Source organism: Miscanthus floridulus, chromosome 7 (genome assembly GCF_019320115.1).
Source record: "Miscanthus floridulus cultivar M001 chromosome 7, ASM1932011v1, whole genome shotgun sequence".
NCBI lineage: Eukaryota > Viridiplantae > Streptophyta > Magnoliopsida > Poales > Poaceae > Miscanthus > Miscanthus floridulus.
The window spans coordinates 41,311,154-41,383,242 of NC_089586.1; the positions used below are offsets into that span (position 1 = coordinate 41,311,154).

At 42.1% G+C, this 72,089-nt stretch overlaps 1 protein-coding gene and 1 pseudogene across 1 annotated transcript; both read right to left on the reverse strand.

The window, feature by feature from the left end:
* Positions 1–15,332: 15,332 nt before the first annotated feature.
* Positions 15,333–16,343, reverse strand: LOC136463098 (uncharacterized). The gene is made up of 3 exons (XM_066462131.1): positions 16,142–16,343; positions 15,854–16,054; positions 15,333–15,582 (listed from the first exon to the last, which is right to left on the reverse strand). The coding sequence occupies exons 1-3, from the start codon at positions 16,340–16,342 to the stop codon at positions 15,496–15,498; spliced, it is 489 nt and encodes a 162-aa protein (XP_066318228.1). The 5' UTR covers position 16,343; the 3' UTR covers positions 15,333–15,495.
* A 5,904-nt stretch (positions 16,344–22,247) lies between these two features.
* On the reverse strand, positions 22,248–52,590 carry LOC136465408 (uncharacterized; annotated as a pseudogene).
* Positions 52,591–72,089: the final 19,499 nt, after the last annotated feature.

Genomic DNA, 72,089 nt, shown 5'->3' on the forward strand with positions numbered 1-72,089 from the left:
ACTTCCTTCAACAAAACTCACTTGCTAACTTGGTGAAACCTTGAGATGTTCTGAATCTCCATTGAACCAACAGTAGATGTCCAATATCTCCTTCCTTTGTCATCCATTACAACCTATCCTAGGTATGTTGATGATTGACTCCCAATTGATCATAGCTCGAAGTGATAACTAATACAGGAAAATACTTGAGCTCCTTGATTCAAATAGAAACACATCTTTAGCAAAGATAACTGTGCTTGATAGTGACTTCTCATCCAAAAACATAACATGTACTTTAAAGTGAAGCTCCAGAAGTATGATGCCTTCATCTTGCAACTTTTTTTAACCTGGTTACCCCCTTAAGAAAAAATAAGCTAGGGGACACAAGAAGGGTAGCTTGCACCTTCTTCTGAGTGAGTTAACTATCATTTCTAATATCTAGGAGAACTCATGTGCAAAGGTGTGAACAAACAACTCAATTTCACTCGCGGGAGAGGAAGTTAGCAGCGTAGTAAAACAGCTGTAACTCTCATTCTGTTAATCCAATGGAATTTTAATTTACACCACTAGAAAGCTTATAAAATTCTCCACAACTTCCTTATAGAACACTTTTCCAAAATCTATAGTTCAGGTAGTCAAAAGCAGTGCACAACAGAAACTATTCTAGGCTTCAGACAGCATCGATGTATCATCTTGTGATTTTCATTACTCCATAACCAACATAGCTATCAAGGTGATTATTGTAGTTAGAGAAAGATATTGAAGTCTAATGTCGTCCAAAATTTTCTCATGATTTCTGACCATCCAAACTCAGAGATATAAGCCAAAGAGAGCAGACTGCTCTAAAGGTAGAATAGGGAAAACAGAAGAAAATCATAACCCAACTATTTATTCCATTAATCCTTATACCTTAGGCCTATAAACTAAATTAAATGGTGGGAACACCCAACAAGATCATTGCAATCATTACATAGATTCAAAACAAGCATAAGTATAATGTCAATTCAACAAAGCAATAAAGGTGCACAACTCAATCATTGACTCCACTTGAAATACTATCGTCCTCATTGTACTAGGGGTAACAATCCTAAGACTCATCTTCAGATTACGCAAGAAGATGGTGAGGAATAGTTCTAAAGCATGTCAAATCAAGGAGTGAAGATGAGAACAAAGACTTTAAAATAAGCACCAAGGTAGAGATGAATAGCAAGTGTAGAGATATAGTAGAGAAGAAAATATCAAGGTTCATAGAGCAAGGATTTTTGTAGTAACTTCTAAACCTTAAAATGACCAGTTTATAATAGGCTTGCGTCCTACAGTCAGCATTGCTCTGATACCACTTTGTAGCACCCAGGTTTTAAGAACAAAATCAGATACACACCATATGTGAGCCTAGAAAGTCAAATCTCTCATATAGCTACAAATAAGGGTAATATCAAATCTCACATATAGCTACAAATAAGGGTAATCCTAAGACTCATCTGTCTAAGGATGATATGCTGTACTAAAATTCAACTTTGTTCCCAACGAACTACGTACTTGTTGCCAAAAAATAAGACGTAAATTGAGTACCACTATCAGACATAATTTTCTTGGGAACTCCATGCAGACATACTATTCTTTCCATATATAATGCAGCCAATTGGGGTCCAGTATAGGTAGTCTTGACCTGTAAGAAGTGAGCAACTTTAGTTAACCGATCCACAATCACCCAAATTGAATCATAACCTCTCTGAGTGCGTGGTAACCCCACAATAAAATCCATACCAACTTTCTCCCACTTCCACTCAGGTATCTTCATTGGTTGTAGCAATCTTGCAGATCTTTAATGTTTTGCTTTGACTCTTTGACAAGTATCACATATAACAACATACTCAGGAACATCTCTCTTTAGTCTGTACCACCAATACTTCTCTTTTAGATCCAAATACATCTTGGTACTCCCAGGGGTGAAGAGAGTAAGCGGACTCATGTGTCTCACGAAGAATTGCATCTTGTATAGCCTTAATCTTAGGTACACATAGTCTTTTCCCAAACCACAGAGTTCCATTATCATCCATACCATGCCTTGCCAATCACTATGTTCTTCCGCTATCTCTTTCAACTTCGCATCCTATAATTGGCCCTTACGTATTTCTTGCTCCAGTGTGGGTTCTATCACCAACTCCACTGCATTAGTGACAAAGCCCTAAGTTCAGTTGCTCAAATTTAGCACACAACTCACTTGACATAGCTGCCACCTGCACCTCCTTAGCGTAACTCTTCTTGCTAATAGCATCAGGCAACAACATTCGCCTTTCTAGGATGATAGTGTACCTTCATATCATAATCTTTAATCAACTCTAACCATCGACATTGCCTCAAGTTCAGATCTATCTAGGTGAATATGTACTTCAAACTCTTGTGATCAGTGTAGATATCACTCTTATGCCTAATAAGATAGTGTCTCCATATTTTCAAAGCATGAACCAATGCTGCTAACTCCAAATCATGAGTAGGATAGTTTAGCTCATGCTTTCTCAACTGTCGGAATGCATAGGCAACTACTTTTCCTTCTTGCACCAGAACACATTCGAGACCTTGACGAGATGCATCACAATAGATAGAAAAGTTCTTGCTCAAATCTGGCAAAACCAATACTTGGGGCGGTAGTCAACCTCTTCTTCAATTCTTCAAAGTTATCCTAACACTTTTCAGACCACACAAACTTAGCATTCCTCTCCAACAGAGCTAGTCATAGGCTTAGCAAGTTTAGAAAACCCTTCTATAAACCTTCTGTAGTATCCAGCCAATCCCAAGAAACTATAAATCTCTTCCACATCGGTTGGTGGTTTCCAATTAAATGCATCTCTCACTTTGCTTGGATCTACTACTATTCCACCATTAGAGACAACATGGCCTAGGAAAGAAACTTCCTTCAACCAAAACTCACACTTGCTTCGCTTAGCATACAACTTGTGTTCCCTGAGCTTCTACAAGACCAACCTTAAATGTTCAGCATGCTCTTCTTCTATTTTGGAGAATACCAATATATCATCGATAAATACCACCATAAACTTATCCAAAAACTCCATGAATACCATATTCATCAAGTACATAAAGTAGGCTAGGTGCATTGGTCAAACTAAAGGGACATAACGGTGTACTCATACAACCCATACCTCATAGTAAAGGCTATCTTAGGTATGTCAGTCGCACGAATCTTCAACTGATGATACCCAGAATGAAGATCAATCCTTAGAGAAAACACAAGCACCTCTCAACTGATCAAACAAGTCATCAATTCTAGGCAATGGATACTTATTTTTGATAGTAACTTCATTTAGGGATCGATAATCCACACACATCCTCTGGGTACCATCCTTCTTGTCAACAAATATAATCGGTGCTCCCCAAGGTGATGAGCTAGGACAAATGAAACCTTTCTCCTGTAAGTCCTTTATTTGTTTCTTAAGTTCCTCTAGTTCATTAACCCCCATTCTATATGGATGCTTAGCTATATGTGTTGTTCCAGGTAATAATTCAATAATGAACTCAATGTCACGGTCAGGTGGCATACCTAGCAAGTCATTGGGAAACACATCTGGAAACTTATCCACCACTGGGTCCTCTTTGTTGACGCGATCATCAAGCTAGTTCATTGTGGCTATCGGTTGTGCTTGCACTACAACCTCAACACTGATTATGTCTCCCTTTGGTGTTGTCAAAGCTACTGCCTTTTCTTTACACTGAATCACTACTTGTTGTTGCTTCATCCAATCCATACCCAAAATAAGTCCAATTCCTGTATGTCTCAAACACAATGGGGGTCACTTGAAACTCTACCCCCCTTATCGATAGACAATGGTAAGAAGCTGGCATACTCCCTCCTAGTGAATTTACTAGTATGTGGTATTTCATGGCACATAAAGGTATGCTATGGTTTTTAACAAATGCTTGTGATATGAATGAATGCTAAGCTCTAGAATAAAAAAGAACAGTGGCAAGAGTGGAATTGACATCAAACGTATCGTGCATGACTTTAGGTTCCTGCAAGCATCGTCTCTGCGGACACATGATTCACCTTCCCATAATGTGGTGGCTTCTGGTTGCTATTCTGCCACTAGGGGGTTTGCTGGTTCGACTTCTTAGGGCAGTTATAAGACATGTGACCCTCTTTACCATAGTGGAAACACTTGTTGGGAGCACTAGGTGCACTGGTCTTCATGGGAGTGTTGTTAGGTGTTCCCTGTCGTGGTGTTCGCTGGCCTACTCTGCTGCTAGGGACGTTGATTGTCATTCTGCTGCTGGTAAGGTGGACATTGCTAGGTTCAGGTTGCGATTCCATTGATTAGGTGGTCCCTGGTACCTCTGCTAGGAAGTCTTGCTGAGGATTGGTGTGCGGACTGAGTGTTGCTTCTAGAGGTCTATCCCTAAAGCCTTCTCTTCTTAGCCTCCATCTCTTTACGCTTATTATCAATAACAATAGCACGATTCACTAGCATCTAGAAATTGGGGTATGTATTGGACATAAGCTGGAGTTGCAGACCATCATACAGACCCTTGAGAAAGTGGCATTACTTATCAACATCATCAGCCACCTCATTCGAAGCGTAACGTGACAACTGAGTGAATTTGTCATGATACTGAGCTACAGTCATGGATCCCTATTTTAGAGCTCTGAATTCCTCCTGCTTGAGCTCTATCAATCCTTCAGGTATGTGGTAGGATCTAAAATTCTCTCTAAATTCCTGCCAGGTGATAGGAGGAGCATTAGTGGGACATCCATACTCGAATGCATCCCACCAGTCTTGAGCTTCTCCTTGGAGTTGTCCTGACGCATACAACACCTTTCTACTGGTCGTCGTACTGCGCTATGTTGAGTTGCTTTTCCACTACACAAAGCCAATCATCTACTTCTAGTGGATCAGTGGACATGTGAAAACATCAGGGGGTGGCCCTTCAAGAATTCACCATGCTTGTCACGCGGCGCTCCACCAATTGGATGATTCTGCTAATTCTGCACCAGAGCTTGCATAAGCTGTGTCTGCACTGCCAGAAGCTGCTCAATAGTAGGTGGAGGCGGTGGTGGTGGATGTGGGGGAACACCTCCATGACCTCGGCCTCTTCCTCTTCTATACATCTGACATCCAACATAAATATTCAAAATTTAGAGATTTCCAAGTCATATGCACTTATAGAGATATAGAATACATTCCAAAAATTTTCTGGACGAGTTCCAACATCAGCAGATCGGTAAAACAGTCATATCTCAAGTTCCCAACATCCAAAATAAGCGTTCTTTACATGGTTGGAAATATTAAGAAATTATCTACAACTTTTATTTAGACCACATGCCCAGATTCTGTTGTTAGGTTACTCAAAAACATAACACAACCGAAACTATTCTATAGGTTCTAGACTTTGCAGAAACTTCAACTTAAAACAGATATATCTCTCAAACAAGATTAGATATAGGTGTGAATCCAGAGGCAATAGAAAGATACTTAAGTCTAGTTATTCCCATAAAAATTTCATACTTTTTGGTCGAGTAGATTTAGATTGGCATTAAGATAAGGGCTGACTGCTCTAAAAAAGCAGATCCGAGAGAACAATATGTACCAAACCCAACTATTTATTTATTGGCTCAAACTTTAATATTCTTAACTATAGCACTTGCGGACATACCCACAAGGTTCCAGCATTCATTATAAAAATCCAACTTACACATAATCATAATAATAAATCAACTAGGCACACCAAAGTTCACACCACACTACTAGAGTCGACTTGACTCAACTTGACCCGTGCTACTAACGTCTTATTACATATGAAGGACTCCAACACCTATAGGTGAAATTCATGGGGAAGCTCCTCGTAGATCTTGGCAGGTTGAGGCACACCCTTTGCTCATCTATCACTTGTTGGTATCTCTTAAGGGTTGCCTCTTGTGCCTTCAACTGATCCTCCAGTCGTCGATTCTTGTCTACTAATTCATAGGCATAGTGCACCATCACTTGAGTAGTGGGATCCATGTCCTTCAGGGTCCATTATTGCCCATCCCAAGTCAGGGTGTTGGCGAGGGAGGAAGTGATATTGATCTTCCTTCATGTCATCAAAGCGACTGACCACGGAGACCCATGTAGGCTACAGCGGCTGCATCTTCTATGCTGTCTTCCATGGTGGCACTAGTGAGCGTGATGCACATAGTTCGAGTCCAGCTAGAATGCTTCCTTCTCTCCATCCTAGATGGAGATGCACACCTTGGTCTTCCAATAAGTGTCCTCCATAGGGTGCGTATGCTCAGTTGCAGACGTACTCCACAGCTGCGTCCCAATCAACGTAGTAGGTCTGAAGAATCACCATAAGTCGGTGGTGCGAAACAGAGGATTCACACCCCGTCTTGTACTAGCTCTTTGTAGTCCATCCCATGGTAGGAGTAGGCTGATCTTCTTGAATAGGTGTCCTCCTCCTCATCATCATCAGACAATATGACGACCTCCAGTTCTTCGGGTTCTTCTTCTTCAGGCTCTTCTTGGAAAGGCTCAGGCGTAGGTGCAGGTGCTGGCGAATCAACTTCTTGCTCCTGGGGTTCCTCCTCCTCATGTGGCTCATGACTCATACAAGCCACGAGGTGGGTAGTAGCCTTCGGTGTGGAATGCTGAGCGGTCTTATTGGCACTAGGCATCTACAGAATTAGATTTAGTCAGATTAGAAGCAATAATTTTCATAACAGAGTGAGGAAAAAGAAGCATAAAATTTAGCAAATAACAAGGGTGAGATAGGGAAGCATGAAATGAGTGAAGCAAAAGTGGCTAAAACTGACCATTACTAACTAGCTTGCGTCCTATAGTCAACACGACTCTGATACCAATCTATCACACCTGATTTTAAGGATAAAATGGAATGCAAAATCTTATGTGCACCCAAAGATCTATCACACACATAAGCCAACAAATTATGAATAGTATCATCTCAAGTGTTTATTACATCATGAATAATAAAACATAGTCTTCACATAAATGTAGCAGAAGTATAAAGAAAAATCTCTCACGGAAGCTCTATATCACAGAGACGTCAACTGGTTGACTACAAGTTTAGTAATCCTCAGGAAAGTCGTCATTACTGTAGCCATCTGTTACACATCTAGGATTTTTATCCAAATAATGAAAATAAACAAGCGTAAGTATGTATCGTACTCAATGATTTTTTTAATTTTAACACTTTTTGAAAACTAATTTTAAATCTAACACGGTCGGTTTTTTTTTTTAAAACTAAAACTTTTGGATGCGCCTATTGCCCTGGCGCGGCCAAATGCCTATGCCACGCCATGCATGGTGGCACGGTAGAGGGCTGACATGGCGGTGACCGGAATCACTGACCGCTGATGGGGCAGGGCCTGCCGCGCCACCGATCTTGGTGCGGCACTGCCACGCCCTGATCTATGGTGCGGCAGAGCTGAATAAATATCGCGAGCGAGCCCCCCGCCCGCACACACCCCTACCCGCCCACCCACCGCTAGCCGCACGCCCTCCCGCCGCCATGTAGCGCCTGCACGCAGCCGCGCCCGCTCGTGCCCACGCCGGCCGCGCCCGGCCACTCCCGCCGCGCAGCACCCGTGCCGGCCGCGCCACGAACGCCAGCGCGTCAAGGTCACCCGCTCCTAAGGTACCTCCCTCTCGATTTCATGTTATTTTGATTACTATTGTTTTAGGATAATTAGTGATTTTGGATAATTAGTAATATAGGATAGTTAGGGTTTTATGATTGTTATTGATTTATGATAGTTAGTGATTTAGGATAGTTAGGTTAGTGAATTTGTTTGTGATTTACGTAGGTAGTTTTTAGGTTTGAGGTTAGGATTTTTGGTTTAGGGATTGATTAGGTATTTATTATTTAGTTTATAGTTAGTTATTTAGTTAGGGATTTTGGGTATAGATACTAGTTTACAAATGTTGGTACTTACTAGTGCGTGATACGTCGATTTTGATGACTTCATGAAGTTTCGTCAAATGCTTATATTCCTAGTGAAGTTGTTTATGTTACTAGTGCATGATATATCTAGTTAATTTTACTTTGAATATATACATGTGCTTTCATATTGCATAACAAGTAGTTCAAATTTTGCAATGCTACATAATGTTAATTTGAATTTTGTTAATTTGAATACTCTAACGCTTTGTTTATCAATTTGTAACAGGATGGACCCCTCCCACACGTAGCACCTCGTTGTACCCCTATTCTTGAGGTGGAGTACGACGACTAGCACCGAGCACACATCTTGAGTGACAACGACGCAGAGGTGGCCTTGCCTACTTTGAGGCCCCGCACGCACACCTAGGGCGCACCTAGTGGGACGAGCGTTATGCTTCGTACATATGGCATACCTGGCTTCCTCGAGCTTGTCGTTGTTGTCAACTACTGGTCTTCCGTCCCTTGACCCAGCACTACTTACTGCAGCTATAGACAGGTGCGAGTGCATTCTTTGTACTGTAAACTTTCTTGTAGACAAATTTGAGGCAACTAACAGTCGTTCTATTCTTATAACAGGTGGAGGCCTGAGACCCACACGTTCCACCTACCTTGTGGCGAGATGACTTTGACCATGCAGGACGTGAAGGCTATTTTTGGCCTTTGGTTGGGGGGACTTCCAGTGATAGGGATAGTTGACAATGATTACTGGAGGGAGCTGGTAGCTCAGTTTACTGGCTTTCTTCCACCGGACGACAAGGCTTCCAAGAAAAATAAGTGAGAAATTGAAGCCTATTTAATACTTGCATTGCTTTCCTGCAGCCATCGGGTCTCATGTTCTTTGGTAAATTTTAGGAAAACTTCCGGTGTTTCGTCGTCCTGGATCACGGAGCGCTTTGATTACTTGGACCCATAGGCTGAGGAGGCTCAAATCGACAGGTTCGCTCGAGTGTGGCTCTGGTACTTTCTTAGTGCTTTCCTCTTCCTAGACGCCTCGGGCAACATCATCAGCTAGATCTTCCTTGACATACTATGCCAGCAGTGGGAGAACATAGCGGCGTACAGCTCGGGCAGTGCAGTCCTAGCATGGACATATCAACAGCTATGCGTTGCCTGCCGTCGCACCTCAGGGTATGCGAACCTTGGAGGTTGCTCGTACCTACTCCAGGTTTGGTGTTGGGAACGATGGCCCATTGGGAGGCCACTTAGTACTGGTTAACCAGTAAGTACTTTGGTTCATTATATTCTTCGATATGGTTACATATGATGAGTTTATTAATGGCTAATTCATTATCGTGTTCAATGCAGCAATGGAACAAGTAGGATACACTCCCTATAGCTCTGTTTATCTGGACAGAATCAGAGTTAGTTAGAGGGAATGCGAGGCACAAGTACAGGGAGTACACGGACGGTCTCGATGTCCTGACACAGCACCAGGTTACGCTCTCTTTACTATCATATCTGTGTCTTGTTCGATCTACACTATATCACAACCTAACTCCATTACAAAATTTCATGTGCATTGGTGTCCTTGGGATGCTCCGGAGCTCCAGTACTATCTCAGTCCTATCACTAGGGACGAGTCAGACGAGTATCGCTGCGATGTCCCTCTTATTTTCTTCCATGTGGTCGAGATTCACTTGCCCATCAGGGTCTGCAGACAATTTGGAAGAATGACAGGCTGCCCACCACCGCTTTACTCCACCAACCAAGGATTGCACGAGTGTGTTATCGATTAATAACAAAGCTACAATTTAGAGGTGTGTGTGGTACAACTAACATCGTTTTGTTGTAGGTATGACCGCAGGAAGAGGTACAAGACCAGGGATTGGCGCGTGACACACAGCGCGCACATCCATTTGTGGTAGAATAGGGTATGACAGCCGGTCCTTGTGGGTCCTCCACACGACCAGCACACCTTCGACCACATTTCTATAGCGCTGAGTTACTGCAACTACGGAAAACACTATGCAGTCAGACATTTAGTACTATACCGTGAATTCTGAGTTTGTCAAACCAGCTTAAATAGCCTTGCCAAGGATGCGTAGTAACCTTCGGTTAACCATTTTCCGCGAAGTGAGGACGAAAGCGCAAGCGGGTTACTACGAAGGTGGGGCCCACCCCTCAGCAGAGTGGGCCTGGCCATGTGCTAGACCTGGGGTGTTACAAAAAATGAACTGAAGACAAAGTAGATATGTATAAGATTCTGTCTGCCCTTTGGTACTGTCTATTCCTAAATGTAAGGCGCAAAGTGTATAGTATGATCTGTGCAGGACATACCTATGTAAGTAAGAGTGATAGATGAACATAAATTGCTGATAACAGATAGCAGCCAAAGGACAGGCACAACTTGTGAAGACAATTTTCTGTCTTGGCAACGACAGGAATAACAAATGCGGGTCCATGCGGGTCTTCCACACGACCAGCAATCCTTTTGGTTTTAAGTATGTGTACTAAAATTGTCCAACCGTGTTTCTATACCCAGGCAACACAATTGTCAAGAATGTCCAACGAAGCAGCGTTTCGGCTTCATGAGTCTAGAGGGCAGGGGCCAGGCGTTCTCGCTGCTTTTGTGGAGGTAAACATAAACTTGTTCGTTCCAAAAATGTTTCTTTAGTGTATATGCATTTGGGAAATACACTAAATTTAATGTCTAATTATGTAGAAGGTGAAGAAGAGTTGCAGGAAGCTAGCTCAGAAGCTGAGCTATATGGACACTCCTTATGAGGAACCGCCACTCTCGGTGCGGTCGAGTGGCATGTCTTCAGCCTCTTTGAGGACACCAGCCGACTCTTCTCAACCAATGACAGGTGCCACTTCCGTGGTGCGTACACCACCACATCATAGCACTGGGAAGGACCCTACAACCGAGGACGATGAGGATGATGATGATGACGACGACGACCCCCTAGGCTTCCGCAGACAACACGACCAGTGGGACGATTGGCCACGGGACGAGATCGGCATGTCTCAGCTAGGTGGTGCCTCGCTTGGTACCCAAGGAGCCTCACAGGTACTAACAAAGGTAGTTTCTTTAAATACGTATGCTCCATGAACTAACGATCATAAAGAATTATAAGTAATCATGTGTATCATATACTTGTAGGGTACAAGCCGTACGCACCATCGACGCGACCATACCGACGTTGGCTACATTCCCAATGTGTTGCCAACAAATCCGAAGAGACAGAGGCATCTGAGGGATCCTTACACTCCTGGGTCTTAGTTTGTTAGGTCAAACGAATATTGGCGTCCAAAACTTGCGGGGTTATTTGGTTATGTTATGTCAAACTTATGTCAAACAATGAAAATGTTATGTGGCAGCTTGTGAACTTGCGCACGGACTTCATTTATTTGCTTTATATTCATTTCTATGCGTCGCGGTAGCACTGCCATCATGATTAGCTTTCCTGGCGTCCTAAGATACTACACAACAGATGAGCACCGAATAACAATTGAGGAACATATTATATATCCCCACAACCTAAAGATCATCCACCAGGAATCTAGGATCGCAGCTTTATAGTTGCATTTCTATCTATTCTATGGAGCTGAAAAGATAGACAGGGGGAGGAGGCCAGAAGTCAAAAGCATCTGATGAACTTCCATGATGAGTGCGTACGTATATATCCTATGAGTTGTTTAGGAGCAACACCATGAGTCCACGAGTGCTTGTGATCGATTGATTCACCTATAATTAATGTGAGAGGTGTGTAAGGGGGAACTGAAGACTAGTCATTATGGTGGTTAATATGGGTGGCCGTTGAAAGGGAAAACACATGAAACATACATCTAAAACACGGTACAAGTCTTGGTAGTGGCCGCAATAGGTGGATGGGCACGTGGCCGCGGCGAGTGGCGCAGTTCCAAGCACGAGGCACGCTGGAGGCCATAAACCGTCTAGGTACTGCCGCGCCATGCACCATGGCGCGGCACTTCCGCTACAAGATAGGTGGTGCGGCAGGCCCTACCACGTCAACGGTCGCGATTCTGGTCATCGCCATGTCAGCCAGCTATCGCGCCACCATGCATGGCGCGGCATAGGCATTTGGCCACGCCAGGAAAATAGGCGCGGCCAAAAGTGTTAGTTTAAAAAAACAACCGTGTTAGATTTAAAATTAGTTTCCAAAAAGTGTTAAAATTAAAAAAAATCTACTCAACAAGTGTAACATGGGGTTCATGAGGCTCAAAAAGGCTTGCCACAGGTTTAACAGCATTCCGCTTTTAATTGTCTCAATTTTAGCATAGGAGTAGCAACAAGTTGTTTTAATCCCATAGTAAACACATGATCAATGTAAACAAGAATAATGAATAGCATAAACAGATAATTCTTAATGAGCATTTTCATCATCAGTATCATCTGTGTTCATCATCTATTTCGTAAGGGTTCCAAGGCCGCTCGTGACCATGAGCACGGCTGATATACTAGTTTTACACTCTACAGAGGTTGTACACTTTCACTGTGAGTCATGATACCCATATGTCCAGGTTTATAACTCCCAAGCACTTCCAAGGTAAGCAGACAGGGTTCACCATGAAGCCTTTGAAAGGTTCATCTAACAAGTTAGGGCCGCTAGGTTTCTATGCCATACGAATGTAGGGCTCTCCTTCCGACAGGCACAATAATGCGCAGCCTATACACTGATGGATAGAGGCCACGCTATATCCAACCTGAAACACACCCCTCTTGTGCCATAAAGGTAACCTCTAAGAAGCTAGAAAAGGTCCTTATACTGAGTTAAAGCTAGAGCCATGTAGTCCTCATAGCTGTACTGTAAGTCTTGGATGATCATTTACATATAAGTCCTTAGGGAGAGGAATCTAGAGCATTTAGAAAGTAGCTAAACACTCTAGCCCCCTATTTCCATGTTGCTAAAAAATCATGTTTTAACGTTTATTACATATATCATTAGTCAAGTTATAAGATCATGGTTTAGTTGAGCACTAGCAAAGCTACCCAATGCATAACCCATAGGAGACAATGTATAAGTTCAATTCTAAGAAATCCTATCAAGGTGCACATGCAATCATGAATTAAATGTATTAAGGTGAATAGGAAACAAGGATGATCCCATGCTATACTTGCCTTGATCAAAATGTTCCTGTTGATCCTACTCGTCAAAGTAGTACCCTTGATCACCCACGAATTGCTCACCGTCTATACTTGAGCAACACAGCAACATACAAACATCCAGGAGCAATCATGCATAGCAAACAAGGCTATAGATTAGAATAGTACACCAACAGCATAAAATCAAGATAAAAATATGTAAAACGAATCTATGTCTTGCTATGAACACACAGACATGAAGATCACAAAAATCGGAGCTAAAACGAAGAAGTTATGAATTAAACAAGATTTCCTTTAATAAAATAATAAATTAATTCTAGCCTTGAATTACAAAAGTTGAAACCATATCTAACAATAGGATGAACATGTAGATTATGGAATTACGAACCTAACACAGGTTGAATGGATCAAATTAGAGCTAAAACGTGAAAGTTCTGGCCTATAGAAACTAGTGGCAAAGTTGTAAATAGATGAAAACATATTTTCAATCTAATCCGAAGGAAACTAAGCTTTCAAAAGAAGAAAATGTATTATGAGAATACATTTTGGACTATGGAATTGAAAAATGAAAAGCCAAAGGTCTCTTATGCAAAATAGCCATGAAGGGGTAAGATCTATTTGGGATCGTCCGATCCAGATCGAATAGATGGAATTAGATCGGGAGGAGAAGAGAGAGAGAGAGAGTGCTATCGCCGGAACTGGGCCGGTGCGGCAGACCTCCATGGATGGCAGCGAGAAAGCTTGTCGGCGGAGCTAGATTGGAGCCTACAGACCATCGCAGAGCAAAATGAGGGCTCGGGAAGAGAGAGAAGATCAAGGCGAACTCACCAAGACCGAAAGCAAGGACGGGGATGGACCGACGACTCACGGCGGCTGCACGAACTCAACAGGGCTATGGCTTTGCTATGGCTCAAGCGAGGGCGGCAGCGGCGCTTGGGCTATGGCTTTGCTATGGCTCAAGCGAGGGCGGCAGCTTGCTCTAGGATTAGGAGGAGGCGGTGTGCGCAAGGGCCGCTATTTATGGGCGACTTCGGCGTGCTGGTCACGCCAGGACACGGCGTAGAGGAGGCAGACTTAGCGGCGTGGTGCAGACTCCAACGCTGACATGGGAGGAAGGAAGGGAATGCGTCTGACAAGCGGGCCCAGCGCGTTAGTGAAACATGTGAGGGAGGAGAGCACGGGCACGGCTGCGTGGGCCGTCGACTGGCTGCTAGGCCAAGCGAGGAAGCAAGGGGAGCGATTGGGCTTGCTGGGCCACCAAGAAAAAGTTGGGGCACTACGGCTCTGCTGGCCTTGCTGAGTTGGCCCAAGGCACTCCACGTGGGGAGGAAAAGAGAGGTGGGCCACTGGGAAAGAAAGGAAGCGGTCCAATGGTGCAAGTGAGGCCAAGCGGGCCAGAACTGAGAGAGGGAGTAAGAGAGAGGTAAATTCATTTTCTTTTTCTTAAACATATTTTTAAAACGAAATTTGAATTCAAATTTAAATCCTCTTTGCAACTTTGATCAAAACCAAACATCACAAAATAATGTGTAGCGGCATGTATGCAAAAGCATGTAGGTAGACCCTATACACTACTGGACTCGCATGCTTTGCCGAGGGCCTCTGGCCCTCGGCAAAGGACCAGAAACCCTCGGCAAAGGCTTTGCCGAGGGCTGCCCTCGGCAAAGACCCCTCGGGGAATTTTTAGACGGCGAAGGGGTCTTTGCCGAGGGCCCTTTATCGGGCACTCGGCAAAGCCTTTGCCGAGGGCCAGGATGGCCCTCGGCAAAGAAAAGAAGCCGTCACGCGCCGGCGCCGTTGGCGGTTTCTTTGCCGAGGGCCGACCCTCGGCAAAGAAATGGTTTTTTTTTGAATTTTTTCTACCGAGGGACCAGCCCTCGGCAAAGAATTTTTTTTTAAATCTTTGCCGAGGGCCTCCTCCCTGGCCCTCGGCAAAGAAATTTTCAGGATTTTTCCAAAAAAACCTTTGCCGAGGGCTATTGCAAGGGCCCTCGGCAAAGGTTTTTTTTTAAAAAAAAATTGTTTACCTGAGGGCCGGCCCTCGGCAAAGAAATAGTTTTTTTTGAATTTTTTTTAAAAAACCTTTGCCGAGGGCCTGCTCCCTGGCCCTCGGCAAAGAAATTTTCAGGATTTTTAAAAAAAATCTTTGCCGAGGGCTATTGCTAGGGCCCTCGGCAAAGGACCCTTCTTTGCCGAGGGCCTTGGTCATTGCCCTCGGCAAAGAGACAGAAATTTAATTTTTTTTTGTTTTTTGCATTCCATCGACACAAGCATTTCATATATATACATATATATATCACACAGAACCCATTTTCTCACAATATATCACAACCATAATTGTGAACCACAAATCACAATATATTACAACGACAAGTCACATGTTCATCATCATTCACATGTTTATTACGACAAGTTAATGAAATCCAAGCACAAGTCACAACCATAAATCACAAATCACGCTAAAGTCCAACCACATCACCTAGCACGAGTCCTCATCAAGCTAGCCTATGAGACGATGGTGAAGGAAAAGCAGGATCACCCGGTGACGCACTAGCGGGTTGATTGGAACCCGCGGACGGAAGCTGCACAAAGGAGCAGAGATTGCATGTGTGAGTAATCCGGGAAAACAGTTTTGGAACTTAGAGATTGCATCTAGTAATCTAGGAATACAAAAAGATTAGACTCAATTGAAAATTTCGGCAGCACCTCCCCTGCACGGGGAGGTTTCCAAAACCTGCAAGAAACGACGGCACGAACGCCGACATCCACAACGGCACGAACGCCGACATCCACAACGGCACGAAGGCCGACATACATGCAAAGCACAAGCGAAAAGTGAACTTTCATACTTACAGGAGTAGCTGCAGGAGTAGGAGGTGGAGGAGCTGAAAACTGCACAGGTACACCCGATGCTTGCCCAAGACTTTGCATGATCACCATCATCTCCGCCATCTGCTTCTGCGCGGCCTCGAACGCGACCTTCTGGGCCTGCAGCTGTGCGGTCAGCTCCGCGTTCTGCTCTTGACTTTGCCTTCTTGTTTCTTGCAGCTCGGCCTGCAATATTTCACTCCAATGTATCAGTAATGCAAATCTAATTTAGGTGTGTAAATATCTACGTACGACGAGTAAAGCAGGAATTACCTGGAGTGCTTGGACCTGCTGCAGTGCTGGAGAAGGCCGTGGACGTATGGGCTGGCTGGAGCTCGTGCTCCGTGCTCGGATAGCGTCGAGGGAGGGAACAGTGGTGGAGTCGATGGCGCCGTCTGCAATCCACAGCCGCCCGTGCTTCTTGCCTCCTCCGAGCCTCATGATCGCCTCTGCATCAATGGGCTCAGTGCGCATATTGTAATCTTCCCCATAGATCTCCCTTACCAGTTGACGTGTACTCTTGGACTTTAGTGTACACGTTCGGGTCGGAGTACGCCTGGGGCGGGGCAGCCGGGTCGAAGGAGACAGAGGACGACGCCCTGCCCATGTGGGACATAGCCCACGCAGAGAACTCCGAGACCTCCTCGCCCGGGTGCGCAGCCTCCTGCGAGAAAGATGGGAAGATGGTGAGAAATCAAGCAGAATTGAGCGTCAAAATAAATGAAAGAAATCACTTACGTATGCTTGTTTGTATCCGGGGAGGCTACGGCTGCCTTGATGGTGAGTTGGACCTTGCCTCATCAGACGCTGTTCCCGCTGCCTCTCGTGCGTGTCAACAAAGTCCTGTGATAACCACTTGTCCACGATCATGGCCCAGCACTCGGGATACGATCGGCACCACCAGGGAATCACCTACAAGTCATCGAGTATTTGACATATCAGAAGATGAAATTGAACCTACTTAATATCAAAACGAATCATTATGAATGTTATTCGCCTACCTCAAGGTACTGGTCCCGGGTCAGCGTAATCCGTCTTGCTTGAGGCTTGGGGAGGGACTGCCTAAGTACCGACCTGTAGTAGTCTATGTGGGCCTGGACGCGCCCATGGTGGTGCATCTCGGTGACGTACTTCCTACAAGCTGCGGCAGCCGCCCGATCCGCCTGGGCCTCAAGTCCTTCTTCGGCCTTGAAATATTTCTGCATACAAAACCGATGTATCCATTCATTATTTCAATAAAAGATTTAACCAATGAATGCGATGTATTAAGCAATGTTGTGCGAGAGAGACTTACCCAAAACTCCGCCAATACTCGCTCCTGCTTGTTGCGGTAAGTGTCATCCGTGACCAGCGCGTACCTGTCCCTAGTTGGAGGCCGGCTCCCGCACCACCGGCTCTTCGGACAGTTGCACAATGCCGGGGTACCATTTCCTGCACAAAACACCAAGGATGCTCGCGGGGGTGCGTGCTGGAGTACCCGACAAAACCAACCAGGCCCTGCACAAGTGATTAAGAAAATTTATCAGTTTCTCTTAAGATTTCCAACATATCTTATGAAGTAGTTGTGATAACATCCATAGTTACTTACCTCTTTGCCATAGGCCGAATCACTGGGCGGTTGTGAGGAAGCGGAACCGGAGGGAGGCTCAGCGGGACCTCGCTCGTAGAGAGTCCTGGGTAGCGGTACCCTCTCCCTCGCCCTCGAGCGCCTCACCTCCCTTGCCCTTGAGCGCCTCGCCTCCCTCGCCCTCGAGCGCCTCGCCTCCCTCGCCCTCGAGCGCCTCATCTCCCTCGCCCGTCTGCTGACCCCTCTCGTCCTCCGACGAGGACGAGGCCATGGCCGTCACGTGCTCCTCCTCCAGCACCTCATCATGTGTCGAGGGAGGAGACCGCTGCCTCCTGCGGTGGCTGCCCCTGGTCCTCCTCTCGTCACCTCCTGCAGACGCTACCCCGGACAACGACCCCTCACCTCGAAGGAGAGGGCGGTCTCTCCCATAAACTAAGGGCGTGTCACGGCGTGGACGTCTGCTCGCCATCTTTGTCCAATCACCTGCAATCACAAAGAATGAACAAGACTAATTAGTACATATATTAGAAATAGATTCAAAATATATAAACAAAACACAAATTAAAAAACCATAGTATTACATGTATTAGGAATAATCTTCATGATTGGGATCATAGGTCTCATCATCACTGTCAAAATTGTCCAAATGGGCAACACTATCCGAAGGTTCTATGTTGTCATCGTCGTCATTGCCTAGAAGTAATCGCTCAAGCATTGCTATGTCCTTGGCATTTACCACCACATCTCCATCGACCTCGTCATCAACCGTTTCGTTGTCTACTTCCATTTCGATTGCTTCGGGTAAGACTATCTCAAACGTGCCTGGTAGCCCATCTTCTTGATAGAACTGTCCATCATATGTGTTTGCGTTGAAGTTGTAATCATCATCGTTTGGGGCAGGTAGTTTACCATGTGGAGATACCTGGTGCACAATAGCCCAACCCTTAAGATCCTCTTTGTCTTGGTTGGCGTATCGAGTATAATACACCTGCACGGCCTGTTGAGCCACAATGTAGACATCTTTTCCAGGATAGATGGAATCTTCTCGAATCTCCACTAGCCCAAGATGAGGGGTTCGTCTCGTTGATCGAGGATTAAACCAGTGGCATTTGAACATGACAGGTTTAAGAGGTTCGTCTCCATGAAATGAGAGTTCATAGATTTCCTCAACTCTACCATGATAGTCGAGGCCATCAGTGCCGGGCGTACAAACTCCGCTATTTGTGGTTTTTCGTTTGGGCCGAATCTGCTCGTAACTTGTTGTGTGGAAGCGATATCCGTTCACTGTCATAGCCGGTAAATGACTTCACCCTAACATCACAGCCGTTTGCAACCTGTTTCAACTCGTCGCTCATGGACGAATCGGTCTGGGCCTGCAAGGTGAATCATGATAGATCGTTATATTAATCAAACGTACGATCACCTTGGACGATCGAACGTACGAGCTAAATTGGACATTACCTTTTGTTTGAACCAAGAAATGAAATCAGGCCTCCCCGCTCCCGCACCCCTGCAAACAAGGGTGTCTTGTTCATGCGAGGTAGGATCCCTTGATTGATGCCAGAATTCACGAACAAATTCCCTGTCCGAACGAGAATCAATGGGGTTGGATGCAGAATAGTGACGGCATATTGAAATAAGTTCGTTGAGAACTTACTTGATGAACGGCTGCACCTCGGTAAGGTTATTCAACACATATAGCATGATACTGCGCCACTCTTCATTTCCCAATAGCTTTGGGGTTGATCCACTTGCGCTGCCGAGTTGGCCTTGGAAAAGGCTCAGGGTCGATTCATTTTCGCCAGTATTGTAACGAGGGGGTGGATTATGATTGCTAGGAAGGTTCGGCTTGTAGTATAGCGTTGTGAAGTTTGCCACCTCCTCCCGAAGGCATGCCTCTGCAATGGAAGCCTCAATTCTGGCTTTATTTGTACATTTTTTGCGAAGAGTCTTTAGACATCTCTCGATTGGATAGCACCAACGGGCCTGCACGGGCCCCCCCAAACGTGCCTCGGACGGGAGGTGCACAATCAGATGTTGCATCGGCAAGAAGAAGCCGGGTGGAAAGATCTTCTCCAGCTTACAGAGCAACACAGGTGCCGCTTTTTCCAAGTCCTGAGCGACGGTCCGAGATATCTCCTTGGCACAAAGCTGGCGGAAGAAAAAGCTCAACTCTGCCAGCACTTGCCAGACATGCTCAGGGACATAGCCTCGGACCATCGCCGGAAGAAGCCGCTCAATCCATATGTGGTAGTCATGACTCTTCATCCCGTTGACTCGCAGAGTGCCTAAGTTCACTCCCCTGCTAAGATTCGCTGCATATCCATCTGGAAACATTAACATCTGCATCCATTTTAGTACCTCCCTCCTTTGATCGATTTGCAAGACGAAATTGACCTTAGGCCTTTTCCAGTTCTTGTTTCGGCCACTAGGAGGCTGCATCGCTTGATTCGGTCTATCGCACAACGTCGCTAGGTCCACTCTAGCCTTAACGTTGTCCTTAGACTTGTCAGTGTCCATGAGAGTTCCCCAAAGTGCCTCGGCGATATTCTTTTCAGTGTGCATTACATCAATGTTATGTGGCAGAAGAAGGTCATCGAAATAGGGGAGCCTCGTCAAGCCGGATTTATGAGTCCACATATGTTCCTCACCATATCCCACAAAACCACCTTCTTCATTGGGCACGAGAGCATCTATCTGAACACGAACCTCGGCACCAGTCCTCAAGTGCGGTTTAGGGTCTGTCACTTTGACACCTTTCGTAAAGCTCTTGATGTCTTCTCTAAATTCATGGTTTAGAGGGAGGAACTGACGATGCTGGTCGAACGACGAATACTTGCCACCCTTCTTCAACCAAATGAACCTCACAGGCTTCCTTGCATACTGGGCATGGGAACTTCCCAGTGAACACACCAGGCGGCGAATAACCCATACGCCTAGGAAGTCATGCAGGGAGTAGTGGTACCAAACGTGCATTTTGAAGCTTGTCTTTGTAGCTCGATCGTATGTCCATACCCCCTTCTCCCAAGCGTGGATCAATTCATCAATCACAGGCTCCATGAACACACCCATATTACTCCCCTGGGTGTCCTAGGAATTATCAACGACAAGAATACGTTATGCCGTTGAAAGGAGATGCCGGGAGGGAGATTGAGGGGGATAACAAAAATGGGCCAGCATGTGTATGGGGCAGCCATCATTCCATAAGGATTGAACCCATCTGTTGCCAGCGCGACACGTACATTACGGGCCTCAGCTGCTTTGTCACGATGTTTGTCATTGAAATACGTCCATGCTTCAGCATCAGACGGATGTACCATCTTCCCAGGATTGTACCGTTTGCCATCTTTGTGCCATGTCATCTGTTTCGCGGATTCCTCAGTCATGAATAGCCGTTGGATCCTCGGTAGGAAAGGAAGGTGACGTAGCACTCTCGCGGGGATCGGAAGCTGCTTCTTCTGACCATCACCAGAGTCTACCTCCAGGTACCTGGAGGATTTACACTTCGGACAGTAATTTGCATCCTTGTGTTCTTTCCTAAATAGGACGCACCCCTTCGGACAAACATGTATCTTGTCATACGGCATCTTAAGCATACGAAGGAGTTTCTCTGCCTCGTACAAGTTCATCGGCAAAGTGTGCTTCTCCGGTAGCATGGTGCCAAACACGGCCAACATCTTATCGAAGCCTTCTCGACTCAGGTTTAACTCGGCCTTCAACCCCATTACGCGTCCAATCGCATCTAGCTGAGAAATCATTGTATGCTCGTGAAGGGGTTTCTGTGCCGAGTCCAACATTTTGTAGAAGTCCTTTGCGGATTCCTCCATCTCCTCCTTCTCACGTCGTTCAGCGAAGTGAGCTTGGTGGGCGTCATCTAGCATGTCTGCTACCCCGGCATCATCATCAAAAGCCTCGAGGCGTGGTCTCACCACCTCCGCTCTTATACGATCTGCTTCACCATGGTAGATCCACTGCTGGTAGCCAGGCGTATAACCATTGAACACAAGATGTCTACCCATGGTCTTCTCGTCTACTTTTCTCCTGTTGTCACATTTGCTGCAGGGACACCAAACTAGAGAATGTCCTCCTGCTCCTTGGGCCAAATGCATGTTTCAAGAAACCATCTGTCCCCTTCACCCATTCATAGTCATAGTCACTCCCGCTTCTCCAGCTCAGTGTACATCCACTAACGGTCCTCCATCCTTTAACATTTACAGCATAGAGTATTGTGACCATCAATTGCATCTACGCGGTGTTCCTACTGTCTAATAGGTGAGGATAGGTCCTAATCCCACCCGCGGATGCGTAGATGAGGTCAGTTTCCATGCTCCGCTCCTCTCTGAGACAGAATTTCGGCAGCACCTCCCCATTGTTCTCCTCGATACACGTCCTGCAAGGGAGAGTGTGTATCCGGAGAACAACAGGGAGGTGTTGCCGAAACTCCTTCTCGGACCAGAGCGGACCATGGAAACTAACCCATCTACGCATCCACGGGCTGTCCAAAAAATGTGGACAATCTGAAACAGATACGGTCGCAGATACGCAAAGATCTGCATACCTATGACCGTATCTCTTTCGGACGGGAGACGCCTAACTGGGTTACGCGCGGGCTACGACAGACATGCGCAAAAAGAGGTTATTTATACCTAGGGTGTCGGTGAAGTAAGGCTAGTGGGGCAGTGGCGAATCGATGCAGTGGCGAGGCGACGCAGTGCAGGCAGAACCGCGACGTCGACGAAGACGATCGGGGTCCTCCGGGTCCCCTCCGACGTACTCTTCTCCTGCATAAAAAGACAATAGGTTATTTTTTGTTCAAAATTTCGGCAGCACCTTCCCTGCACATGGGGAGGTTTCCAAAACCTGCAAAAAAACGACACGATGACCGACATTCACAACGACACGAAGGCCGACAACCACAACGACATGAAGGCCCTCATATCAACTTACGGCACGAAGGCCCACACAACCACATACGGCACGAAGGCCGACAACGAGAGTTTTACCTAGGGTTGCGGTGGAGTCGGGCGTCGCGGTGCGGGGGTCACTTTCTTCTCTGGCGAGGTCGAGCGGCGTTGGAGTACTCCTCTCCCCCTCTTCCCTTTCTTCTCTCCTTTTCCCCTTCTTCTCCTTCTCTTCCCTTCCTCCTTCTCCTCTTCTTCTCCTTTTCTTCCCCTTCCTCCTTCTCCTCTTCTCCTTCTCTTCTTCCTCCAACTTCACCCTCTGCCTCCTCCCCTCCAACAGCAGCCGACGACGGGGGCGGCCTGGGGGCTGGGGTTGGGGCAAGAAGGCCGGCGAGGGGGAGCCACCGGAGGGCCGGCCGGGGCGGTCGACCTCCCCTTGCTCGACGGAGATGGGGAACGGAGGCAGGGCGCGACCTCGGCCACCACTAGGCATGGTGGGGCGGTGGGGCGCGCTAGTGGGGGCGCCGGGGCAACGCTGGGCGGCCAAGCGCGGGGTGATGGGGCACGCGGGGTGGCCGGGCGCGCGGCGGCGGGCGTGCGGCAGCGGGCGTGCGGCGACGGTGGGTGGATGCGTTGGGCGACCGGGGTGCACGCGCAGCGGTGGGGTGCACAGCGGCGGGCGCGCGGCGACGGGGCTAGTGGCGGCGGTGGTGGAGGTGCGGGGGCGGGCCGAGTGCGCGCGCGAAGGTGGGGCGTGCGGGGCGGCCGGGCTCGGGGCAGCGGGCGCGCGGCGGCGGTGGCTAGCGGTGGGCGGTGGTGGAGGCTCGGGGCCGGCCGGGGTGCGCACGAGAAGGTGGGGGGCGAGGCGCGGCCGGGCTTGGGGCAGACGGCGCGAGTAGCAGTCGGCGCGCGCAGCAGCAGCGGCGCGCGGCGGCGGGCACGCAGCGGCGGGGTGCACGGCGGCGGTGGTGGACGCCTGGGGGCCGGCCGCGAGCGGGCGCGTGGGGAGGGAGATGGTCGAGCGGGATTTTTTTTTCACGAGATTCCGATCGGGAATTTGGGCTGCGGCCCGATTTAGGTTTCGGTCCTTTGCTGAGGGCCCAGATCCAGGGCCCTCGGCAAAGATTTTTTATTTTTTTTTAAATTCTTTGCTGAGGGCCACGGGCCAGGCCCTCGGCAATTTTTTTGGTTTTTTAGCCCATTTTTTTGTGGTGCTACAATACATTGTTTTGAACTCAATTTTAAAATTTAGGCCAATTTTGATTTTGTTTTGTATATTTCCTTAATTTATTTCGATTCTTTGATTTTTTTTCGAATATGTCAAATTTGAACTGCAGGTGCATGGAATATTGCAATGTAGTGTTTCGAAAAATATTATTCATGTTAATTGGTGCATGTTGAGTCCCTATCCACGAACTCGCATCAAATTTCGTGCATCTTGTTTGCGTAACATGACGACCGACTTGCCGAAAAAGTGTTTTAAAATTATATAAAATCTATACGAAGTCCGAAAATCACGAAACTTGGCGAGATGTCATGTTATCGCATGTGTAGGCTGTGGTAAAAAATTGAGAAGGTTTCGAGCGAGTTGCGACGTCGGATGCCTGAAACCTAGACTCTGGGTTTCAGGCATCCGATGTCGCAACTCGCTCGAAACCTTCTCAATTTTTTACCACAGTCTACACATGCGATAACATGACATCTCGCCAAGTTTCATGATTTTTGGACTTCGTATGGATTTTATATAATTTTAAAACACTTTTCCGGCAAGTCGGTCGTCATGTTACGTGAACAAGATGCGCGAAATTTGATGCGAGTTCGTGGATAGGGACTCAACATGCATCAATTAACATGAATAACATTTTTCGAAATACTATATTGCAATATTCCATGCACCTGCAGTTCAAATTTGACATATTCGAAAAAAAATCAAAGAATCGAAATAAATTAAGGAAATATACAAAACAAAATCAAAATTGGCCTAAATTTTAAAATTGAGTTCAAAACAATGTATTGTAGCACCACAAAAAAACTGGGCTAAAAAAACCAAAAAAAAATTGCCGAGGGCCTGGCCCGTGGCCCTCGGCAAAGAATTTTAAAAAAAATAATAAAAAATCTTTGCCGAGGGCCTATCCTGGCCCTCGGCAAAGGGCTTCTTTGCCGAGGGCCTAGCCTCGGGCCCTCGGCAAAGGCGATTTATAAAAAAAAAAATTGGCCGAAAAACTGGTTTTAAAAAAATCTTTGCCGAGGGCCTGGTCCTAGGGCCCTCGGCAAAGACTTAAAAAAATTTGCCGAAAAAGCTGGTTTCACAGGAAAAAAAACCTTTGTCGAGGGCCTAACGGGTGGCCCTCGGCAAAGCTTGACGGGAAATGGCCGCCGTGACCCAACGGGCCTAATTTGCCGAGGGCATCTTTACCGAGGGCCACGGCCCTCGGTAAAGATTTGATTTGTCGTGGGCCTGTCTTTGCCGAGGGCCGTACCCTCGGCAAAGGCCTCTTTGCCGAGGGTCGTTCTTTGCCGAGGGCTCCTGTGGCTGGCCCTCGGCAAAGAGTGTCTTTGCCGAGTGCCCGAGATTTGGCCCTGGGCAAAGCACGCGTTTCCAGTAGTGATAGTTGATTTTAATTTAACAAAAATTATTATTCCACTAGGTTTAAATGCTCACACCAATACATAAATAAATCAATTTAGCTATTTTAAAGTGATGCAAATTTTTGGGTGTTACATGCGTGTGTTCTCCTCTCAATCCCCATATATATGTGCAAAAGGTTTAATTTGTTAGTAGTCATGGAGAAGATAGATGTCACGTTGTGCCACATGCATGTATGTTCACACCGTGCATAATGACATAGCTACTACTTCTGGTACGTACGTACTCTCCGTATCTCAAATTATAAGTCATTCTAATTTTTTGAGAGTTTAAGGATCTTAAATTTGACTAAAATTATAAAGATTTATAATATCAAATAAGCATACTATAAAAATATAATTAATAAAGAACCTAATGATACTTATTTGGAATTATAAATATTATTATTGCCTTATTGGATACATGGGGGACGAGAGTTTATGTATATAATAAGAAGCTTCATTATCATGCATGGCCAGACGATCATAACAGTGGACCAAACGAACTAAGTCCTCCACTGGCTACTGTCTTGTTGGGGGAGAACGTGATCGCGTTCTTAAGCATGAATATAATATCAGCGGATAACTTAAATTCAACAATACTCCATGCGTTCTAAATTGTAAGTCATTCTGGCTTTTAATTTTGGTACATAGATTTTTCTACGTACCTCGATATATATTATGTATATATACATAGTAATAGCTATGTATGTAGAAAAAACAACTTGCAATTTAGAATGAAGGGTATAATATGTGTTGATTGCATTGTTTGCTTGCCTCAATAATTATGTTGGGCATCTTATCTTACTATTACTAATTAGAGGCCCCAATAGAGACACACATTAACTCTCACCAGACGCGCTAGGAAAAAAGATAAATCCTAGATATTCTCACAAAAATCAGAAACATCTGACCTTTAATTTGGTAGACTCTAATCATCATCTTCGATAATAGCCATTGGATCTATTGTAATTTATAAAACATTACCCACCTCTACTATTATGAAAAATACTTAAAGTAACCCCCTAATTGTGCATATAAATTACCCACATCTGCCATTAAGAAAGATAATTGAAAATAACCCCCTAAATTTGTATATAAATCACCCACACTTATCATTATGAAAAATAATTCAAAATAACCCCATAAATTTGTATCTAAATTACCCATTTTGTTATTATGAAACATAGTTCATAATAACCCCCTCACATTGCATCTAAATTATCCACCTCTCTCAAACCTATACGTAAATACTAATATACGCTATTAAAAAATCTATATTCCTAAAGTATGAGACATATATATTTCTACGTTACAAACTTCTAGAAATATGAAATTAAGTAATCACAATGCTAGGTTTGATCATGTATATACGAGACAGATATATTTTTAATTACAAACTTCTATGTGAAATTAAATAACCAAAAAGCTATGTTTGACCATTTATACTAAGTAGACATATATACATTAGGATAAATATTTATTTTAATAGCTTATAAGCATGGAAAATGTTTAATTAACGAACCACATAGCAATAACATAACACCGGCAATTCCCTTTGAATAATATTAATACTCCATAATCATGAATTTCATAAGTTATTTTTAAATAACTTTATACATTTTAACTAAAACATTATTATGTCATATCAATATTGGAAATTTAATTTTTACAACTCTATGATATATAAAATAATACTACACACATATAATTCTATGATATAACAATTCAACAAGTTCGGTGCTAGGGTGCAATATGAGTTTCAACTTAATTAACATGCAGAAAACAATATTACTAAGACCTAAACTCTTTTTAATAAAAAAAATTGAATAAAAAATAAAAAAACACTAGAGTTTCTACTTAACACGTGGAAAGAATTGTACAACTTGGTTACAAGTCGAAAGCTAAATTATAATTTGTGAAATGGAAGCAATAAGAGTTTATATATTTTATGGTTAGGTTTAAACTAAATGCAGGCCATGCTGCAAAAAATATAAATACTAGAAATGCTAACTAGAATCCTTAATGGAGCCTCCACTTTAATCCTCACGAGACACAATAGGAAAATAAAAGATAGATCTTAGAAATTTCTCACAAAAATGTGAAACATTTAACCATCAATTTGGTATAACCAAATCACCATTGATAATGATAGCTATTGGATCAATTTTATTTTCTAAATATTTACCCACCTCTGCTATTACATAAAACAACAAAAAATAACTCATGACTCTATATTTAAACTACAAACATATGCCATTAAGAAACATGATTTAAAGTAGACCTAAATTATCATCTAATTACCCATGTACTCCTATTACAATAAATAATTTATGTAACCCAATTCTCATCTCATTACTAAGAAAATTAAATATGCTCTCAAATCTACATCTAAAAGATAATCTATGTCTTCTATGAAAAATTGTTTAAATAACCATAGAGCACGTAGATGTTTGTACATTGCCCACTTCTATCAATATTACTATATTAAGATTTAACTAATGTAAGCATACACATTGTGTCAGCATGTATGAGTGATAAATATATATGTTATGTTTCATCAGCAACATATTTCATTAACAACTCATATACTAATGGTGTTAACAAAATTTTCTAAAACCATATTAGTAACCATGACATAACTTATATAGATTGTTACTTTATCTATATTTATATATTTTAACTAAATGTTTGACACATCTATATTGATAGTATAACCATAATTGCACGTATAATTCCATGATCGGAAAATTAAATCATCTTAAGAATTGTGGGAGACTAGTGATGACTATATTTTTTTGCCCTTTAATATTACTCTAGAGTAATTTGATCATTATAAGGCTTAAGGATTTAAAATTCTCTTGAGGTTAGTGCACTGCTAGCCCCATTAGAGATCTCATTTCAAGCTCTATCACTTATCTTAATTAAGTGACATGGTGCATGTTTCAAATGATTGCATATGCTATTGTAGTATTTAATTAGGAATGTACTATACAACCTAAAATGCTTATTTTAAAACAGTCCAAAATGTGAGTTAGTAAAAGATACAATAAGCACAAGAGTTTTTACTTGAGGAAAAAATCTATAGCAGTCAAATAAAAATAAAATTAAAAAAAAATCAAAACTCAGATTCATGACTTAATATATGTGATTCAACAAGGGTCACCATGGTTAATGGAAAGATTTCAAACTAATTGCACATTAAATATACAAGGTGCCATGCAAAGTAAAAGTATGAATATGCATACAAACTATACAATTCAGTCCCTTGCAAAAAAAATTAATATGTTTACGATCATTAGATATAGACAACAAAGTATCTATTATGTCAATTTTGTAGAAAATAACAAATAAAAACATACAATTTAATATAAATAATTTTTTATTAATCAAATAAAATATATTAATTGTACATCTTTAAAATTCTAGCCCGTGCAAGAGCACGGGTTGATGGACTAGTATAACATATATGCATACATACTTGCAATTAAAGTTGATGATGCAGGCTAGCTCAAAACTTGATGCCGCCGGAATAATGAAAATTCAAATGGCTTCATCAGGCTTTTATTTACACGAATTACCTAGTTTTTCGCTGTCGCCTTCGGGAATTGAAGTCGTGCATCTAGTGGGTGCAATAGCACATTAAAGACAGCTAGCAGCTCCGGCCATATTGTCTCTATCTTGACTAGAGATAAGGGACACAATGTTGGGTGATGAAGCAACCGCAATAGGTAATTAATCCCCTTTGATCCGCAAGAGACACAAGTGCAAGTGTCCAACGGTTATGTTCCCACATTCCCACTCCATGGATGATATCGAGAACAAACCATGGAAGCAAGCTCTAGTATATCTATATCTATATCTATATAGATGAGTGTAGATTTTCTAGGACGGGGTGTAGCTACGCACCCTTTGCAATATCTAGACGAAACAATTGCAAGATCCGCTAGGAACACTTGAAACATGCAGATGAAACACCTATAGCATCCACTTGAAACACCCTTTGCAACATCTCGCTTGAAACACTTGCAACATTTAGATAAAATAATTGTAATATCTGTTGTGAAACACCTTTAAAACACCTGGAACACTTGAAACATACACTTATTACTATTGAAACATGTTCGGATTACTGTTGGAACATTGGGTGCGCACCTACACCCCGTTGCACGCTAATATTTCCATGGATATATACAGGGGCGGATCTACAGGGTATGCCGGGTATGCACCGGCATACCCTGCGATCCCAAAAACTTTTACGGTATATATATGTGTATTTTTGAAATAAAAGAAAAGAAACGAACACTTACATGGGCGTCCAGCACCCAGCGGGCCACATGCAACGTGACCGCTCGCCCCTAGTGGGTGTGATCGTGACCACGTGACGGAGGCCCACGTGGCCCACGAAGCCATGCAGCCACAGGCATGGACACGTTCCCCTTCGGTCTTGTCGTACAGACGCGCACAACACATCGCCGGGCCGCCTGACCGCCGATGCCCTAATCCTCATCCTCATCTGATCGTCCACACCGCCGCGGGAGGCCGCGTGCCACACGCCGGTATGAAACCTCATCGACTCCGTAGTTGCTACTCACTATCTTAGATTCACTTAGGTGAGATTTATTTCTTTCTCTCTTCAAGTATCTTCCACTCTTCGTCTTCTCATAGAAAAATTTTGTCTACTTAATTTCATTGCTATTTGCTAATATCATAAAATCATCACTCGCGCAGGTGCAATGAGATATTGGGGATTACAATTCTACCCCCCCCCCTTAAGATGAATCTCGTCCTCGAGATTCGGACGACGTCGACTTGGAGATAGGGATACTCCGTCTTTAGACCCTTCTTGAACTCCTTCCGACACTTAGCTGAGGTCTCTTGATCCAAACTAACTTGAAAACTTCTCCGGTAGCTCTACCAAAATCTTGATGATCTTGGATAAACCTTCATTGAACCTTCAATCAAACCTCATTGAAACTCTGAGTTTCTCTCACATTGTTGGTTACCACCACGCTTCCGTTGCGCAAACTAGAACGTGGGACACTTCCTCTTGCAAATTCTTCATCTTGGCTACCCCCCTTAAGAAAATTAAACTAGGGGACACAAAAAGGGTAACTTTCACCTTCTTCCAGATGATCTAACTAGTATCACGATGTCCTGACATCCCAATGAGACTCTTGTGTATGGGCAAGAACAAGAAACCTGAAATTCCTCGCGAGCAGAAAAACAACAGTGCAGTAAAACAGCTGTAACTCTTATTCTGTTAATCCAATGATATTGTAGCTTATACCGTTGGAACGCTTATAAAATTATCCACAACTTCTTTATAGAACACTTTTCCAAATTCCGTAGATAATTTGGTCGAAAACGGCAAACAACAGAAACTACTCTAGATTCCAAACAGCACAGATGCATCGCCTTGTGATTTTCGTATCTCCATAACCAAAATAGCTATCAAGCTGATTCTTGCGCTCAGAGAAAGATATTGAAGTGTACTATTGTCCAGAATTTTCTCATGATTTTTGGTTGTCCAAGAATAGAGATATAAGCTGAAGAGTGTAGACTGCTCTGAAAAAGACAGGATCAAGAGAACAGAAGAAAACCATAACCCAACTATTTATTGCACTAATCCTTATACCTTAGACCTATAAGGTAAATGAAATTGTGGGAACACCCAACAAGATCATTACAGTCATTACAAAGATTCAAAACAATCATAAGCATAATGATAATTCAACAAGCAATAAAAGTGCACAACTCAATCATTAACTCGACTTGCGATACTATCGTCCTTATTATGCTATGGGTAACAATCCTAAGACTTATCTTCAGATTACGCAAGAAGGTGGTGAGGAACAATTCTAAAAGCATATCAAACCAAGGAGTGGAGATGAGAACAAAGACTTTAAAATAAGCAATAAGATAGAGATGAATAGCAAAGGTAGAGATATAGTAGAGAAGAAAATATCAAGGTTCATAGAACAAGGGTTTTTGTAGCAACATCAAAACCTTAAAACGACCAGTTTCTATTAGGCTTGCGTCCTACAGTCAACACGGCTCTGATACCAATTTGTCACACCCAATTTTAAGGATAAAATTGAATGCACTAAACTCATATGTGCCCAGAGATCAGTCACACACACAAGTTGACAAATTATAAAAGAGTATCATCACAGTGTATCTTACATCACGATAATAACTTAACTTTGTCTTACACATCACAGCGGAAAATAAAAGATAACTCTCTCTCGTGGAATACCATCACAGGGAAGGTCAACTGGTTGACCACAAGCCTAATAATCCTCAGGAAACTCCTCATACACGTTGTCATCTGTTACCCATCCGAGATTTTTTATCCAAATATAGAAATAAACAAGCGTAAGTACTTCCCGTACTTAACAAGATAACATGGGGTTATGAAGCTCAAAAAGATGACACTGGTTTACTGCAGTTAACACTTTTAGTAAGTCCAGATTTTATTAACCAGTATAATCAAGTTATGCTTAAGCTCCCATTTAAACCCTCATAAGCAGATATCAGAACCATTTGCATCATAGTATCATCGTATACCATCATAAATGTACCACAGTGAGTAACCATTTATTCTGTGAGTTTTTTGGGCCACTCGTGACCATGAGCACGGCTGTTATAACAATTTGTAACCCTATGCAGAGGTGGTGCACATTCACCGCGAGTCGTGATCCCCATATGCCCAGGTTAATTACTCCCATGTCACTGCCAAGGTGAGCGGGAAGGGTACACTATGAAGCCATTTCATAGGTTTCTCTAACAAGTTAGGGCTGCTAGGTTTCCTCGGTAGGCAGATGTAGGAACCCCACTTTCCTATGGCACATATCCATCGCGGTTATACACATAGGAACAGAGGCAGCCATATACCCAACGTGGCAAGCCCCTCTTGCGCCATAAAGGTAACCTCTAACAAGCTAGAAAAGGTCCTTTTACTGAGCTAAAGTTAGAGCCATATGACTCTCACGGTTGCACTATCAGTCCTAGCTTTTGCCGATAGATAAGTCCTTATGGAGGGCTGGGAGCAACATGATCAAAAGTCATTTGCACCTTCGCCCTATGGATCAGTTGTTACAAATCACGTTATACTTTTAGTTCCATAGAACCATTAACCATCGTATAGATCATGTTCAGTTAGAGCACTAGCAATCTACCAATATGCAATTAACCCATAGGAGTCAAGGGAACAAGTCATCAAATGACTAGAATGTCCTTATGGTTATCAAAGTTAGACACATGCACATGAGTAAGTGATTAAAGTGAATAGGACATCAAGGTAGGCCCATGCTATACTTGCCTTGGTTCACAAACTCCTGCTGGTCCTGCTGGTTGTCGAAGAACTCTTGATCTCCAACGTTCTCCTCACCGTCTGAACACGACCAACACGACAACACACAACATTCTAGGAACATTTATGCAAAGCAAACAATCCTATGATTAGAACAGTACACTAGCAGTATTGAAAACAAGATAAAATGTTTATGAAAAGAATCTACGTCTCGCTACGATCACATCAACGCGAAGTTCATGAAATTCGGAGCTAAAACGCGAAAGTTATGAATTAAACAGGGTTTCCTATAGCACTTTATTTAATTAAACCTAACCATGAAATTTAAAAATTACAAACTTGATTAACAGTGATACTAACACATAGATTATGAAATTACGAAGCTAACGCAATTCGAACGGATCAATTCGGAACTAAAACGAAGTTTTTATGAGCAAAACAAATCTAGTGGCATTTCTGTAAATACTAAAAATGTATTTTGGACTAAAACAGTGCACTTTACGTTTTCAAAATGAGAAAGCGTACTCTGGAAACTACGCTAGGGACGGCGGGTTCAATAAGGTGAAACTAGGAGGTCTCTTTAGCAAATTTACCCGCGAAGGGGTATCGGCCACTGAGAGCCGTTGGATCAAGGACGATCGGCTCAGATTAGATCAGGGAAATGAGAGAGAAGGAGATGACGGCCGGAATAGTAGCTTCCGTGGCGGGGCTGCCATTGCCGGCGATGTGGAGCTCGCCGGTGTGCGGGAAACTCGGACTACGGGCCATGGTGTGCCCAACCGAGGCCACGAGGAAGATGCGGGGAAGATGGCTAGTTCACCGCGGGACAAAACATGGCCGGGGAATGGCTCGCACAGCGCCCGCCATGATCAGCAGCGAGGAGGAGCTCACCGGCGCACCCGAAAACAGCCATACAAGGCACCAATTGCCAAAGGAAACGGTCGGGGAAGGAGAGGAGGGCACGACGAATCTCACCACGGGAAAAATGGAGATGGATGCGGCTCGGGGATAGCTGTTCGCGCGGAGGGGCGGATGGCGGATCCCGGTGATGCGTGTGCGGCTTCCTCGTGGAGCGGGGAAGGCAGCAGGGGAAGCGGCTCGGGCGGGGCTTCCTTTTAGTAGAGGCAGGGGCGCGGGGAAGGGGCGCTCCCACGCCGCGGGACGTGGGCGCAGCGGTTGTGGCCATGACTGGCTTGACCGGGCGCGGGGCAGAGGTGGGGGATGGCGCTGACTTGTGGCCCCGAGCTGTCAGCGGCAGAGGCGCGGCGGCAGTTGAGGCGGGCAGCGCGGCTGCGGCAGTTGAGGCGGGCAGCGCGGCAGCAGCATGTATGCACATACATGTTACTACTTTACGATAAATTTTAAATTCATGAGAAATTTATTTTTTTCCTACATTTCATGAGCACAAAATACAGAATTAAATTATTTTAAACCTATTTTCCAAAAGAGGCAAATTTTAGGGTGTTACATTTACCAAATTTGTATATGAGAAATTTTGGACGGCATACCCTGAACTAGAATACTAGATTCGCCACTGGGTGGATGTATGATAGATAGCGAGGTAAAAACAACCACTTACACACACATGGTTTTTAGCCGCTGGTTTTAGTTTTCATTAGGAAAGATGGGCAAGCCACGTGTATACAGATGTTTTTAGCTAGGGATGGACACCGTCGAAAATGATATCATTGTTTCTCAATTTAGTTATTTATTAGTGGTGGTTGCAGCACAATGCTGAGAGAAATAAATAGGAAAGCCAGATTTTATATATTGGTCGATATAAGGTTGAAAAAGGGTCATAAATAGTATCACTTTTACGTGAAAACAGTTTGCAGTAAACGAGTTTTTTATATTCTTCTTTCGTCCCTACTTTTAGAAAACGTTTTTTTTTTTCACCGTGGAAGCAGAAGAAAAAGCTGTCCCTCTGGCTGGCCACCCTAGCTGGGTGTTTGCATTAGGTTAATCTAGCTCTGGACAACCTATTTGTTCCAATGCAATTTGTAGTTACAGGTTCATCATTCCGTCTTTCTATCCGACCTATTTTTTTCAAGAGACATAGTCGTTCGAAATCTGTGAAAAAACAAACAGAGCCTAGCTTATCTAGTTGGATACCTTGTGGTTGAACCTGCCTACCTAGGTCCAAGATTTAACATGGTGCTCATATTTTTCTAAATTTATTTTATAATTTAATGTTTTTTTCTTTTAGTGGTAGGCAACGTGTCAGTCGATAGTGAGATGTATGTGGTGGCCTTGTCAACCTCGAGATTTGTCGGCTTAGTCTTTCGAGGTACTCATAGGAGTAGTGTCACTACTATAGAATGAGCTATCGTAGCACCCTTATCAGAGCCAGTTATTACATAACCGACGGTGAAATTGTTTCACACTGAGTTAGAAGGGCGGCACGGCGTGGAGACCAATTAAACAGGTGGTGAAAAGTTCTATCACCACTAGTGACCCTTGGATCTAGTAGTGATCTTTAGGGTCCGTATCTCCACGGGAGTATACACCAAGCCGTCTGTGATAGCCCTTATGGCCGCTAGCCCTAAACGACCAATGGGCAGTTGATGGTCAATAGTCTTTGTGATTGTTTAGTATTGTCCTGTAGCACCCGGTTTTAAGAACAAAACCAGATACAAACTATATGTGAGCCTCGGAAGTCAAATCTCACGTATAGCTACAAATAAGGGTATTATTGAAAGACAATGCTTAATATATAACGTAATTAGTATAAAGGATATTACTTTAGATAGCAAACAGTAGAAAGACAACTCCGATCTTCTGGTGAAGACTCTAATTTCACAGGGACAACTAACTGGTTGATCACAAGCCTAATTCCTCAAAACTCTAGCAATCTGGTACCCATCTAAGATTTTTATCCAAATATGTGAAAAATAAAGCAAGTGTAAGTACATGTCGTACTCAACAAATATAACATGGGGTTCATGAGGCTCAAAAGGCTGACACTGGTTTAGCTGTGATTAACTTTTAATTATCACAATTTTAGAATAGGAGTAGCAACAAGTTTATCACAAGCCCATATAAACACATGATCAGGTAAACATGAATAATAAATAGCATAAACAGTAATCATTAGTGAGCATCTACATCATCAGTATCATCAGTGTTCATCATCTATTCCGTAAATATTCTAAGATCGCTCGTGACCATGAGCACGGCTGATATACAAGTTTTACACTCTGCAGAGGTTATACACTTTCACTGTGAGTCGTGATTTACCCTTTCGCCTCAGCCTCTTGACCCACTACCAAGGAAGGTCGGTAGGGTTCACTATGAAGCCTTTCAAAGGTTCATCTAACAAGTTAGGGCCATTAGATTCACTCGGCAAACAGATGTAGAGCCCCCCTTCCCGATGGCACAATGACACGCAGCCTATACACAAGGAGACAGAGGCCACACTATACCCGATTCATCAAGCCATTCTTACACCAATAAAGATAACCACTAACAAGCTAGAAAAGGTCATCATACTGAGCTAAAGCTAGAGTCATGTAGCCCTCACAGTTGTACTATAAGTCTCGGATGATCACTTACAGATAAGTCCTTAGGGAGAGGAATCTAGAGCACTATAAAATAGCCCAATGCTCTAGCCCCCTTATTCCATGTTGCTAAAAAGCATCTTTTAATGTTTCTTGCATATTCCATTAATCAAGTTACAAGATCATGACTTTAGTTGAGCACTAGCATCATACTATCCAATGCAATAACCCATAAGTAACACGGAACAAGGTACACGGTGGTAGGAAATCCTTAGTGGTAGTCAAGGTAGACACTTGCAGTATGAATTAAATGATTAAAGGTGTATAGGACAACAAGAAAGATCCTATGCTATACTTGTCTTAAACTCAGATCCTTCTTCTATTGAATTGTAACCTCTAAAAGACTTCTTCCCGATCACCAACTTCTTCTATTTCACCAACGTACTTCTCACCGATTGGACATGATCATAAAGCACCACACAAGCATCCATGTAATCATACACGAAGCAAACAATAGATCTAAATTCAAACAGAACACCAAACATAAAATTGAGATGAAAAGTTTGTAAAACAAATCTACGTCTCACTACGAACACATAGACGCGAAAAGCACTCTAATCAGAGCTATAACGAAAAAGATACATGTACCGATAGATCTGTTTCGAAAAGAAACTATAGGCTTCATTTATTTTAACTATATAAAATCATATATATAAGATATTTTATAAATAATATAAATTGAATTAAGTCAAATTTAGATTTGAATTATAAAACTAAAGTAAAACAACTCATATTTTATTTATAAAATCCAGTTGCATAATTATTATTCAAATTAGAGTTTAAGCCATGAAATTGCAAAAATAGTGACATGATAAACATTGTTACTAACGAGTAGATCTCATTGCAATGAATCTAGCGCAACTTGAACAGCTCAAATCAGAGCTAAAACGTAGAATGTATGATTTAAACAAGATATCCTTTAATAAAATAATAGATTAAATCTAACCTTAAATTTTAAAAGTTGAAAACATATCAAATAGTAGTATGAACATGTAGATTATGGAATTACGAACCTAACGCAAGTTGAATGGGTCAAATCGGAGTTAAAACAGAGAATATACAACCTAATGAAGGTAGTGGCAAAACAGTAAATAAGTGGAACTTTATTTTTGAAATAAAATAAATCAAATTCTAATTTTTAAAACGACAGAGGGACTGTGGGTACGAAAAGAAGAAAGGGCAGGGGCTCTTTAGAGTAAAATCAGGGACGACAGGTTGTAACACCCGGTTTTAAGAACAAAACCAGATACACACCATATGTGAGCCCAGAAAATCAAATCTCACATATAGCTATAAATAAGGGTAATATCAAAAGACAATGCTTAAATACATAGCATATTAGTATAAAGATTATAACCTTAGAGAATAGACAGCGGAAAGACAACTCCGATCGTCAAGCGAAGACTCCAAATCCATAGCGACAACTGACTGGTTGATCACAAGCCTAATTTCTTCAAACTCTAGCAATCTAGTACCCATCCGAGATTTTTATCCAAATAATTGAAAAGTAAAGCAAGCGTAAGAACATGTCATACTCAACAAATATAACATGGGGTTCATGAGGCTCAAAAGGCTGACACTAGTTTCACTGCGATTAGTTTTTAATGAGTCATCTTTTAGCAATTGGGTGGCAATAAGTTTATCATAAGCCCATAAATGCATGATCAGGTAAACATGATTAATGAATAGCATAAGCAGTAATAATTAGTGAGCATCTTCATCATCCGTATCATCTGTGTTCATCATCATTAACTATTAGTGATCATCTATTCCGTAAGGGTTCCAAGGCCGCTCGTGATCGTGAGCACGGCTGATATACCAGTTTTACACTCTGCAGAGGTTGTACACTTTCACTATGAGTCGTGATTTACCCTTTCGCCCGAGGCGGCCAACCTCTTGACCCACTACCAAGGAAGGTAGGCAGGGTTCACTATGAAGCCTTTCAAAGGTTCGTTTAACAAATTAGGGCCACTAGGTTTCTGTGGCCTGTGAATGTAGAGCTCCCCTTCCAACAGGCATAATGACGCGCAGCCTATACACTGACGGGCAGAGGCCGCACTATATCCAACCCAAAACACACTCCTCTTGCACCATAAAGGTAACCACTAACAAGCTAGAAAAGGTCCTCATACTGAGCTAAAGCCAGAGCCATATAGCCCTCACAGCTATACTGTAAGTCTCGGATGATCACTTATAGATAAGTCCTTAGGGAGAGGAATCGAGATCACCATAAAATAGCCCAATGCTCTAGCCCCCTTGTTCCATATTGGTAAAGCATCTTTTAATATTTATTGCATATTACATTAGTCAAGTTATAAGATCATGGTTGTAGTTGAGCACTAGCATCATACTACCCAATGCAATAATCTAAAGGTATCAAGGTACAAGGTAACAAAGTACTAGGAAATCCTTAATGGTAGTCAAGATAGACACATGCAGTATGAATTAAATGATTAAAGGTGTATAGGACAACAAGGAAGATCCCATACTATACTTGCCTTAAAACACCGATCCTTCAGTAAGCTTTAATCTTCAACGTTCTTCTTCTTCTTGATCACCACGTATATCTCACCGACTGGACATGATCATAAAACACCACACAAACACCCGTGCAATCATACACGAAGCAAACAATAGATCTAAATCAGAATAGTACACCAACATAGAAAAATAAGTAAAAGAGTTTGAAATATGATTCTACGCATCGCTACGAACACACAGTCGCAAGAAGCACTCTAATTGGAGCTACGGTTGAAAAGATACAACTACCGAGAGATCTGCTCATAAAACTATTATCTTCATATGTTTTATTTATATAAAAACATATATAAGATATTTTATAGATAATATAAATTAAGTCAAATTTAGATTTAAAATATAATACTAAAGTAAAACAAATCATATTTTATTTATAAAACCCAGTTGCATAATTGTTATTCAAGATATGATTTAAACCATGAAATTTCAGAAATAATGATATGGTAAACACTGTTACTAATGCGTAGATCTCGTCGCTATGAATCTAACGCAACTTGAATGGACTAAAACAGAGTTAAAACACAGAAGATATGATTTAAACAAGATTTCCTTTAATAAAATAATAGATTAAATCTAATCACAAATTTTAAAAGTTGAAAACACATCTAACAGTAGTATAAACTTGTAGATTATGAAATTACAAACCTAACGCAAGTTGAACGGGTCAAATCAGAGTTAAAACGAAGAAATTATGGCTAAAACAAAATAAGTGGCAAATCTGTAAATAACTGAAAACGTATTTTAGAAGTCCGCCGAAGAAAATACGCTTTTCAAAAGAACATGGCATAATCTGCGGATTGCGCAATGGACCACGGGTTCAATAATAGAAAAACTCAGGGGCTCTTTTGCAAAAGTAGCAGCTGAAGGGGTATCTTTGCTTTTGGGCCGTCGGATTAGATCTATACGGCCGTGATCGAAGCGAGTGGTGACAAGGAGAACATGGCTGCCGGAATAGTAAAACCGGCGCGGTGGCGCACCATGGCCGGCGGCGGAACGCATCGGCGAGGCTCGGAACACGGCCTACGATGCACTATTTTCAACGGGAAAGACACGGGATGAAAGAGCGGAGCAAGGCAGCCTCACCTAGAGGGCTCCCGCCGGCAGAGAAGGCACAGAGTCGACGCGCGGCGGTAGTGGAGTCCCGACGGTGTACGGCGGCGCTGCTGCTAGCTTCTAGGCGGAACGGCTCGCTACGGAGAGATAGGGAAAACGGTGTGGGGTGCGGCTGCTATTTAAGAGGTGCGGAGCGGACTTGCTGCGCACACCAACGCAAGGACGGAGTCGGCGCGGGCACAGATTTCTCAGGCGGCGGGACTCTCTGCAGCGGCAATGGAGAATCCGGCGTCGTGACGAGGTAGGAGATCGACCTGACGAGTGGGGCCGGCCTGTCGGTGAATCGAGGGAGAGAGAGAGGGCGCTCGCGCGGCTTCAGTCAGGGCCGCCCTGCGTGCTGGGCCGCCGTGAAGGAGCGGGCGCGGGAGATGGGCCAACTCGGCAGCTCGGTCGACGTGGGGAAGGAGGGAGCTGGGCTGCGGGAGCTGAGAAGGAAGGCCGAGCTAGGCCAAGAGAGAAAAGGAGTATGGAGTTTTTTTTCCAAATATCTTTCTATTTTCCTTTCTTACTTCAAACCAGATTTTAAAACATGATCCAAATCAAATTCCGATGTAGTTTCAAGTATACTTTTCAACTCAAATAAAAGTGAGAAATTTTGATAAGTTTTCAAAAATAAATTTTTACGACCTCTTAAAGTCTTTTGTTTTCTAATTCTCTTCTCTTTCTTTTCTTTTACTTCAAGACCATTTTTTAATTTCATTTGCAAAAGAAATTTAAACCATTTTAAATTTTCAACCAAAACCACTCAACCAAATAAATCAAATGTGAGGGCATGTATGGTCAAACATGTTGCTAAACCTTATGATGAATTTTAATATAACAAAAAAATTTATTTTCCTATATTTCATGAGCACAAAATTCAGAAATAAATCATTTTAAACCTATTTTCAAAAATCCAATTTTTTGGGTGTTACACGGGTTTTTAGTCAAAAAGCTAGAGGGGGTTTTCTGCAAAAAGGCCATGGCGAAGGGGTACCGGTTGATCTGGACCATTAGATTAGATGTAAATGACCCTAATTAGAAGTGGGGAGGGAAGGAAGGGTATTGCTGGCCAGAATAGTGGTCAGGGCGGTGGTTGACATCGCCGGCGATGAGGGAGCTCAACCGTGTTCATGAAAACGGCCCTAAAGGCCATGGAATGGTACGGGAAAAGCACAGGAATGGAGAGGGGAGCATGGTGGATCCATCTAGGGTATCAATTGAAACTGAGGTGGCGAGAGTGGGCGTGGTGGCTTGGTTTGGTGGCCGGTGATGATTCGGCGGTGACGCGCGGTCTACAGGAAGCGAGAGTGAGCAAGATAAGGCACCTTGAGCTTCATTACCTCACGACAAAGACTAGAAGGCGGCTCTGATCAACGGTAGGGCACGGCCATAGCGGAATCACATGCGATGGTGGCGAGCTAGGTTTCGAGCGATGCGGCGGCTTGTGATAAAGCTCGAGTGGTGGCTCGGAGGTGGCTAGGTGAGGGCGGCGCTATGTGGGTTTCAGCTTTTATAGGGATGGAGCGACGTGGTGGCACGGCAAAGCAGTGCCATGGTGGCATGGGGCTCTCGGCGACGTCCAACTCAAGCAGAGTCCCAAGCGGACCCAAGGTAGGAGAAGGCGCTGACGTGTGGGTCCCACATGGCAGCGAAACAAAGTGGAAAAGAAGAGGGGCGCACCTTTGCTTCGGCTGGGCCGGAGTTGGGCCAAAGGGCGAGCGCGCTGGGCCTACTTCCAACTGGAGAGAAGGAGGGGAGAGGGGAGAGTAATGAAAAATACTTTCCTATTTTCCTTTTTCATTTTCAAACTGAATTCAAATCTGAATCAAATCAAATTTGAATAGGGTTTCAAATACACTTTTTAACTTAATTAAAAATGAGAAATTTTGGTAAGTTCTCAAAAATAAAATTTGCAACCCGATTCGTCAAGCCATTCTTACGCAAATAAAGGTAACCACTAACAAGCTAGAAAAGGTTCTCATACTGAGCTAAAGCCAGAGCCATGTAACTGTAAGTCTCGGATGATCACTTACAGATAAGTCCTTAGGGAGAGGAATCTAGTGCACTATAAAATAACCCAATGCTCTAGCCCCCTTGTTCCATTTTGCTAAAAAGCACCTTTTAATGTTTATTGCATATTTCATTAATCAAGTTACAAGATCATGGCTTTAGTTAAGCACTAGCATTATACTACCCAATGCAATAACCCATAGGTAACAAGGAACAAGATACACAGTGCTAGGAAATCCTTAGTGGTAGTCAAGATAGACACATGCATTATGAATTAAATGATTAAAGGTATATAGGACTGCAAGGAAGATCCCATGTTATACTTGCCTTAAACTGAGATCCTTCTTCTATTGAATTATAACCTTCAAAAGACTTCTTCTGGATCACCAAGTTCTTCTATTTCACCAACGTACTTCTCACCAACTGGACATGATAATAAAGCACCACATAAGCATCCATGCAATCATACATGAAGCAAACAATAGATCTAAATTAGAACAGTACACCAAACATAAAATCGAGATGAAAAGTTTGTAAAACGAATCTACGTCTCGCTATGAGCATACAGACGCGAAAAGCACTCTAATCTAAGCTGTAACGAAAAAGATACATCTACCGATAGATCTGTTTCGAAAAGAAACTACAGGCTTTATTTATTTTAACTATATAAAATCATATATATAAGATATTTTATAAATAATATAAATTGAATTAAGTCAAATTTAGAGTTGAATTATAAAACAAAGTAAAACAAAGCATATTTCATTTATAAAATCTAGTTGCATAATTATTATTCAAATTAGAGTTTAAGCCATGAAATTCTAGAAATAGTGATATGATAAATATTGTTACTAACACGTAGATCTCATTGCAATGAATCTAGTGCAACTTGAACAGGTCAAATCAGAGCTAAAACGTAGAAGATATGATTTAGACAAGATTTTCTTTAATAAAATAATAGATTAAATCTAACCTCAAATTTTAAAAGTAGAAAACATATCTGACAGTAGTATGAACATGTAGATTATAGACTTATGAACCTAACGCAAGTTGAACGGGTCAAATCGGAGTTAAAACGGAGAAGATACAGCCTAATGAAGGTAGTGGCAAAACTGTAAATAAGTGGAACTTGATTTTTGAAATAAAATAAATCAAATTCTGATTTTAAAACAACGGAGGGACTGCGGGTATGAATAGAAGAAAGGATAGGGGCTCTTTAGAGTAAAATCAGGGACGACGGGTTTATACTCAAAAAGCTGGAGGGGGTGTTCTGCAAAAAAGGCCATGGTAAATGGCTACCGGTTGATCTGGACCATTAGATTAGATGTAAACGACCCTGATTAGAAGTGGGGAGGGAAGGAAGGGTGTTGCTGGCCAGAATAGTGGTCAGGGCGATGGTTGACATCGCCGGCGATGGGAGAGCTCACCGGTGTTCATGAAAACAGCCCTAAAGGCCATGGATTGGTTCGGGAAAAGCACAGGAAGGGAGAGGGGAACACAGCCGATCCATCTAGGGTATCCATTGAAACCGAGGCAGCGAGAGTGGCGTGGTAGCTCGGTTTGGCGGCCGGTGATGATTCGGCAGTGACGCGCAGTCGACAGGAAGCGAGAGAGAGCAAGATAAGGCACCTGGAGCTTCATTACCTCGCAACGAAGACTAGAATACGACTCTGATCAACGATGGGGCATGGCAGCAGCGAAGTCGCATGCGGCAGTGGCGAGCTAGGTTTCGAGCGATGCGATAGCTTGTGATAGAGCTCGGGTGATGGCTCGAAGGTGGCTAGGTGAGGGCGGCGCAATGCGGGCTTCGGCTTTTATAGGGACAGAGCGACGTGGGCGGCATGGCAAGGCAGTGTCGTGGCAGCACGACAAGGCAGTGCCGTGGCGGCATGGGGCTCTCGGTGGCGTCCAACTCAAGCAGAGTCCCAATCGGACCTGAGGTAGGAGAAGGTGCTGATGTGTGGGTCCCACATGGCAGTGAAACAAAGAGGAAAAGAAGAGGGGCGCACCTGTGCTTTGGCTGGGCTGGAGTTGGGTCAAAGGGCGAGCGCGCTGGGCCTGCTGCCAACCGGAGAGGAGAAGGGAGGAGTGGGCCTGTGGCCCGAGGAAAAAAACAGGCAGGCCGGCAGCTGGCTTTGGGCCGAATAGGAGGAGAGAGGGGAGAGTATTGAAAAATACTTTTCTATTTTCCTTTTTCTTTTTCAAACCGAATTCAAATATGAATCGAATCAAATTTGAATAGGGTTTCAAATACACTTTTTAACTTAATTAAAAATGAGAAATTTTGGTAAGTTCTCAAAAATAAATTTTACAACCTTTTTAAATTCTTTTATTTTCAAATTTTCTTTTTCCTTCTTTTCTTTTACTTCAAAGCTATTTTAAATTTATTTCCAAAAGCAATTTAAACCATTTTGAATCTTGATTCAAAACCACTCAACCATATAAATCAAATGCACCGGCACGTATGCACAACCATGTTGCTATACCCTATGAAATTTTTTTATTTTCCTATATTTCATGTGCACAAAATACAAAATTAAATCTATTTATATCTTTTTTGAAAAGAGCAAATTTTAGGGTGTTACATGTCCCAACTACCAACGCTATTTCATCATCATTACTTTCACCGGGAGAAGCCGATGAGTCTCACCCAATGCTCTACATATTCATCATGCCCCTGCAATCTAAAACCACTCTTCTTCCTTTGTTCATCCCCTTCTTCCAAGTTCCAACTTCAAGCATGTTGGACGTTTACTTCAAGCTTCCCAACAATGACTCCTCCACCGACGAAGACGAAGTCTAGAAAGGTAGGCACGGCCGAGATCGATCTAAAGACCAGAAGCCATCCGCTGCCCATCCATGCCAGATTACCACGAGTCTACTATGACTACCACTTTGACATGTAGACATCAGTGCCACTACAGGGGCCACTACTAGAGAAACTATTTTTGGAGGCAGTCATTTGGCGTCCACCTCCGGCAAAGCATCATTGTAAACCCAAGCCCGTCTCCAAATGGTTTCCAAAAAAACCCAAGGTGCTATTCAGGACTCAAAGTTGTGACCTGCCACCCAACACTAACTCCACACTACTACACCACAAAAGCACTTGTTAGTATATATAGGATTCTATCTTTTCATATCAATATTTTGTAACTGTGTATTGAACATTTTGGCTACTAAATGAACACGAATGAAAAAAGTTGAAATGTAAAGCTTTAAATCTTTGTCAAGCACTACAACTTTGGTATATGGTCTGTCTTCATCCAAGATTATTTGAAAAGTTCAAAAATTTGGATCTCAAAGTATGTGAATTTTAAACAAATATTTCATACACTAAAAAACTTCAAACAAAAAACTTATCAACAACAAACATGTAGTCAGGTTGGCCACTACAACTTTGGTATTAACCGTGTAAAAATTCAAGGTCACTTAGGAACACTAAATTTTAAATTTTAAAATCTATGAACTTAGGACACATATTAGGTAATCTAAATGACTTCAAATCAAAAACTTTTCATCTACAGAGTTCTAGATTGTATTGAGAACTACAACTTTAGCATTGATCATGTCAACATCCAAGGTTGTTTCAAAATTTTAAATTTCATATTTCAAAATCCGTGAATATAAAACAATATTATGGGACTCTAAACAACTTCAAATAAAAAAATCAAACTACAAAGTTGTACATCGTGTGAGTGGTACAATTTTAGTGTAAAGTTTGCCTTCATTCAATTTCATATGGAAAAGTTATGAATTATTTTTGGATTTAACTATTTATAAAGATGGACATCTAGTATGTCCGCCTCTAAAAACCGATTTTTAGAGACGGACACTTAGAATAGCCATCTTTGTTAGTAGTGATTTTCAGAGATAAACATCTTAAGGTGCTTGCCTCTAAAAATCAATTTACGGAATGGACATTCTACGACGATGGCCTCTGTGAACAATGATTTTTGGATATGGTCGTCTTAGGATGTATGCCTTCATAAATGATTTTAAGAGATGGATATTTTTCTAGAGCCTCCTAGCTATGTATGGAGGTGGTCACTAGGTGTGCCCGCTTCCGTTAATCAATAGGCCAGGCCGGTCGATAGGCAGGTGCGAGATGGGCTACCAAACAGGGCCTCCAAAAGCATGGCCCCCACCTCACATCCCTCAGTCCAGTATCCAGCGATTCAGAAGTCAAAACGCGGCAACACCATCACGTATGTGTCCCCTCGACTTTAGTTCTACCAGGTAGCGTGTCCGTGCGTTGCTATGGGATAACTAACATTTTGTACTAAAAACACATGGATCGCACGATAAGATAACAATATTGTAAAAATTAAATACCAACGTTAAAGTGACATTTATTCCAAAAAGCAAAGTTTATGAATTTAACACAGTCACGGAGTGCGCGGCGTCGTAGGCTCACAAACTCTATTTTATAGACCTTTCCGTGATGCGGCTAAGATAATATTTTATATTCACAGAAAGAAATCTCTGATATCCATTTCTTTCGTGATCATAAACTAATGACCCTGGTGCAACAATGGAAAATACAAAGGAGCTATCCTCGTGAATGCGCGGAACCAACGCCACTATGATCGTGCCATCCCACGACCACTGGTATGGTGTTGTTTAGCACTATTGTTCACTATTATCGCTAACTTGCTTCGCTGGTTTTATTCAAGTAATTTATGTTTGTAATTATGCAGGTGCTAATTCGGTTGATCCCACATTGGCACATGAGAAAAGTGGAGAAAGTTGACAAAACTCATGGTTTTGAGAACACACGCGTGTAATAGTTATGAATTGTTACAAAACAAAATATTATGAACAAAACACTAAAAGTGTCATTTTTATAACAATAATATAACACATGTTCAATTTTCATTATGCCATCACACAAGTGTATATACAACATCTCCATGTAGAGTCTGATAAACCATTTAAAAATACCTAGGAACAGCAACAAATATGGCATGAGTGAGATATTATTTGTACAATATAAATTGAATGGAAAAAATGCATTGTATGCGTTAGTAATGTTCTGTTACCTCGCCTATGGCGTTAGAACCTCCTTAAATATAATATTCTTCGTGAAAGTTCCATCTGCTATTGGGGTTTTCTTATCCTTAGCTTTTTTATTTGACGCATTCTTTTTTTTCCTCGGCATTCTTTTTAGCATTTTTCTTCTCTATATTTTTGGCCTCCTCCTCTTGTGCCTCCGCACGAGGCAGGAGGGCAAGGATCTTAATATTGGTTCTTGACGTGGCTCTAGACATCGCAACGTACAACTGACCATGAGAGAACACCGGTGCGGGTAGGTACACACCCACGTTCGGGATAGTTTGGCCCTGTGACTTGTTAACCGTCATGGCAAAGCTTAGCCTGATAGGAAACTACTTCCTCTTAAACTGGAATGGGAACATCTCATCATCAGATGGGCATAGCGGTATTCAAGGAAGGAATACCAGCTTTCCAGCATGCTACCCCACCACGATTTCAGCATCGATTGTATTTCTTCGGAACCCCCGCACCACCAGCCTTGTACCGTTGCATAGCCCATTAGCAGGGTCAATATTCCTAAGCAATATGACAGGAACTAGAGCTTGAGCTTCAAGACGTGGGGAGGCAGCCCATTGGGGGTCAAACTATTAAGGAACTCTGATGGATAGTAGTTATGTGGATCATCTACCACGGAGTCAAAACTATGATACACCATCTCGCCGCCCTAGAACATATCAATCATTTTCATATTGATCATGTCCACCCAATCATTACGCGTAGATAAAATCACTCTGGTGGTGATGTAGTCTTTGTCCACCATGTTTGCATTTAGATCTGGAAAGATGATGTCGATCAATGTATGAAGATCTTTCTCGGCATCTCTAGAGTATGGGACACGTATCTCGTCTCGAATACGTACATTGCCATCTTTGTTAACCTCTTCCGTTCCACCACCAATGCGCAATAGATAATCTACAAACCACGGGTCACTCTGAGCCCTCATGTTGCGGACAAGCTTTAGGTGGTGCATGGATTCCCAAAGATACGACCTTTGTAGAGAAGCACCGACTATTTGAGCTCTGGATCCTTTCTGCACAACAAGAAGGACCTGTCTAAAATCTCCACCAAGGACAACAGTCTTTCCACCAAACAGTAGGTTTGACCGGCCCATTATATCTCATAGGCTGTTGTCTAGTGCTTCCACATTTTGCCTCTTTGTCATAGATGCCTCATCCCAAATTATGAGAGCCGCTTGCTGCAGCAACTTGGTAGTACCACTCTGTTTCGTGAAGCTATAGCAACCATCCTCTTAAAACGCGAGTGGGCCATCCTCCCGCTTGGCATTATGGCTGCTACAACTCTAGATGTAGCTGTAGCCATGGCAAGCTTGTCCTGCTGCATAGTTTTGCGAGAAGTGCCCTATACAAAAATGTCTTTCCCATCCCGCCAGGTCCATCCACAAAGAACAACCCGCCTTGTTTACTGCAGACAGCGGCCATTATCTCATCATAGGCAGACCTTTGCCCGGCGTTGAGTGAGTCGCACAATAGCACATCTTTGGGATTCTGCTCAACGCTAGCTTCCTTAAATATCTCACGAGGAATATGGCTGGCATCGTCGTATGAGTGATCAATATCTAGAAGAGGAAATGACCTTATGTCCTTCTCCATAGACTGCAACATGTTTCTAATGTCTATCAAAACCATTTGTTGCACTAGATCTAGGGATGGATGATTGCGGTTGTAGTCCTCTGACATTGCATCGTAGTATTTTTTCCACAACCCCATCACATCATGCGGCTCGTAGAATACCAATATTGTTGCAAATAGCCTCCGTAGAGAGGAAGGCATCTAGAATAAAGTAGCTTTAGTTAGGCATTCATCTAGTGTATTGTCTTCTTCGATTAGACCCCTCCTTTCTGTAGCTTCATAGAACGAAGGTAGTAGCACGCCATCAACCGTCCTCAGATGTTTGTATGATGTAGCACCAGCAACATTGTTCAAGAGAACATGAAGAAAGTAACGTTCTCCCTCAGCAGGATGAGCTAAGATGACTCTTCCAACTTGAAAAACAGAGTTTTTCCTTTTCTGCCAGAATTTACCATCAGACTGCCAGGTAAAATGCTTCGGGAAGTCCCGATACAAGATTCTACGGGCTTCCTCATGATGCCTGTTTGCATCAAAGTATGCTGTCAGCATTGACTCTTCTACACCTGGCCTATTAACGATCCATTCGATCTTATCCCATTTATGAAATGCCACCATGTGCATGTCGGGTAGATGAAGCTATAGCTGCTATACTGGTGGATGGTTCTTGCTCAAGTTAAAGCCATATATCCTCCATAGTGCTTCTAGAGGCGTCACCCACCGGGCATCTCTATACTGCTTGATCTCATCAATGTTCCCTTTCTCGTCTGCTTTGTCGTTCTCCCTCATCACCACCAATGCCCTGCCATGTCCCTTGTATATGTATTTGAATAGATACTTTACTGATTTAATGCTCCCATAAGCCTCAACATTGATATGGTAGTTGAAGGTACGTAGCAGGCAAGGGTTGTAAGGCACGACCCATTGATTGTCCTGGTAATGGCCTCAAACTTTTAGCGTGCGGCCATCATTGTGTCGCTGATAGATAGGGTATGAATCCTTTCTCTATGATGTTGCCTCACAGAATGGGCATGGGTAACGGTTCTTGCATGACCCACGGCCCACCGTGCACGGACAGTATGGATTTAGTGTCTCACAGGGACCATGCATCATATGCTTCGTCACCATCTTGTAGAGCTCATGGTACTTCTTCTTGTTTGGTAGCTCTGCACTGATAATCATGTCATATTGCTTGGGACATGTGAGCTTGTACTTCAGTTCCATTATCAGCAAGAAGTGTGCATGCGGCAAGCCCCTCTTCTAGAACTCCACTACATATACGTAGGCCTTCACCTTCCCAAGTATGCCTTTCTCCATCAACATTTTCCTCATCGCCTCTAACTTTGCTCTAAAGACTCGTGTGACGAGATCTGGGCGCTCCTATGGTGTCTGGCCTGGATAAAGTTCATTCTTGATCTCATCACAGCTTGGGTTGCACATCATTGTGAGGAAGATATTAGGTTTACCATACTTTCACACCAGAGCCATTGCATCCATGTATCAGTGCCTCATATCATGGGGTCCTCCGATGAATGACGAAGACAGGACAGTACGCCTTCCGACATTCTCAGCAGATCCTTCACCCGAATGCATGCTGTCAACCAGGCCTTGGTATAGGTCGGCCCTCAAAGTATCCTGATTGTTCCTCATGTAGTCTAACCACAAGCTCTCAATCTTGATGTAGGTGTCGACAGCGAACTACTGGAAAAGACACCAACCATAGAGTATTGGATTAAATATCCCTGGCTACATCTAGAACTTGTAGCAGTAGTAGTCGCGCACAGAGACACATGTATTTGAAACATGTTCTACAGGGAGACATTGATCGAATTAGTATCATGCGTTAACAGAAGAGAGTTTATATTGCATTATTGAAAAGAGTTCAAGTTACCTCCATCATCATCGTCACCATTCTCAGCACGCTTTTTGCGGATTCCTCGAGCTCGATCAACTTGAGCCATAGTCACACCCACTTTTGAAATGCAGTTGTGCCACCCGAGCTCACCCATTGGAAAGAACACCAGGTATGACAGTGGGTCGTAGCATGCATTATATGAGCGGATGCCATGTATAGACCGATCCTTCCCTTGCAGGAGAACACTATGCTTGAATTGGCCATGATGCTCACTCCCCTCAACCCAGATGGCGGCCACCTCTGATGTCAATGGCACGTTATATGTTCTCTGGTCAAGCCGCTGGTCAAGGTTCAACTTGACCTAGTAATCCTCGAGGTTTTCAATGTGTCCCATACTCCTTAATTGCTAAGAGTAGGGATTCCCATTAAAGATACTAACCAATTGCTCTATAACTTCTCTATCTTTTTGGGTGCATTGCCCACGACACTTGCTCATCCGATGCTCGAGGGACGGATCATCGTCATAAAAATAAAGCTCGAGGTGTCTCTTTTTGACACCATCCTCTTTACCAAATAGTCGTATGTTATGGTAAATCTAGCCATGGGCACGGAATGTGTAGAGACCGTAGATTCACATGTTAGTGGTCACACGATCTAGGTGGCAGTATAGAGAAGTGAAAGAGAAGTGGCCATTGAAATATCTGATGTTTGCATGAAAGTGCCTAGCATCAGCGTCCGAGCTTGACCACAACCTCATGAGCTCTAGTGGTGTCTCAGGAGTTGAAAGATGAATCTTTCCACCCCGACAACAGAATCTGGGTGGTTCACCCTCGAATTTCTTTGCGTTGCAATGCTCATAGTTCGACACCGACGGTAGCATGTGTGACTCTGATGGGACATTAGCGTAAACCCTATCATATGGATTCAGGACATTAGGCTCAATGTTCTCTTCCTCATCCATGTCGAGAATGTGCTCAACGTCAGTTCCCTCGTCGTCGTCTTCTGACAAAATGTTGATGTGTTACGTGTTGAAAGAAAGTTTATGAAAGAATGTTTTGACTATTACACGATGTACCTTGTCCGGTAAAAAAGTACGCCTCATCCTCTTCCTCGTCCTCCTCAAATATGACATCCTCATCATAGTCTGTGCAACACGGCCACATATATGATGAGAGAAACATAATGGCATACAAAAAAGGATAAATTTAATAAAGAAAATACCATCCTCAACCATAGAGTCTGGCGTATGAGCTTGTGCACAGTTTGGAGGCATTGAAGAGGTACCATCAACTACAGACAGTTGTGTCTGTGTACCTGTGCAATTATTAGGTGGTGGAACTGGAGTTTCCTGGGTGACATCACCTGTAGTAACAAAAGGTATGAGTTTTTAGAATAGAAGAGCAAAGGTGAAAGTACCAACAATATATACTGATCAAGGCTAATTACCATTGTAAACCACACTCGGTTGAGTTGGGTCGTTCAAATCATTGCACTTTCCATCCGCACACCCTCTAGCACTTCTTCCAATGTTTGCTTCAAAAGCCCGATCGCGACGGGATAGAAGGGCATTTCTCTCTCTAGTGGTCACTCGTTCCCTATGTATGGTCTATGTCGTAGCCACTTTAGGGGTCTAGACTTCTGGATTTTGAACTATAGTCGGCGCGACGTTAATAGGTGTGCCCCTCAATTCGTGTATTTCCATCTCATGTGAAGGCGCTTCATGCGATTGAGGTGAAGAAGGGAAAATAAACTGAGGGTTAAAGTGAGGGCTCTCCATGGCTATTGAGTCTGGATGCAAATTGTTTGCTCGGTGTTATCTCACCATCCTATTGTATTTTTTCTTGCTCTCTTTTTGTTTCAACTCCTTCTCTTGTGGAGTCATTTGTAGTTTTCTTGTAGCATTTTTCGATGCATACAAGTAACGCCGTCTCTTATTTAAAAGCGCCTTTTGTTCTAGAGATATTGTAGCCCTTCGTGCTCTATCTAGCTTACGCTTACGCTCTTTTAAACACGTGACAATATTGTCGATGGAACTGGATGCATTTACAGCACCTATATATAATAGAAAAGTACGGTCTCAAATAAAATATAGAAGGGCACATATTGCAAGAACATTAATTTATTATTACATTGACATGAACCACAATTGGGTTGCCCACTACACTTTTTCTTCTCAAATAGATAACATTAATGAAAAAACAATGTACCTGGGTTTAGATTAGGTGATGCATCAGTCATGCCAATCATGCCAATCATGCCACTTTGATCTATACATTTATCAAAGTATTCATCTACATATATATAATAACATGATATTAACCTTAGCCTCGGCATCATACAAACACAAGAAAAAATAATTAGTATTTAGGAAAAAAACAAAAATGGTACATGTGTTATCTTTATCAATCTTCATGGGATTGTATGAGTTGTTTCGATGTAGCCAGTCACTATCTTCATAGACATCAGTGTTTTTCGTTGTCGAATCAACTCCAACTGGTACCACGTGACATTCACTATATATTAAATAAACTAAAAATGGCAACACTGAATTCAGAAAAGCAAAATCAGATTTACATGCTTTTTCTGATGATATCATTCACGACGCTTTCTATTTTTTTCATTTCTTTCTTCCTGAGTCATTGCCGCCAATCGTGCCTTTTCCCTTTCCCTTTTTAGCTTGGTGGCATTCATGTTTTCCTTTGTCGATACTTTTTCCTAAGTTTTTTATTTTTTTCATCCCTTTCTTCTTGAGTCATTGATGCATGTCGTGCTTTTTCTCTTTCTCTTTTACGCTGCACACGTTCATCTATTTGCACTTGTGAATTTGATGTTGTATGGTCACCTGTTTGAAAATAAGTTGATAAATATTTGTTTAATTACCATAAATAATACAAGTGAATGCGTCTATGGACATGAGTATAAACAATTACCTCTATTGATGATGTTTGTCAAGTCTTCAAATGGTGCATGACCTTCATTATTTTGCATATGTTCCATTGTGATTTCACTGAACACAAAATTAACCAATAAATTCGTATTGTCAAACTTGTCCATGAGAGAGTTGATAAAAAGTTCCATTGATGCTAGAAAGAGTGAAATACTCCCTCCGTCCAAAAAAATGTACTTTGACTAAGTTTGTATTAGAAAATATTGATATTCATGATACAAAATAAGTACCATTAGAGACACATATGCTAAAACTATTTACTACCTGAATGGGCACTGCCTCCTATCGCGCTCATTCAGGATCCTATTATCAATTGTTTTTAGGTCCTAATATCAATTGCTAATTATGTAACACCTTAACTGGTATATGCCCGTGCGCGCAATGAATCAATTCTTTAAAAAAATGTTCAGTACAAAAAAGCAGGTAGGTCGTCTAAACATATGGTAAGGGAAAGTCTTTTTCGATGAATACCCATGATGGCATACACCAAGTAATAAAAGCAGGAGTAAACTCATGTTTTGTCATTCAGATTCCTGATGGAGAAGGGTTAGAGGGTGGGTTTACACAGTAATAAACTTCAAGTAGGGCGTTCCACAAGTAGTCAGATTTACATATTTTCTGTTTTTTAATATTAGGTGACCATAAATTTTCCAGCAAAACTAACAATTAGAAAGGCTGGTTTGACAAAATAACAAAGCATGCCCACAGGCTTAGCGTTCTTGTAACCCGTAGCTAAGCATGGGAAATTGATTATCAGAAAACTATAAATATCTTCATGACAGTCAACTTGAACAAATGCTAACCTTAGCAGATTTAACCAAGCAGCCAGTAACGAAATAAATTTTGACAATGATGAAATGGTATTCCGATGTCCAGATTATTTATCAGACTCTTTCAGCAATTGTCTAATCTACACACAACTCAAAGAGCATCCCATGAGTGATGTACAAAAACAGTCCATATTATGGAGAAACAATTAGCATTTTTACAGTGTAAAGATGGCAGAGAAAGAGCAGCATCGATATATTATATAAAAGCATAGTAGGTTTGATTTTGAATCCCGATATTATATAAAAGCATAGTAGGTTTGATTTTGAATCCCACACCGACTTTCAGTTTCCTCATTCCCCCCTTGACTATATATTCCATGCTAAAATTCAGAGGATAATTGTGCAATCAGATGGAACATGCAGCATGAGACTGATTAATCTCCGGAGACCCTTTATGGTACTACTTGCTAAAAATCAAATGTGCTAAAAATTCTCGACGCAGGTCCTTCTCCTTCTCAACGCAGGTCCATCTACAAGGACACAGCCACCAAGGTTTGCTAGCATGGAGATACATTTTGTCGAACATGTTGTCCGCGTTACAGTCCCCACTTAGGTGTCTGCTTTTCCGCACAGAAGGGAGAGCAGGGAAAGGGTGGGCATACCCTGGTTGACCACCTGCACCGCCGGGATGCTGCTCACGGACGCGTGCGCCACCTCCAGCACCGGGACGCCGTGCCACCTCATGGTGGTCGGCTTTGGTGGCGCTGACGAGCTGGAAGGCGAGCCCGGTGTCCTAGCCGAGGATATGGTGGATGCTGTCAAAGAGCGACGCCCGGAAGTGGCCCAAGCTGAGCACATCCTTCTTCACCAGCACCACAGTGCCCCCGATCCGGCCCTCTAGCACCGTCGACGCCGCGCCGCCTCACGGTGGTCGAAGGCGTGTAGCACGGCCAAGCGGGGAGTCACGGAGGGGAGGGGAGCGATGCCGCGATCGCAAGGGGAGCGATGAGCAGGGACGAGACCGAGGCAGATGAAACACGTAAGCGTGAAACCAAATGAAAGGAGGAAAAAACTGTCCCTTTTGCAAATGCAAAGAGAGGAAGTAATTAAATGTAGACAGATTTTGCAAGGTTCTCAGAAATGCAAAGAGATCATTTTATCTTAATTCTCTTTCCTTCTGTGTTAATTCTTTTTCCTTTTGCTCGTTGTCATGTATGCTGGTGCATGCAAACATGCAATGTGTATATGGATAGCACAATAATTTTCTACTTCCTATTTAGCCGTGATTCCTCTATCACATGACATGCAATATTCAATCAAGGAGATGTCGTGGGATCACAGGCGTGGGCAGACGGAAGAACCAAAACAAATGTCGCACAAAAAAATATCCACACTTTGATCTTTTTAGTTGTAGGAGAAGAGCCGTTGTTTTCCATGCGGTGCTCGATTATTCTTATACTCGCAGTCACAACTATGGCTGAGCAAACGCATGAACAGCAGACCAGAGTCCAGAAACTCAGGTGATTCCCAATTTGATTAATTGCATTGGATTTTTATCATCTCAAATTTATGTATTGGCAAATTTCGATGTAGTAATTAGAATGTACCTAAAGAAATCATTTTTATGTATTTGTAAACAGGAAACGTTGATTTTCTTGATCCTCGACATGTCTACTAGACTTATAAGAAAACCATTTTCTTGATCCTCGACGGTCCTACAGAGAGCCTGTCTCTCCTAAAATTATTTTTCTAATAGTGGGCGTCGGCTTCATCCACTGACAAAGGTAGGAAGTTAATAAAAATTCTAATCCTCTTAGTCCTAGGCGTTCTACTGTTTGAACTAGGCTAATTAAGATCTAAGTCCAACACAAACAATAAAGAAATCAAATAGGGTAAACTTTGGGCATATCATATGCCTTTTTCCAGCAGCACTTATTTGATCACCATGCGCATATATATATTGACTATACATTGCAAACCTGTCAAAATCCTGCCCAGTCGACCTGTAGGCCAGCAGCTCCCAAGCACCTTCTATTTCTTCAGTCTCCAAGAATGGCTAGCTTGAGACGACTTGCGAGGGAGACCAAGAAGCAGCAGGTCAGCATGACAATTGAATAGGGCTGCAGCTTGAATAATTCTAGCACAGCGTTCTTGACGTTCTTTTTCAGGAATCAGGCGATCGAATTGAAGAGGTCCTGTCCTAGATTGAGTGCGCAGTGTGTAGTGCAGATCTGGCATGGTGTTCTCCGATCGCATTGACATTGTGCACTCCCGGCCTTTCATTCTTCTCTTCGGCTCCTAAAGTTTCATCATGTCATCGTCAACTCATCATCTTCCTTCGGTCACGCACGCCAAGTTGGCGTTGCCTAGAAACCACAAGCTGGGTGGGCTTGCCAGAGCCATACCTGCCGGTTAATTTGTCAAAAGGAGTGACTGAAATCAGGTGCAGCATAAAACAAGTGAATTTTCATATTCTAGCTCAAGTTTCACGTTTGTAGTGGCAGAGGAAGTGATATTATATGTTGTCACCATCTTTTGGACCACTGAAAAATCAAACAAGAGTTCTTACTGCCACACACCTAGTTTTCTCCGGTTATCGATCATCAACTTTCAACAAGGGCGTTCGAATGAGTTGTACTACGAAGGTACAATGCAGGTACATTATTGTCATTATTCTAGTTTCGTGTTTCTCATGATTGACAAATCATGCGAGACCACCATCAGCCACTATTTTCGTAGATCTCGACATATATAATAGTAAACACCAGCAAGTGCAGGTTGTTGACCTGGTCCTCGAGCAGAGCCTGCTGTCACCCTGTTGAACTAGCTTGGTGCAACATGTCGTAGGGCCCTAATCAGTAATCACCAAGATAATTTCTGCTCCACAAGTGCACTCGTGGTCATCTTAGACTTGCATTTCTCTTTTTTTCCCCTTTTTTTTCTTCTTGCGAGACTTAGGCCGTTCACTGCATGTGTCTATAGTGATGCTAAAAAAGGAGAAGATTTTGGAACTATTTTTCCCATTGCAGCTGCAGACTAGTGAAACCAAGAAAATATGGGGCGGTACACGTCCTCGTACTGATGCCTACTAGTGCCCAACCACTAAAAACTAAATTTGTTGGTCGTAACATGTTCACGCACGACCGCTGCGACAGAGGTAGTGTTTATTTTATTTCATGTGGGTCCCGGTGTTTCCTATAGCTTGGATACCATGTTTTCCTCAACTTGCAACTTTGCTACCATGAGGCCCAATTTCATCATGGCCCTGTTTTTTAAGGGCACCACTAGTATATTGTGGAGGAAAAAGTCTAATCTTACCTCCCTGAACTATTCTTGAAGTCTAATTTTTCTCCCTGAACTCCAAACCCGGGTAAACCACCTCCCTCAACTTTTAAAACCGTTCATTTTACCTCCCTGACCCGGTTATGGTTGTTTTCAAAGGCGATTTTGTCTTTTTTTTCTTTTTTGATTATTTCGGCTGAATATTTTCAAAATCATAGTAAATTACAGAAAAATCATAAAATATAAAATTCAATTTGTTTGGACTCCACATGAGTAGATCTACACAGTGAATATATAATATAGTATGCTTTAGTACAGAGATTTTGTTGTAGCTTCAGATCTATGTTTTTCTATAATTAATTCAAAGCTATAGTCTCTATGGTACAATTATGGTGAAATTTTTACGGTGGGCTAATTATTATATGATTGAACTATAGTAAAAATTTTATGCTCATTAGATCATGTATAACTGAGTTATGGATTTATTTAGTTTTATACTTGTTAAATAGTTTTAAAATAGTTCAAAATGTGTAAAAATAGAAACGAGTATGAAATTTTTACTATAGTTAAAGAATACAATAATTAGACCACCATAAAAATTTCATCATAATTCTACCATAGAAACTACAGCTGTGAATTAATTATAGAAAAGTATAGATCTAAAGCTATAACAAAAACTTTGTACTAAAGCATATCGTATTATTTATTTACTGTGTAGATCTACTCACGTAGAGTCCAACAAAATTAGATTTTCCATTTTATGATTTTTATGTGATTTACTATGGTTTTTAAAATATTCAGCCAAAATAAATAAAAAAGAAATAGACAAAACTGCATTTGAAAACCACCTATAACTGGATCAGAGAGGTAAAATGAATGGTTTTAAAAGTTGAGGGATGTGGTTTACCCGGTTTTCAAGTTCAGGGAGGAAAACTAAACTTCGAGGATAGTTCGGAGAGGTAAAATAGACTTTTTCCTATTGTGGAGGGCCTTCTTGGAGTTGTCTTCTTTGAAAGATATATAGCTAGTATTCTTGATTCTTTGTCAGTGCCACGGAATGCTTGCTTGGATTATCACAAGTAATTCATAAGGAATACACGTTAGAGAGAGAAAAGAGAGGGAGGGAGAACATGAGATATTTTGGTCACGAGGACCACAGTCTGGGTATAATTTGCTTGGTTTGAGTTACCACCCACCTTATATGAAGTGATGCACCATAAGTGTTTTCATGAATAATTATGTCATTCCTCTTGCATATAGTAATTTTAGCTCGTGAGAGATGTGCAGTCATAGATCATCAATACATTTTGTCTCACAAGCAAAAAGAAAAAAAAACTATCTGTGCTACTTACAATTTTAGTTATTGGAGATGGGCAAAAACCTTTTACCGAGACGTACGGTTGGGACACACCGCCTCAAGCCCTCAAGCTTGTAGACGGGTCAACTGCACCAAGCCATACACTGGCATTAGGCTCTGTTCGTTTTAGCTTATAAGTCAGAATTAATTTTACTTTTTCAGCTCTAGAATAGTATTTTTTTTCTCACAATAAATCAGCGTTACAAATCAGCCGAGGGCATATCTCTGCCTCTCCTTTGTCAGGTAAGGGGAGATAAAACAAAAACTCCGTGCCTGTGCCTGACTTGACCTGCGTGCGCTCAAAGTCCAGGTCGCCTTCCTAGGGCTACTACTAACCTAAGGGTCATATCTCAATGTTTTAGCAGCTTCCATGTTAATGCTAACCACCAACCCTAATTCTAAGCTTGATATTTTCCGACACTTGCACTATATGTCTAAAAACCTATAGCCTATAGCAGGTACGACTTAATTGTTTGGAAATTCTATAATAAATGCATGAAATGTACCAGCCAACTTATTAGGTCCAAAATATCATTGCATAGCTTGTGTAACACCCTAAAATTTGTTTTTTAAATAGATGTAAATTAAGTTAATTTTGTATTTTTATGCTCATAAAAACATAGGAAAAATAATAATTTACATTAAATTAAAATTTATCATAAGGAGTAGCAACATGGATGTGCATACATGCCGGTGCATTTGATTTATTGCAATGAATGGTTGAATCCAAAATTCAAAATAAATTCAAATCGCTTTTGAAAAGAGTTTGAAAATGGCTTTGAAATAAAATAAAAGAAAAAAAAAGAATTGGAAAATAAAAGAGTTTAAAAAGTTGTAAAAATTATTTTTGAAAACCTACCGAGAGTTCTTATCCTATTTTTGAATCGAAGGTATATTTAAAATAATATTTGAAATTCGATTTGGTTTATATTTGAATTTCATTTTGAAATAAGAAAAGAAAATGGAAAATGGAAAATGATCTTCTTCTTCAATTTAGTCCGAAGGCCTGTTTCCCTTCCCCTTCCGGCCTGGCCCGCTGCTCTCCTCTCTCTGGTATGTCCTGCTGCCACTGGCCCATTCCCCAGCCGGTCGGCCTGGCTACTACTTTCCCTCTCTCTCCTGTCGGCCCACCGCACCATGCCGGCTGCAGCAGCTACTCTGCCCTCTCCCCGCGCGCTCGGCCCGCTCAGCCGCCGGCACCGATGCCCTCTTCTCCTTCTTTGCCCCTGACAGCCCGGGCTCGCTTGTCATCAGCTTCTCCTACCTCGAGTCGTCGTCGGGCCATACTCCAACGCCGCCAAAGGAATTCACCGCGCCCCCGTCTCTTCGCCTTAGCGTGCGTCTCAAGCAGCCTGGCCTCATAAATAGCGGTCGTGCACGCGCCGCAACCCCTATTCCCTAACCCTAGCTTCGCCTAGCGTCAGCCACCACCACTTTTGGATCTCGCCGAGACCAGAGATCCAGCTCCGTCGCCCGCTGTCCCTGTGCCGCCGTCTCGGTGCTTGCCGTTGTCAATTTGTCATCTCCCGAGCTTCAGGCCAAGGTAAGGATCATGCCAGTATCAATCTCCCTCACCCTCTTACTCTCTGATTGAGCGCGCATGTTCGCCGAAGTTGCGTCACCGTAGCCGAGTCGCCATCTTGAGCACTGGACCGCCTCTGCGCGTTAGCCGCCCTCACCGACCCCCTGAGTGTGCTTTCCGTTGGCCGCTCTATCTCCCTATGCTCTCGATATTGCACAAGATGCTTAGGTTAGGTAGATCCATGAACATTGGTGACATTCCTCGTCGTCGGTAATGGGTGCCGCCGTGGATACCGACGACCTCTTCCTCCCCAAATCCCCTCAGCCGTTCGATCCATCATCAACGGCCACGATTAGAACGAGTTGTACCCCTTCGATCCGGTCCACAAGAACAATAAAGACCAAGTCCACCAGCCCAGTCAGCAGGCCATGCAAGCAGTTCACCATGAGCCAGCCAATTGGAGTCCACCACCTTGCTACCACGTGGTGCCACGTCAGCGTCGACCAGGTCAGCGCCGATAGCTGTGGACTTTTTTTAAAGAGACCCCAAGTTTCTATGAAATTAACCCGTTGTCCACTTCCTTTCAGAAATAATTCAAAATATGCCCTTGATTTATCTATTTTGGAATGCGGCCGGGTCCATTAGGCATTTTAAATTCGGCTTTTAATATGAAATTGATTCCAAATATTTATATAATTGCCACTGATCTTATTTTATGCGTAGTTTCTCCGTTTTAACTCCGATTTGACCCATTCAAGTTGCATTAGATTTGTAACGATGTAATCTACGCACTAGTATTAATGTTTTTCATATCAAGAGTTTTGGAATTTCGTGGTTTAAATCCTAACTTGATTAATAACTATGCAACTAGATTTATAAATAAAATATGATTTATTCTACTCTGATTTTCAGATTTGAATCTAAATTTGACTTAATACAATTTAGATAATTCTCTAGAGTATCTTATGTATGTTTTATAATTAAAATAAATGGAGTTTGTAGTTTTCCTTATTCTCAAATAAAAGCAAATCTATTGGTAGTTGTACCTTGTTCACCGTAGCTCCGATTAGCGTGCCTCTCGCGACTGTGTTCGTAGCGATGCGTAGAATCTTGTTTCAAACTCTTTTACTTATTTTTCTATGATTGGTGTACTGTTCTAATGTATATATAATTCTATGCTATGCATGTATGTGTATGGATGTTTGTCTGGTGTTCTATGATTACGTCCAGTCGATGAGATATACGTGGTGATCAAGAAGAAGAAGCAAAAGAAGGACGTTGAAGATTAAAGCTTACCGAAGGATCGGTGTTTTAAGGCAAGTATAGCATGGGATCTTTCTTGTTGTCCTATTCACCTTAATATCATTTTAATCATATGCATGTGTCTACCTTGGCAACCGTAGTAATTTTCCTAGCTATTTGATATCCTGGATTCCTTGATTCCTATGGGTCATTGCATTGGGTAGTATGATGCTAGTGCTCAACTAAAGCCATGATCTTGTAACTTGACTAATGGTATATGCAATAAATATTAAAAGATGCTTTTTAGCAACATGGAACAAGGGGGATAGAGCATTGGGCTATTTTTATGGTGCTCTAGATTCCTCTCCTTAAGGACTTATCTGTAAGCGAACATCTAGGACTTATAGTACAGATGTGATGGCTACATGGCTCTGGCTTTAGCTCAGTATGAGGACCTTTTTTAGCTTGTTAGTGGTTACCTTTGTGGTGCAAGAGGGGCTCCGACAGGTATGATCTCGGCCTACCAAGAGGGTGCACTTTGGTTTCTTGGTATTTTGTTAGTCACTCCTTGGAGGGGGGTTCATGCTTATTGATGGGGAAACCTTAGCGGCCCTAACTTGTTAGACGAACCTTTGAAAGGCTTCATAGTGAACCCTGCCGACCTTCCTTGGTAGTAGGTCAAGAGGTTGGCCGCCTCGGGCGAAAGGGTAAATCACTACTCATAATGAAAGTATACAACCTCTGCAGAGTGTAAAACTGGTATATCAGCCGTGCTCATGGTCACGAGCGGCCTTGGACCCTTATAGAATAGATGATGAACACTGATGATACCAATGATGAAGATGCACACTAATGATTATTGTTTATGATGTTCATTATTCATGTTTACCTGATCATGTGTTTATATGGGCTTGTGAATAAACTTGTTGCCACCCCATTGCTAAAAGATGACTCATTAAAAGCTAATTGCAGTTAAACCAGTGTCAGCCTTTTGAGCCTCATGAACCCCATGTTATATTTGTTGAGTGCGACATGTACTTACGCTTGTTTTACTTTTTAAATCTTTGGAAAAATCCTGGATGGGTACTAGATTGCTAGAGTTTGGAGGAATTAGGCTTGTGATCAACCAGTCAGTTGTCCCTATGGAATTGGAGTCTTCACCCGAAGATCGGAGTTGTCTTTCCACTGTTTGCTATCTAAGGTTATATCCTTTATACTAAGTATGTCATATATTAAGCATTGTCTATTGATATTACCTTTATTTGTAGCTATATGTGAGATTTGACTTCCTGGGCTCACATATGGCGTGTATCTGGTTTTGTCCTTAAAACTGGGTGCTACAGCTTGTGGTTCCAAATCCACATACAACAAAAACTGCATCGCAACAACTACTCATAACCTTTTTTTATAGCTCCAGTTTCATGGCAGGAAGCAGACCCAATCAGATTTGCATCAACATGTGGCTCATTTTATTTGATACATGGTTCTTCAAACTACATCATAAAAATTTGCCTTGATGCACAAAAGATTTTTTCAAAAACAAGACATTATACATAAGGACTTATTTGGATGCACACGTATACATCTCAATCAATGTGTGTTGGAGTGGGTTGGGGTGGAATTAAAACTAAATTCCACCTTAACTCACTCCAACACACATGAGTCGAGATAAATATATGTGCATCTAAACAAGCCCTAAGGTGGAATAAGTACTATATGACATGAGCCTAGGCATTGCAATGGATCTTCACTAAATAAAACTAAAATGGACAAAATCATACATCACTCACGAATTTATAGTTTTGTAACTAATTATATTATTATGATGGTTAAAACCATATATGAGCACAATTGACTAAGAAAGATATACTAGCTCCTACACAGAAATGGACAGACATTCAGTGCACAAAAAATTCCCCAAATGTACAACCAACACTACCAACTCACTCTTTTAAATCAAATAAATAAAAAGCATAGAAGCTTCCCACATCACTTCTCAAACCCTGTGTGGTTGCCCATCCTCTCATCCACTGCCTCCTAATTCCCACATGACCTCCTAACGTCATACTCCTACGTCCCATAGACCTCCCACACCTAGCTATATATGTCTTTGTCTATCACCCTTCACCACCAACCAATTTTTTTAGATACATAGTATAGCATATATTGCAACATGTGTATTAAAAGTTGTATAGTTTGGGACATGTCATGACCCAAAGTCATTCCAATTAAAACCTTTTATTAGAACCTCCTTGATAACCTTGCATAGTCCCTCAAATACCCAAGGATCACCTCATCACTCTCGTTAAATGAATTCCTAGTGTTCTCTACTAGGACAAGGACTCCAAATTAGCAACTTCCTCATTCCCCACTCCCTCATTCCCTATCTCTCTCAATCTCTAATTCCCCACTCCCTCCCTCAGCAGATTCAGCTCAGCTACCTCTTCACTCCCTCATTCCCCACTCCCTCCCTCTTCCTCTAGAAAGGATGAACAAGATGAACTAGAATGAGAAAGTGAAGGAGAAGAAATGAAGGAAGGGAAAGAAAGAAAGGAGAAGAAGGATCAGCACCACCTCAAGCTCATGAGCATCCCCATCTCTCTCAATCCATGGTTAACTCAAGAACACTCTCTCTTCTCATTCTCTTGAGATCAATCCCCAAACCCTAACTCGTAATTATCTCTATGCATGAATGAAGTGTGAAGTTTGGAAGTTGCTTCATCATCTCAAGAGTAAGCTCAAGATTGTCTCTAGCTCAATCCTCTCATGCATCTCTCTAATCTCTCTCTAATGCATTTCTATGAATTTTTGCAAGAAATCTCATGGATGTCAAAATCCATCTCTTTTGTTTGGAGACAAGGTTGAGCAAGACCCCATCTCTGATCTTGGTGGCCTAAGGGTCAAGATTTCTCAAAATAAGTTGACATCCTCACTTTCATGAATTAATCTCTCTTTTCTCATGATTTAATCAATTCTCAAATCATTAGTTGCACATGATAACTAGAGCTCAAAACCTAGCTATCCCTTGCCCAACATGTCACCTAAACACCCCTACTAGAAACCTTTTGCACATGCATGGTGAAGATCACTCATAACTTAGTTTGAACCAAACTTGAGCAACATGAACAATGAAGAACATAGGTTCTGCCAATGTGTTTATGGAGTGTCCGTCACATTTCACGGACCGTCCCTCAACACAGCACTTAGCCAAAAATCAATAGTCCAACACTTAGTCTTCACTATAACTAGATTTACAGATTGTCCATCAAAACACATGGACCGTGCGTCAAGTTTTAAAATTAATTTTATAGAGAACCCAAGAACACAGAGTTCACCATAGAGTGTCCGTCAAATTATACGGAGCATCTGTAAGCTTAATCCACCCCAAAATGACTAAGTCCTAACACCACGGATCATTCCATGCAACCACCCGTCAAACCATGTAGCGTCCGTTAACTCCACCAGAACCTCTATCAATTCACTTAGAGCCCAAAATGAATTTGTTAGAGCCTCCATTGATGTCCTCGAATAGTTCGTCAAATATTTTATAATGTTAAAATGTTTAACCCTTACAATAGGACCCAACCACCCTATCACATGTTTAGATGCAAATTAGTACAACACTAATCCATTGTTAGATATCTCTTCCCAATATCCTAATCTCAGATCACTCTCATATGCTCTTTATCTCTCAATCCAGACATTGAGCTCATCTCCAACTCGTCTGATGTCTTCTTTCAAGTTAATCTAGGATGTGAGGAATGTGAGTGAGTAGTCATGATCACCCTCAGTCATCGGGACTTCATGACAGGCAGGCAACCCACTATTAGTACCCTATTTTGGATGCTTATGTACTATTGCATTATGAGTTTGCATTTCATCTAAAATGGTGAACTACTAATCTTGATCCACTAAATTAGATCAAACCACCTAATATAATCATAGCCTTTATTTAACCAATGGGGTTGAATCGCTTAATTGCTTAGATGACTAGAGCCGATAGAGGTCGAGTGTGAGAAGGGAACTCACTCTCACGCGTCTAGGAGCTACACCAGGATAATTAAATAACAAAAACTTGCAAGGGTGTCAACTTGACTCAATTTGCTCAATGTGACTAAGGACCAACCTTAACTTAAAGTGCTTAAATGATTATCAACTTTGGCAATCTCTACTCAAGTGAGGGGTAAGGTCACTATGAGTGTTGGATCTCAAGTGATGTAGCTTGGGGAGTAGCTAAGGACCGTTCATGGGATAGCAAGTCTAGAAAACCACCCACATAGACCACATATCGTAAATGGGGGTGGTAAGCGAAGTAATTGGTGGTGACTTGCTCATCACGCAGATTCATCGTGAGGGTCATGCGGTGTAGATGCGATGGCATTACAAATCGGTACCTAGTCAAACCATTCATCGATTTGAGAGCCACATTGAGGAAATGTTGGAACCATGAGGCAATCCTTATCTAGGCATGAGTATGGTGGTTCGTCCATAGTGTCCTTGTGGGTACAGTTGTACACCTCTACAGAGATCCTTTTGAATGCCTAAAGTCCTTCAGGACGGAACCATCTTAGTTGTTCATACTTCTAGATTTAGTGTAGCATTGATGATGAAAACTTGATAATGAGATGAATTATAATGTCAATCACTTATTAACCATGTTCTTTGTATTACTTGTCAACTTTATCGTACTTGATAGCAATTAAATTATGAATCATCCACATGTCATCTCTTTAATAAACGCCATGCTCTTTATGCAATGTTACAAATGCCTATTAATCCCCTACATCCATCAAATATGTATGTGATGGATTAATCCCTGTGAGTATGCAATATACTCATGGTGTTGCCGATAAGTTATTTTGTAGGTACTTTGGCTTGATGACAACTGAGCCAAGTTCAATGAAGTCGAAGCGTAGCAGATCTTGGGATGGGCATCCCCAAAAGTGAGCCGTAGTTACTCTGATGTTAGTGTCAAAGAGACCGAGAGTAAACCTAGTATAACAATGGGTTACTAATTGAACTTGTAGAGGTTAATGTTAAGATCACACTTCAAAGTATTTTCTTTTATGGTCAATGATGTTTCAACTATTAAGGGCCTATTTGGTTTGCATAGCAACAAAACCTGGCTCGTATCTGAGAGCCATGCTCACATGGGATAGGCTAAGGGCATGCAACGCTGCCGTGTTTGGTTGACTATATCTACTCAGCTTGGCTAAGAAGAGATGTTATTTGGTTGCCTGCATGAAGATATGTTGCATGGAATAAAAACATAATAAGGTCATGATTATGATTTTTATTTTTTCCAAGTACTACACCCTTAAACTTCTTATTTTATCTAATTATGTCTTAAACATTTTTAACACACATTAATATCACATGATATTTACTAATGATACACTAATATATCATTAGTCGAGTAAACAGCTGCACCCAAATGAGCCTGGCCTGATAAAAATGGTCGATTCGGGCGTTTCCCTGGAGCATGGTCGCGAGGCGCTTGTTGCACGTCCAAAGCCTGGCTCGACGCCGTGAGTAGGCAACCAAATGAGGCCACCCTACATCTGGCCAGCCTGGTTCAGGCGGATGCAGGGAACCACACAAGCCCTAAGTTGCTTTCTCTAATATGATGATTGTGATGTACAAAATGCTTCACGAATGGTTCACATGGTGTAACTCAAGCGCAAAAGATCCTGAAGCAAAGGTGCATATGGCAATCTCCTAAGAATCCTCATTGTGGGTTTAGGCTAAGGTGGGTCAGTCGAGTAGAAGGATTTTTTTACCTTCATATTTTCATGTGGCTTGAATATATTTTCAAGCAAATTTAGATGTGTTGGTGGGCCATATTTGAGATTTTTGTATCATGACTTCTATGTGTCTACAAAATAAATAAAACTAGTCTTATTTATATTAACCAACTTTAATTTAAGTTACTACATATACATATATTGAAATAAATATTAGATATTTTTCTAAAGATTTAAACAAATAAGTAAAATTACCTTTAACACTTTGTTCCACCACTTCTCGTCTTTTTTAACAACTAACGAATTCACCACTTGATCTTACACCATCAATATGTACAATAAGTTTGTGGCCCTGTTTTCAATTTGTGAATGGGCACATTTGCTCTTTTTTTGTTGTCCACACCTTAGATTGATAGGCACACAACGTTATTTCATTGTTTAATTTAACCATTATGTCATCTACTTATTTTTACTTGCATTTAGGTCATAAAAAGAGTCGGACAACAAACTTGGCACAATGTGTCAAAAAAGCCTAAGGTTAGCTTGGGCGAGTCCAATCAAACTATAGTTGTAAGTTTGGGTCATAACATCAACAAAAGGTCTGCTGCTTATTTGTTTCAATATACCTATATAGCCATTAGTCCCTTATGGTTGTTCACAAATAACTCAAAAAATGATGGGCATGCCCGACAGCTACAAAGTTTGATAGCTTTGGTTCCTTCAAGTCAATCACCTTTACACGTGATAGATGAAAAATGCGAAGTCCTACAGAGAAATGGATCTCAATTGGTAATTTTTACAAGTGATAGATGACAAACAGGAAGTCCTACAGAAAACAAGATCTCAACTGGTAAACATGGAGGTATGTTATAATGTCAGCATATTATTAAACATGTTATCTGTTGCAACTTTCCATGGTTGTTAATCTAGGTTTATTTCTTGTGAACAAACATTGGTCACAACAATTTAAACAGATTTATTTTGACTAGCAACAGATGTTGACAGGCTCTTATTTATCTTTTGCAACTTTCCATGGTTCTTAATCTAGGTTTATTTATTTCTTGTGAACAAACATTGGTCCAACCAATTTAAACAGATTTATTTTGACTTGCAACAAATTTGGATAGCCTCTTATTTCTAATTTTCTTGCATGTCTTATAGTGTGGTGAAAAAAAGGATGCTTACTTTGTATCGGGAAACACTTCAGATAAGGCATTCTGATAAAGTATTATATATGTAGAATGCACTGACATGTTTAACCCAAAAGCTTAAGATTGTGGGGAAAGGTGGGCAATTCACTTATACTCCAACACTCCCCCTCATGTGTAAGCTCCCTCAGGCCTCAGACATGGAATAGGAACGAGCAACTATTATTGTGCGGCCTCAGGCCTCAGACGTGGAATAGGAGAAAGCAACAATTTTTTTATTTTATTGCGCTAACTAGGATTTGAACTCGTGACCCTAGCTTTATACCATATTAAGTTGCATGTACAGACCAGTCCAAACCAAAAGCTTAAGCTAATAGGGAGAGGTGGGCAATTCACTTATAATCCAACATAAAGTTTGAGTCCCATGGAGATGAGCTATGTTATTAATTATAGATTCTTGAAAATATTGAGCATATAATAAATTGCATAGAGTTTGAGTTTGAAGCAGAGATAAATATATTTATTGTAAATGTTTGGGAATGTTGAGTTTTTTAAAAAACAAATTGCATATATTTCGAAGCTATAAATTTATTATAAATGTTTGAGAATCTTGAGAATTCCTTTTGTAAATTGCATAGGTTTTGAACCAGACACAAACTTATTGGACATAAAGAGCCCTATGTTGACCTTTCCTAATGGGTTTGATGCTTATAATTGGAGGGAAGTGAAACATGTGCAGCTTAAGGTAAAAGAAACAAAGCTTGATTCATATGGCTGGTTAATATTGTGTATCTAATGTTTATCTCTTGTATTTGGACATACTGATTGGAAAGAACAACAACATGATCATTATTATCTAATTGCTTTTACACGAAATAGAGAGACACTCCACTTGCGTGTCTTCAATGTATGACATGCTACTTAACTTGATGCATCTTTAGATCTTTCCTGATAAGTTGCACCAAACTTTTTCTCACTACATTCTTCTTCTTTTATTTGGTTTATTTTGTGCTAGATTCATGAGCTTTCTTCATGTCAAAGCAAGAACCAAAGCAAGCAAGTACAATGTGTATCCCCTACGTTCATTTTGAAGCCCTTGGAAATTAATCAATGAAATCCTATTTGATCTCATTCGATTTTCCTCTTCATTGTTGATAGCTCATCCCTCCCCCTCTTTTACAGAGTGAGAATTCATTAAATTTTGATCAATAGAGTGTACACACTGTTGCCTCCCTATCAATCTATCCTAATTCTTATTATACTATCCTTCCTGGTTCTTTCTTCTACGCTAATAGGACTTTACCCACTTAACAAATGCCTTTTCATTTGCTTTGTTGACTTAGTTTACACTTTATAGCTTACACTCTCGAATATGTTTTTTGTATAACTAACTGTTGGTGTGGCCACCTAAACATGAGAGAGTAAAGGAGAGAGAAAGGAAGAGAGTCAAGCGAGTGATCAGACAAGTCCCCCTCCACTTCCCCGGCCTCTACCTCTTTTATAGGGAATGTGGGAGGGGAGGTTATCATTACTTCCCCTGGAGGGGCTTATTTTAAAAAAAAGCCACTAGGGGCTACAAACAGGCCATAAATATTATTTTCCAAGCTCTTAGGCTATGTAATTGCGCCCTGAACACAATAGTGGGGTCCCTAACATATAATACTACCCAAGACTAACTTTATTAAAATCAAGTACAATCTACACTTAGGAAACCAAAAGGCTCTTGGACTACAGATATGCAAGTTGCCCGAGTGGGGCATTTAGATGAACTATTGTGTAGTCTAGAAGTACAAGTGAAATTAGGTGAACCACCGAAGGCCTATTGTGCTAAGGAGTGCACAGAGGCCTTTTATCTTCCAATGTGGAGGGTTAGAGAAGTCTGTCGAGTTGTAGAAGCTTGCCATTGATTGGTTGTATATCATAAATGATGCATTGGTCAACCGCTTTAGCCATGGGTACCCAATCCACCACTGAGCCTAAACAAAACCCTCCATTGCTTCTTGGGGTGCTGGATTGAGTATGAAGACTCCAAGTCAAAAGCTTGCCGGTAGCGGTAAAGATGCAGTGGCATGTGTGGTGGAGGAGCACCGAGGGATGGGTGAGCTGATTCCTAATGTGTGAGCCCACATGCTTATGCAAGCCTGGCTCCACGAAAATAGAGGGTCTGAGCGTTATGAGCAATGCAACCTCGAACCCCTTTTTGGCTTCCATAATCTAGGCTTAGGGGCTAGCCAGGCATTCAATGCAAATAGACTAAAACTACATTAGGTAAGCCTAGACAATGGATAAGTGTTGATGGTAATTTCTTTATAGTTTTGTATAGTCAAAACCATAAAAAATGTGACCTTTGGAAGGAAATGAGCATAATATGATAGCTTTTGTAGAAATAACATGGTTCCACATGTACATGTCCTTATTTGAATGTAGGTACAAGAATGGAAGAAATTGGTGGTTGTGGGCCCACATAGGGGCAGCTAACCACCCCCATGTGGCCCATTGCCTCTCACAAGCCTCCGTGATCTATCCAACACACTCCCAAGCAATGCCAACCCTTGGATGGAAGTTGTGTTTCCTCTGGACGACTCACAAGCATGTCACATGGATTGGGTGACCCACATCTTCATCATTCAGAGGAAACAAGTGGTCCCACCAAAGAAAACCCACACATGAATATGAGGAGAAGCACCCCACCCTTGGGGGTGGCCCCCACCTATCATAGGGGGGCCGACCGACGCCCCAAGGTGGTCGAGCGACCACCCCCAAGCTCCACCACCTCTTGCATGCCTGCATGCAAAGAAACACAAACTTAGAAGATCTCCACCATACAATTTAAGGTGATTTGATCCAAGGGTGGAGGTTTGGAGCACACAGATCCATGGGCCCACACCAAAAGTGCTATAAATACCCTCTATCCCCTTCACTCTCAAGTCATGACCACAAAGAGGAGCTACTCTCACTTAAGATAGGCGAAGCCCTACTCTACTACTACTAGTAGTAGTATGCAAATAGAGAGAGTGAGGGGAGTGTCGAGAAGAGCCGAGCATGTCTGGTGTCTTCTCCAAGCTGTACCACGGCAGATGTGGGCTTGTCCATAATTAAGTATCTGTGGAAACCGGTACCTAGAATACTCTTGGTGAAAGCTACATTGACAACGGTACACTTATGGTTTACCTATTTGCCACCTTTGGTGTCAACAATAAGCCACCCTACCAAGCACTCTCGTTGTGTCTCATCCCTGTTCTGTGTGCGCGCAGCTAGTCTAGGAAACCTGTGCAATCTTCATTATCTGCATTTGAGATTAAACTATAGCTATGGTATTATGAATTTGCCAAACAATCCAAACTTTAGCATTGGATCTCTTGTCATTTCTAGCCTTCCAAATGTGGTGGTTATAAGCATCTGCAAATGGTCATCAAATGGTAATTAGAGGTATGGTAATCTATAATGTTAGATAAAATTTCTTACACACCATCATGTTCTTCTGTCAGCCTAGAGGTGCAATGGAAGAAGAGGTGAGCATTTGCTTTAGCACAGTAGTTCTTGTCTATTCTTGTTGAGAAGCATCCTAGGCAAATGCTTTGATGTAAGGTGGCATAGATTTGTGTTTTTAGATTCCTTCGAGGATGTTCAATGCATGTGTGGTTATGCTTCTAGGACCTTATGAAGGAAGATTTACATGTACCTCTATATTTAGATGATGGTATTCTTCTTTAGACTCATTAGGAACTATTGGTACCTGCAAGATAACTTGTGTCGCTAGTTAGATAAATAAGTAAGTAATGAAATCATGATTCCAAGATTTGGAGTTGGGGTTCCAAAAATCTGCTACTGTCTGGGGAAGGGAGTTGATAATCATTGGTAGTAGACATTGCACCAAGGAGAGTCCAGATACAGGAGTTACCATGGTGTAGTTACCACGGCGTATTTATAAAATAGAGTTCTGTTGAAGGGCGTCTTTGACTTGAAGGAATGGAAGACCAAAAAATGGATTTGGGGCTGCTTCTGGTTTTCCAAAAGGTGTGAGGGAAATATTTTGCCTTAAGGATAGAGTGTAGTTTACTATCGGATTGTGGCTTCAACCGGCAAAGATCTTAATTTTCCTATTTTT

Excerpts from the sequence above, each read along its gene's own strand:
- LOC136463098 (XM_066462131.1), bottom strand. The coding sequence starts at position 16,342 with ATGCGCACTGAGCCCATTGATGCAGAGGCGATCATGAGGCTCGGAGGA. Across the intron at positions 16,055-16,141 it reads AGCAGGTCCAAGCACTCCAG|GCCGAGCTGCAAGAAACAAG; the intron begins GTAATTCCTGCT and ends GAAATATTGCAG. Across the intron at positions 15,583-15,853 it reads CTACTCCTGCAGCTACTCCT|CTTCCGTCCGCGGGTTCCAA; the intron begins GTAAGTATGAAA and ends TCCTTTGTGCAG.